Source organism: Brachypodium distachyon, chromosome 3, assembly GCF_000005505.3.
Source record: "Brachypodium distachyon strain Bd21 chromosome 3, Brachypodium_distachyon_v3.0, whole genome shotgun sequence".
NCBI lineage: Eukaryota > Viridiplantae > Streptophyta > Magnoliopsida > Poales > Poaceae > Brachypodium > Brachypodium distachyon.
In genome coordinates this window covers 13,135,645-13,204,420 of record NC_016133.3, presented here as the reverse complement: position 1 = coordinate 13,204,420, position 68,776 = coordinate 13,135,645, and the positions used below count along the sequence as shown (strand labels likewise).

At 45.1% G+C, this 68,776-nt stretch overlaps 9 protein-coding genes across 9 annotated transcripts; 5 read left to right on the top strand and 4 right to left on the bottom strand.

The window, feature by feature from the left end:
* Positions 1 to 12,799: 12,799 nt before the first annotated feature.
* Positions 12,800 to 16,889, bottom strand: LOC100835742 (lysine-specific histone demethylase 1 homolog 2). Its single transcript, XM_003573328.4, has 2 exons — positions 15,260 to 16,889; positions 12,800 to 13,873 (listed from the first exon to the last, which is right to left on the bottom strand). Exons 1-2 carry the CDS (start codon positions 16,812 to 16,814, stop codon positions 13,110 to 13,112), a joined length of 2,319 nt encoding a protein of 772 aa, XP_003573376.1. The 5' UTR covers positions 16,815 to 16,889; the 3' UTR covers positions 12,800 to 13,109.
* Positions 16,890 to 17,255: 366 nt separating this feature from the next.
* On the top strand, positions 17,256 to 21,166 carry LOC100836050 (beta-glucuronosyltransferase GlcAT14B). The gene is made up of 5 exons (XM_003573329.4): positions 17,256 to 17,428; positions 17,556 to 18,288; positions 18,949 to 19,024; positions 19,130 to 19,245; positions 20,240 to 21,166. The coding sequence occupies exons 2-5, from the start codon at positions 17,613 to 17,615 to the stop codon at positions 20,803 to 20,805; spliced, it is 1,434 nt and encodes a 477-aa protein (XP_003573377.1). The 5' UTR covers positions 17,256 to 17,428; positions 17,556 to 17,612; the 3' UTR covers positions 20,806 to 21,166.
* Positions 21,167 to 28,525: 7,359 nt separating this feature from the next.
* On the top strand, positions 28,526 to 30,524 carry LOC100843571 (phospholipase A1-Ibeta2, chloroplastic). Its single transcript, XM_010236002.3, has one exon. The coding sequence runs from the start codon at positions 28,635 to 28,637 to the stop codon at positions 30,132 to 30,134; it is 1,500 nt and encodes a 499-aa protein (XP_010234304.1). The 5' UTR covers positions 28,526 to 28,634; the 3' UTR covers positions 30,135 to 30,524.
* A 2,459-nt stretch (positions 30,525 to 32,983) lies between these two features.
* On the bottom strand, positions 32,984 to 39,301 carry LOC100835435 (putative lipase ROG1). Its single transcript, XM_003573327.4, has 10 exons — positions 38,976 to 39,301; positions 38,585 to 38,652; positions 37,787 to 37,857; positions 37,385 to 37,600; positions 36,626 to 36,789; positions 36,348 to 36,403; positions 36,105 to 36,157; positions 35,866 to 35,983; positions 33,718 to 33,815; positions 32,984 to 33,617 (listed from the first exon to the last, which is right to left on the bottom strand). The coding sequence occupies exons 1-10, from the start codon at positions 39,131 to 39,133 to the stop codon at positions 33,549 to 33,551; spliced, it is 1,071 nt and encodes a 356-aa protein (XP_003573375.1). The 5' UTR covers positions 39,134 to 39,301; the 3' UTR covers positions 32,984 to 33,548.
* Positions 39,302 to 40,593: 1,292 nt separating this feature from the next.
* On the top strand, positions 40,594 to 43,510 carry LOC100834934 (transcription factor MYBS3). Its single transcript, XM_003573325.3, has 3 exons — positions 40,594 to 40,940; positions 42,184 to 42,392; positions 42,618 to 43,510. The coding sequence occupies exons 1-3, from the start codon at positions 40,655 to 40,657 to the stop codon at positions 43,299 to 43,301; spliced, it is 1,179 nt and encodes a 392-aa protein (XP_003573373.1). The 5' UTR covers positions 40,594 to 40,654; the 3' UTR covers positions 43,302 to 43,510.
* A 2,268-nt stretch (positions 43,511 to 45,778) lies between these two features.
* On the top strand, positions 45,779 to 46,589 carry LOC104583540. Its single transcript, XM_010236000.3, has one exon. It carries the CDS (start codon positions 45,833 to 45,835, stop codon positions 46,439 to 46,441), a length of 609 nt encoding a protein of 202 aa, XP_010234302.2. The 5' UTR covers positions 45,779 to 45,832; the 3' UTR covers positions 46,442 to 46,589.
* A 3,974-nt stretch (positions 46,590 to 50,563) lies between these two features.
* On the bottom strand, positions 50,564 to 51,271 carry LOC112271919. Its single transcript, XM_024462177.1, has one exon. The coding sequence runs from the start codon at positions 51,196 to 51,198 to the stop codon at positions 50,629 to 50,631; it is 570 nt and encodes a 189-aa protein (XP_024317945.1). The 5' UTR covers positions 51,199 to 51,271; the 3' UTR covers positions 50,564 to 50,628.
* A 1,782-nt stretch (positions 51,272 to 53,053) lies between these two features.
* On the top strand, positions 53,054 to 58,378 carry LOC100834628 (external alternative NAD(P)H-ubiquinone oxidoreductase B2, mitochondrial). Its single transcript, XM_010235999.2, has 10 exons — positions 53,054 to 53,335; positions 54,656 to 54,923; positions 55,262 to 55,468; positions 55,694 to 55,944; positions 56,094 to 56,310; positions 56,389 to 56,493; positions 56,842 to 57,114; positions 57,217 to 57,338; positions 57,704 to 57,823; positions 57,945 to 58,378. Exons 1-10 carry the CDS (start codon positions 53,244 to 53,246, stop codon positions 58,030 to 58,032), a joined length of 1,743 nt encoding a protein of 580 aa, XP_010234301.1. The 5' UTR covers positions 53,054 to 53,243; the 3' UTR covers positions 58,033 to 58,378.
* A 1,548-nt stretch (positions 58,379 to 59,926) lies between these two features.
* Positions 59,927 to 62,491, bottom strand: LOC100834328 (vesicle-associated protein 4-1). Its single transcript, XM_003573323.4, has 7 exons — positions 62,031 to 62,491; positions 61,538 to 61,608; positions 61,115 to 61,196; positions 60,907 to 61,025; positions 60,738 to 60,815; positions 60,510 to 60,629; positions 59,927 to 60,408 (listed from the first exon to the last, which is right to left on the bottom strand). Exons 1-7 carry the CDS (start codon positions 62,206 to 62,208, stop codon positions 60,349 to 60,351), a joined length of 708 nt encoding a protein of 235 aa, XP_003573371.1. The 5' UTR covers positions 62,209 to 62,491; the 3' UTR covers positions 59,927 to 60,348.
* Between the last annotated feature and the right edge of the window lie 6,285 nt (positions 62,492 to 68,776).

Below are 68,776 nucleotides of genomic sequence, written 5' to 3'. Positions count from 1 at the left end.
GAGAACGACAGAGAAGGGTAGCGGAGGAGGCACGTGTGGTCGGTGCAGGACCAGCTGCTCGATGATAGGGTGCACCGAGGAAACGCCTCTCGCGGGTCTACAGCCACCGCCTCCTCACCCAGCTCCTCTGTTGGTCGCTTCGTGCGGGAGGGAGCAACACTGGCGGTGGGAGGGAGCGGCGCCCGGGCGACAGAGAAGAGCAGCACCAACGGCAGGAGGGAGCGGCGCCCGGGCGACAGAGAAGAGCAGCACCAACGGCAGGAGGGAGCGGTGCCCGCGCAGTAGACAAGAGCAGCGCCGACGGCAAGAGGGAGCGGCGCCAGCGGAGCAGACAGGAGACACGTCAGTGGCGAGACGTAGCGTCGCATGCGCGACAGAGCAGAGCAGCGCCAAAGTAGGGGGGATAAGTGCCGGTGGCAGGCGGAGGGAAGGCATGAGGAGATGGAGGGGGACGGCGGCCACAAGAGGTCGGGAGGAAGAGGAGTAGAGGCAGATCGGTATTGGGGTCAGGGAGAGATCTGGGGAAGGAGACACATATATGCAGAATAGCCCATATAATTTGGACCGTGGGTTGAATTATCAAAACTTGAAGGGGCAAATTGCAAAGTTCATGGACGGACGACGACGAAGGAAGCGTTCCTTCCTTTATTATTTAGGTAGATATGGTCTGCTCGTCGTAAGATCGTCCATGAGTCCATCTACCAGAGTCCAGTTACAATCCATGGAGCTTCAGGTGCCTCGTATTGCCTCACAGGTGAGGCCGCGCATCTGCACGCCGTTGGCTCCGCGTTGGGTGCCACCCCCGCCTGGTTTTTTCAAATTTAATGTCGATGGTGGTGTGGCCAAAGTACAAAACAAGGGCGCGTCTGCGGTTGTCTGCCGTGATGGCAAGGGGCCATATCATGGTTCATCCGCTAGGGTTTTCGATGCTATCACTGACCCTCCCACCCTTGAAGCTCTGGCTTGCTGCGAAGCGCTCGCGTTGGCAAAGGATCTCCAAGTGCAGAAGGTATATATTGCTTCTGATGCATCGGTGGTGATCAAAGGAATTATTGAAGGAAGTCGATGCTCGTACAGTGCGATTCTTCGTGAGATTGGAGTCAGGAGCCGGGAGTTCCAGGATGTTCGTTTTGTCCATGAAGGGAGAGCTTCGAATATAGATGCCCACAATCTAGTTAAGAGTGTTTTATCCCTTGATCACGGTCGTTTCGTTTGGCTGTCCAAGCCTTGGGATGAATCAGTTGTACCAATTTCAATTTATTAATAAAAGACCATGTGATTCGCTAAAAAAAATGTAGAGGTAAATAGCAAGAGATTCTAAACAAAAAGATAAACTGCAAGATTTACACTGTCAAAATGGTGAGGAGAAATCAAAGAGGATTAGGATCTTGCCCTGATTTTCCTGTCTTTCCCCTCCAAATTATATGTTACTATTTGCTGCCTCTAATTTTCCACTGTCAGGGCACGATCTGGATAACAGGAAAAATCAAGGAGGAGGCGGGGGGTGTCACCGGAACCTCGGTGCCGGGCTTGCAGGCCGTGAATGGGTCCAGTAAGGCTCTGTAACGTCTTCTTGTTCCATCATCTTGCTTGGTAAATGGTAAGAGGTTGGCGAATTGGATGCGACAAAAGGACCAGGCGGCCATGACGGCGTAGATTTCCGTGTAACACACATTCACATTCATCCTAAATACAATAGCCAATATTGTCGGTAGATCTAACTCTCTCACACAGTCCTCCGCAGTACAAGGTACAGGGTACTGTAAAATATCTCTTGGGTTTACCCGAGCATCCCTCCCCCTGCCTAATGTGCGTGTGTCTGGTTCATCTCGAGATTCTAGATAATTCGCGATGCCTCCCATTCTTAGCACATGATTAATTTCTTATCAGATCACATTTTGCAGCATGCACGGCTAGTGCACTTTTTCATGGCCGATCTTCCAAGTCTATCTACCTACTATATGCATCTGAAAAAAGAGAGCATGGGGATGCTTCATACTTATGGTCGAATGCGTTGTGAAGCATACATGTAGACATGTGGGTAGTGCAAGAATTAATACTCATAAATGATTCACCGGCTAGTGTTGTGTTGTGAGGGGGGAACTGACCGGCCGGTCGTATTATCTTGGTAACTAATTGTACACATGTTTATTATTTACAAGAACTTATTGTACTTTGTGTTGTAGGTGGCTTTATTGTACGAAATGTACATGAGTTTTCAAAACTACTTTTTTCCTTTTCTTCAAAATTGTTCAAGAAGGTAATATATGTATATACCTCGGCATCAGTATCAAGCCATGCACACAACCATCTTGTCACAAGAGTATTTACCTCTGTATATTTCTTTGCGAGCATCACTTAATTCTTACACATGACCGTGTTGTCTCTAGTTCGTCTAAAATTGGTGACGCCTCTATTCTTAATTTCTTATAGCCGATTCTCAGCGCCGAATGAACCTCAGGGATTAGACTAGGATCGACTGTTAGGTTCGCTTTAGAAATAGTAATTTATAAGAATATAGCAAAACTGAATTTTTTAATTTATAATCAAACTAGTGAAAAAGTAAGTAAACTAACATTAGGATCGAGACTTGCAAAAAACGAGAGATGAACATTGCACACATAGATGCTTCGATGGATCTATCTCTCTAAGCAACGAGGAGGCTGCAGAGCAAGGCTGCCAGCAGCGTCCTGTTCCGATCCCCAAGGTTTCTTTCCCAAACCTCCGATGCCGCCGCCGGGTAAGAGTAAGCATTCCCCATTTCGATCCCCAGCTTCATCACGCTCCTCCAGCACGCGTCCATCCCTCTTAGCCCGCCCCTGTAGTCCTGCCTCACCTCCCCCTCCTTCTTCCTCGCGTCTTCGCAGGACGAATTCCCCATCTCCATGATCTCCAGCGCCGCCAGGTCGCCGGCCAGGCGGCCCATGGACAGCCGCGAGGACTCGTAGCCTCTGACGCAGCCGGCGTACGCCTTGCGCTCCGCGGCCGGGAGTGCCGCCCGGCCATGGCGGAACATCGCGTGCTTGGCCGCCGCGTAGGCGTCCATGGCGGCCCGCGCCGCGGCGGCCGCGTAGCGGGTGACCGGCGCCGCGCTCTGGCCGTGGCCGTGGGGAAGGAGCGTGCTGAGGCAGAGGCGGCGCATGTGGCGCGTGCCGCAGACGGCGGAGCAGGCGCGCTGGGCCGTCATGGACGGGACGGCGCCGTGAGGGCAGCCGCCGTGGCCGTGGACGACGACGCCATTGACGCCGGCCGCGGCGAGGAGCGGGAGCGCGATGGCCAGGAAAGGGATCGATTTTGACATTGCTAGCTAGCTGCTGTTGATTGGCATTGGTCTGGGGTTGGTGTGTGTGTGTGTGTATGTATACAATACAGGGGGCGTTTCTTGATTCTTTATGATGCGATTTCGCAAAGGTTCTATCTTGTGAAATGGAAACTGAAGAACAGCTAAAGAGGAAGGAAAAGGGAAGGTTCTCATAATCTCATGTGCTGATTATCTTGTGAGTATTTTTGTTGGTACTTCGGTTTCTTTAGGAAACATTTGATAACCGTTAACTGCACATTTAAGAAGTTCCGGTCATACGCAAAACTAGTGGCCTGAAATCCTTTGATTGTATAGGTTTGCTTAAATAATTACTCCGGTTCTTTCTTTCCTCGCCAAATCATGTCTGCCTTCTTCGATTGCTGAGGCCATCTTCGAGCAGATCAGGTCGTGGCAAGCGGCCTGTGTTAGGGGCGTCGCCCTCTTTGTCTTTTCTCTTTGGGTCTCACGCGTTTGCAGTTTGCACCGTGTAAATTTCAATTCTTTCTTTTTTTTGAGAACTTGGCAGGTGTTCTGCCTTTTCATTAAAGAGGAGTAAATTTCAATTCAATGGTGCTGCCCTTTTCGTAATAAAGAAACATACTACATCATCTACAATCTCCATCGTCTCCCTCGATCCAAATACCCACGCTGCTCAATTGTCAACCTTGGCTGAGAACTAAGGTCTCTTCGGAAATTCCAAATCGCTGGAATGGACTAGTCCAGGTAAAACGCATCCTGTGTTCATTAGTAATCATGCAAGTAAGAGGCAATGATTCTGATGATCTGTTGGCAGCTGGAATCCTATGAAATACCAGACGTATTGGACAGATTCGTAACACTTATCTTGTGTGGACTCTACCTAGAATTCGTGATGTCTCCCATTCATATAGCAGACTTTTCTAGTATCACCTTATATTTTTTGCTCTATGCATGTGTAGTGCATTCCTTCTCCTTCATAACCTATGAGCCTATCTTCCTGCTATATATTCTAAGCACTCTGCATTTCAAAATTGAAATCATGGCAACACCTCATACTTATAGTCAAGACCTTGCCACACATACATTTATACGTGTGGTGCTCCGCATGCTATAAATGATTCACCGTCCTGGAGTTATCATCTATAAATGTCTAAATTACACTCTAGACAATCGGAACGAATAATAACTATCATAACTATCTACTTTTTTTTGGCAAGTTTGTGGTAGTGTTGAACTCTGAGATTTGAACATAAATTTTCTATGCCTACACATCTAACGTTCATTTTGCACTGCAAACCCTCAACTGGTATATACTCCGTTGATAAATAAGCATGACACACGTGCAGATAAAAAGACAAATGCAGACTCGAAAAGAAGTATTTCCTATTCAGAGCCTTGACAAAGGCAATTGCAAACACGAAAAGAAGTGTTGCTTATTCAGCGTCTTAACAGGGATGATACGAAGCACCGCTTTGGGATCCCATGTGCAATAGCGAAAAGATATGGGATTTGACTGCACCTGTCCTTCTCCTGAGGACTGCAACAAGAACTCCCAAGGCCTCCGATGCCTACCTGCTGACTTTTGCCGGCTCAAATTTCACCATATGAATAGTGGATTCTTTCATAATTGATCATCCTATTTCCCTGAAATCTGCCTATAACATTGTCAGAAATCTCACTGATATATCTACGCTTGTTGGGAAAAAATGAGTAATTTGCTCCTGGCAGCTGTTGCGGACTACTTATAGTCAATGTCTTGAAAAGATGACTTGTGGACTTGTGGTATATATATGCCGTTTGGTAAGTCATTTGCCAACCATCCATGTGCAAACTTTGTTAAGTGGTACCTCTGTCAGAGTGGGGAATTCTCGATCAGATCTCTCTACCTTCAGCTCAGATCATCACATCTGGTGGACTACACATGTGGAAGTTAAAGCCTCCACTCAAGATCAAGATATTCCTGTGATTGATGCTAAAGGATAGAATCCTGACTAAGGACAGTCTGATCAATTAAGAGAGGTTGGGAGGGGAATGAGCAATAATGTCATTTCTAGGGGTGGGCATTCGGTCACTACTGGAAGTTTGGTGTTGTAATTTCATTTTTATTTTTTTTGATTCGGTCCCTAAAATATGAAACCCGAACTATACTGAGGAACTTTGATGCCCGAAATTTGCAAAGATGGATGATACCTTCAAAACCAAACGTGATTCGGTGTAAATTATGACTGCACTTCGCTTATATTTCTGACTGAATTTTCATATCAGATTGATAGCAATAGATATATAGGCACTAGCTTCAACATAATAATCCATTGTGTTGAACAAGATTCACCAATCTTAAGCCAAGCAATCAAATAAAGTCACAAAATGAGATAACAATTAACAAGTAAAGATGCAATGCAAATAGAAGTGCACAGTTATAGCCCCTGATCCTGTCGGCGGCGCGCGAGATCGGGAGACTAGCCTGGTTCTAGACTGGGGTCCCAGGTAGTAGCTCGGATCGGTTGCAGTTTGCACTCTGCTTCATCAACCTCGAACGAACCGAAATCGAAAGCAAAACGCCAGTGGCTAACCGAAATAAGCCATATGGACCAACATTTTTTTTAGTGAAAGTATGTTTACAAGTGAACCCCTAAAATTGATCTGATTTCACAAGTAAAATATGTTCTGAGATTTAAATAAAATACATGCTTGATAATTAATGACTTAATACGATTTCATCAAAAGATAGTAGCTTAATTCCATATATCTGGAGCATATCCTACTATCTACTATGTCACTTGATCTAAACTCTATGCCTCGACTCTTCACAGACTTGCTGAGTCTACTCCTTCAACTTTAGCTAAGACCGAAGTCAATTTATCTAAAGAGTCCTGATGATTTGCCAAATTCTTCTGGAAGTTTTATTCATCCTCGAGAGGGTCCTCCCTAAGCTCAATCTAGAATTCCCGATGTCTCCCATTCCTAGTTGATTTCTTTTGCCAGCTCAGTTTACAATACATAGTGATAGGGATCCCTCATCGTGATCACAAAATAGAAAGCATATGGATAGGGATCGTTCATACTTATAGTCAAGGCCTTGTGGAGCATACATATACACATGTGGTGTGTGACTTATTATCTTTACTCTTATAAATATCTGAGACGGTGGCCATCCGTTCACTCTACCGTGATCGCTCCCTAGAGCAAACCACCATAATTGCCAACCGTTATGTGGTACATATACTCATCATATCTTTTGATTATAGTTGATTTTACATAAGCTCGAGATCTCTACCGTGATGCATGATTAGCATGGGAGCATTTACTTCTATATATTCCTTTGAGTTTACCCGAGCGTCCCTTGATTTTTACACCTGATCATGTTCTGACTACTAATTCATCTATAATTTGTGATGCCTCCTATTCTTATACTCCGTAGCAGATTCTTAGCATCGAACCTTAGTGATCAAACTTGGATTGAGATTTTCGAACTTACATGCTGATCTGATTTCAGTAGTCATCTCTGACGCTAGGTTAATATTTGACAATTATGGTTGTCGTTGCTAGTTATTTGCAGCTGAGCTTTCCAGCATACCCTAAATGCTGCCTCCGTCCCTGATAACACTCACGAAGGAACAGGGCAGGACGAGAAGTAATGAATTATGCGTCATTACAAATCTCTGATCTGCATTGTTCGTGTGTCAATCTGTTTTTTTCTGTTCCGGCAGATTATGAGTACTGTGTACGAAGTATATTGGAAATAAAGCAAGACGGGTAGAACAATAAATGACTCCTATTGTCAGTTTTTTTTAGAAGACGCATGAGGATTCGCTTCTACATGTTCTCCAGCACAGGACATCGGCAACTTTACAGGCAGCCAGAAGCGTATGTACGAGTACCATTCAGATTTAGTCTTTCATTTTTTTTCATAGGTCTATCTACATACTCTAATTTTGTTTCGATATATGTTGTTGTTTCTTAAGAGATATTACAGGTTGGGATTAGGGATCTAATTGAGGGTTTATATATATTAACTTCCGAGAAACATAAACTTTTAAACTCATCGAGCATCCATTGGTTTCGTCACAACGAACATATGTGTACCGCCGCAAGTAAAAATTTCCTATCATGTGACAAATATTTCATTTTTTGTTCTTTATCGCAGACCTAATATCATATTAGCGAACTAATTTTGGCGGCTGCTCTAGCATTATGTTTGTAAAATGATATTGTTCCATGTGTGTTTCCGTCAGAAAATATTGTTTCATGTATTGTTACATCTTTGAGGCATCTCTGTCAATTTAAGACACATCTATTATTTATATGGAAATATCATACCCCCTCGGATCCATAATAAGTGTCTTGGATTTAAAGTTGTACTACTAAATCCAAGACACTTACTAATGGCCCAGAGGGGGTATTTCTATTGAAGCCGACCATGTGCAAATTAGATGTTATTTTTAGTTTTATTATTTTATCCTACGCACAATATATCTATACATATCTTCTGCAGCAACGTGCGGGGTGTCATAAGTTAATACTAGATGATTCCGCGCGCGCTGCGGCGGACAATTTTGTTTGCACATTTGGAGTCTGGACATGATATTAGGAGCAAATGATAGTAATATGATCAGCAAATGATAGTAATATGATCAAATGAAAAAAGAAATATGAATACCACAGGGCCAAACGACTTTATCATCCATATCATATATGCAACACAAAATAAGAGTAATTTTGATGTACATGAACATTAATAACTTTGAGAAAACCCAAAAGAGAGGCTTCATGAATCTGAATATTCGAACTTCTTAGAAAAACCAAGAAATGTATCATGAAAATATGTGTACTTGGTGAATTATTTATATATATAACGTGAAGGTGAAAAAATTTATGAGTTAAAATGTTGAATGGTCTAAGGGGCACCAAAATAAATTGCTAGTGGAGCTGCAACATATGATGTGTATGGTGATATGGACATTTAAATTTGCATGCACATGATGTGAATTAACGAGAACCAACTTGATGATGTGGATATAGTGGGAACCAATTTAATGATGTGGACATTTTGCATGTTGAGCTTGCACACATTAATGACTCTTAACGGGATTAACTCAGATTATAGATCAGGAAACATGAGATTTTTTTAAGACAAACGTAGAGATCGATGTACACATGCATGCTTGGATGGATCTGTCTAGGCAACGAGGACGCTGCAGAGCAAAGGCGGCCAGCACCGTTCTGTTCCTTTCCCACACCTCCCCCTTCTTCTTCCTCGCGTCTTCGCAGGTCGCCTTGCTCCCCAGGATCTCCAGCCCCGCCAGGCGGCCCATGGACCGGCCCGCTGACTCGTAGCCTCTCACGCCGCCGGCGTAAGCCTTACGCTCCACGAACGGGACCATTTCGGCTTTGGCGGTGATCGCATCATCAAGAAACGCCCCTGTATATCCCTTGATCGGGGCGTTTCTTGATGATGAGATTTTGCAAAGGCTCTAATCTTTTGAAATGGAAACTGAAGAACAGCTAAAAAGGAAGGAAAAGGGAAGGTTCATCCGTTCATGTGCTGATTATCTTGTGAGTATCTTTGTTGGCACTATTTCGGTTTCTTTAGGAAACATTTGATAACCGCTAACTGCACATTTCAGCAGTTCCAGTCATACACAAAACTAGTGGCCTGAAATCCTTTGATTGCATAGGTGATAGTAAATAATTAGGTTCTTTCTTTCATCGCCAAACCATGTCTCCCTTCTTCGATTGCTGAGGCCATCTTCGAGGAGATCAGGCGTTTGCTCTGTGTAAATTTCAACTCTTAAATTAATTGAATCTGTGCTTCCGTTTTTCGTCAAAAAGGGAACATACATCATCTACAATCTCTTTCCTCTCCCTTAATCCTAATACCCACGGCTGCTCAACTCTGAAGCTTGGCTGAGAATTAAGGTCTTCAGAATTCCCAATCGCCAGAATGGACTAGTCCAAACAAAGAATTAAACTAGGTGGCAAATCCAGGAAAAAAAAGCATCATGTATGTATTCATCACTACTCATCCAACTAAAAGGCAATGATTGTGATGATCTATCGGCAGCTACAATTCTATGAAATCCCAGAGGTATTGCACAGGTTCGTAACACTTATGTCCGGACTCTACCTAGAATTCGTGATGTCTCACATTCCTGTAGCAGACTTTTCTAGTATCACCTTATAATTTTTGCTCTATGCATGTGTTGTGCATTCCTTCATAACCTATGATCTTATCTTCCTGCCATTCTAAACAGTCTGCATTTCAAAATTGAAAGCATTGGACACCTCATACTTATAGTCAAGACCTCGTGAAACATACATTTATACGTGTGGTGCACCGCATGCTATAAATGATTCACCATCCGAGAGTTGTCATTGGTAGCTTATATTACACTGTAGACAATCAGAACGAATAATAGTAGATAACTATGTAATTTTTTTTGGCCAAGTTTGTGGTAGTATGAACTCTGAGATTTGAACATAAATTTCTATGCCTACACGTCTAACGTTCATTTTGTTGTGCAAACTCTCGACTTGTATATACTCCGTTGATAAATAAGCATTACATATGTGCAGATAAAAAATGCAAATGCAGACATGAAAGAAGCATTTTTGCTTATTCAGCATCTCAACAGGCCTGTAGAAAAGGCAAATGCAGACGCGAAAAGAAATATTGCCTATTCAGCGCGCCTTAACAGGCCTTGTACAAGAGGAAAATGCAGACACCAAAAAAGAAGTGTTGCTTATTCAGCGTCGTAACAGGGATGGTAGCAAGTACCGCCTTGAATTCCATTTGCAAGAGCGAAAATATAAGGAATTTGACTGCACCTATCTTCTTGTGAGGACTGTGAACTCCCAAGGCCTCCCATGCCTACCTGACTTTTGCCGGCTCAAATTTCACCATATGAATAGTGGATTCTTTCATACATGATCATCCTATTTCCTTGAAATCTGCCTATAACACTGTCGGAAATGTCACTTGTTGGGAAAAAATAGTTTCCTCCTGACAGTCGCGGACTACATATAGTCAATGTCTTGAAAAGATGACTTGTGGACTTGTAGTATATCTGCTCGTTTCTCAAGTAATTTGCCAACCATGCATGTGCAATGTCTCATATACTCATAGTGTTGGTTCCAGAATCCAGAGGAAGGGAATTGAATGCAACGGTTCTATTCTTATAAGAATGGAATGTAATAATAGAATGGTTCTAGTTTTCTATATCCTACGGCCAAACATTTGAACTATTGGTTCCACTTGAAACTACTTGATTGCTACATTTTTGAGGATTGAGATGGTTAAGCATATTAGGAGAATATTCCATTTTGAGGAACCAAATGGTTCCATTCAAGTTTCATATATTCTACAAACCAAACATGTTGATGATGCTCGAATGTGGAACTATTCCATTACATTTCATCATCTTCTAGCAACCAAACATTTAGGAAAGTCAGAACATTATGCCGCCGATGACAAACTCGCCAGTATATATGTGTGGACTTCATGCTATTATTCTATCCATTTTCTGTTGGCCTGGGGCTGAGCGGATGCACCAATCTCTCAGGAAGCTAGCTCAGAATCTGGGCATGCCAGTGCGCTGAACCTGGAACACTCTTGAGGGTGGGAGAAGGCACTATCATTTTAGTTGAACTTTCCTTTTGATAGCTGTAACTGAATTGAGCCTGAAACATGATGACTCCCATGAATTCAATGGCTGGTTAAATATTAGGACAAAGTAGGCGTAATCATTGTAGATTATTCTTGTGACAGTATTTTCGATGGGGAAGGGAGGCTGCAGGAACCGAAGTTAAATTTTACACATGTAGCCTCTGGTTAATTTCGAGAAGGGAAACAGGGCCGAACAACTTATGATATGCAAGCATCGCCTCTCCTTATTAATGACACCAGTACGTTTTCATCTACACACTGTACTGGCGGCAGCTAAACCAGTACGGGAACGAGTAATTATTCACAGTATACTCTCCTTCCCGTTTATGACCCGACGTTAATTTCCTTGTCAAGGTCACGCCTGCTGGTCGATCATCTTTTGTCTGGCTAGTTCATCAAGAAAGCTTGTCTGCCCTCATTCTTAGCAGATTTTGTTTTACAATCCCACATTTTACAGTATGGCAATCAACCTTTCTTATCCTCCTGATCCATCTTGCGATGCGAAAGTTGAGTTGAGAGACCAAGTACCACGATCCTACCGCGCGGTAGCAAACATATTAAGTATGGAATTTCTTGGCACCGAATGCAATGATGCGACTGCTTCGATAATTTCCGGTGCCTCCCATAGCTACCAGACTTTTACAATCTCACATTTCACAATAAGAGTAGTATTCTTTCAGGCCTGATGATCAACCTATCTTCCTATGACCTGCCTATATCACCCTTTATTTGCTATGTCGCTCAAGAAAAGAAAGCATGCGGATGCTGAGGCAGAGGCGGATTGATCTGAACATGCTAGCTGCTGTTGAATGGCATTGGTCTCTGGGGTTGGTGTGTACGTATGTGTTAATGTATATAGAGTAAAATACGTCATTAGTCCATGAACTCAGCAAAAATGAACACTTTAATCCACGAACTCATAAAACACACACTTAAACCTCTAAATTGGGACTACTGTGTCACTTTAGTCCAAAAACGGTTCGGCGAGGCTTAATCACCCCACATGGACACCACGTCGGCTTCGGCGACCCCTTCAATGGCGTCCTCTCATCAAAATTGAGCATCGCGGGCTTGATAACAACCTTAGGTGAGGCGCCGGCTGCAACGGCGCTATTCTCAGGGCCCCAAGATCCCCATCTGGACAGGGCCGCCTTGCCCCCTCGAGCGGCTCGGGCATGATGATTTTGCAAAAAAAAAATCCTGAGAAAATCGAGTAGCAGCCCGCTGTCCTGGTCGAAGCCGACGTGGCGGTCACGTGGCGTATTTAAGGCTCGATGAACCATTTTTGGACTAAAGTGACACAATAGTCCCAATTTAAGGATTTAAGTGTGCATTTTTTGAGTTCGTGGACTAAAGTGTTCATTTTTGCCGGGTTCATGGACTACTGGTGTATTTTACTCTTGTATATACAAGGGCGTGTTTCTTGGTGTTGCGATTTTGCAAAGGTTCTCATGTGAAAATGGTAACGAAATGACAGCTAAAAAGGAAGGAAAAAAGATATGACAATCTGGAATGTACCAGTGCTGATTATCATGTGAGTAATATTTATTTTTTATTTCGTTTTTTTTCTTAGGAAACATTTAATAACTGTTAACTGCACATTTCAGTAGTTCCAGACTTCCAGCCATACTCAAAACTGGTCGCCTGCCTTTGGTTGCATTAAGCTCTTTCTTTCATCGCCAAACCATATATCACCTACAATCTCCTTCGTCTCCCTTGATCGAAATACCTACAGTTGCTCAATTGTGAAGCTTGGCTGAGAATTAAGGTCTCCAGAATTCCAAATCGCCAGAATTGGCTAGGTGCCTAATCCAGAGGAACAATTAAGCTAGGTGCCTAATCCAGGAAAAAAGTGACGCATCATGTATTCATCACTAATCATCCAAGTAAAAGGCAATTATTCTGATGATCTATTGGCAGCTGACAGTGACAGTTCACCCAAGTTCTAATCCACTCGAGTCCACAAACATTGTTGACAGGGTTGCAACATACAACCGGGAACTGGCAGCAGAACATGGCGAATCTTGGTCACTACAATGTGTAAAGTTTGTACAACACTACATTACAAAACAATCTTACGTCAGAGATGCATGCTTGGACCTAACTGAAAATGCTTCTCTTCAACAAACAGGAGAAAAAGAATCTTGTACTCCAGTCACGTCATCATTGTGCGACTTTGGAGTTCTTGGGCCGCTGCAGCCTCTTCCTGGCTTTCCGAGCGCTCAGGATGCTAAGAACCAGAGAGTTACCTACATCGCATGTAAAGTCGTAACCCATCAGCTTTACCCCAAGATCTTTGCATAACAATGCCAGTCTAGCTCGATCGTCGTCGCCTGCCAGTTGCAGCTGATTCGCCTGCTCTCTAGAGACAGTGGCGTATAAATGGAAGGCTTCCTGCGCTGCCTTCTTCTCAGCTGCAGGCTTCTGATCCTTTTGGTCGCCCTCTAGAACGGGCTTCTCTGGATGCAGAAGCAAATGTTTCTCAAGTGTAATCCTGAGCAATCCCTCAGACTCTGGGTCGTCGGGCGTCATAGAGGAGGACACAAACGAGAATCTCCCGAATTCTAGATCTGGCTCCGTGAAAAGATCTTCAAGGATGCCATCAGGAGGTCTAATGCTCTTCTGCAGAGCGTATTTCTTATGATCGGAATTCACTCTGCTTTCTGAAGCTCGGAGGATTCTGGAAGCTTCTCTTAGTCCGCTCAATAAGGCGCCATGCATCGTTGCAGGGTATGCACGGTTTGTTGCTTCTCCAGCAAAGAAGAGCCGGTCGTCACTGACACTTTCGGCAAGAATGTCGTAGTCAGTTCCAGAAGAGCCAACTCTGATGTGAGAGTATGAACCACAACAAAGAGGATCACTACCCCATCTCGTGCAAACTGATTGAATGGGATCAGGCACAGTAACACCTTTTGGGCCATATATACCTGCATAAATCAAGAAAAACATTTTCAACCCACTTTGCATTCATGATCAAATAAGTAAATGATAGGTCATCATAAAACAGGACCATGCTGGTTTGAATCCCTCATGACAAGTAATCAATAAATGATACATGCTGCTGAAGGGAAGGAACTAAGTAATTGGTAGGGGTATGGCTTAGCTAACCATATGGGTATACCTACATCATTATGGTTTTGATATTTACATTGTACCAAATAATCTGAAGTTTTCCTAAATATTTATAGTACAAATGATTACCTAAAAGTTTAGTCGTATGTTTGTGCCATCCTGAAAGAACCAAAAAGACACTGGCAAATGTTTCCACACACTCACAAATACCCATATGAGCATCAGTGCTTAAGTAAGCATAAAACTCTTGACTTCTGTCATGTTCTCTTTCCAGTGACGTGACAAAACCATAACAATTTAAAACACTTGCCATCTAATACAGCACAATTAATGGACATATTAGTATGTAAATTGGAATTTAAGACAACACAACATGGCACTTGAGCGCATAACGGAGTGACAATGAATCCAGTAAGTTTCATGCTACAACCATCCCATAATGTGTATAACAGAGGAGAACCAAGCATCGATCGGTTGGTTCTCTGTGCTAGTGCACATGCTGCCCACCTCCACCTGCATTCCAGGCCTAGCCTCGACAGGCTGCTCAGGTTGTGTCTTTCCATTATAATTGCAGCCAAGGGCTAGTCCTCCTAGCTGGTCCCATTAATGAGTATAACAGAGCCTATGTATGGAAAAGGCACGTCCAGTTGTTCTATTAAGATTTAAACCTACTCATAAATGAATGCGTATGGCGGTGAATTATGGGGTATCTAAGTCTGAACTGAAGACAACACTGGCTCTTTAATACATTACAGAGTGACAATAAGTTTAGTAAATTTCATGCTACAACTGTATATACATCAAATGATGGTTGCAACAGAAACTATGTATTTTGAAGGAACAGAGACTATGTATCAAAACAGCATATACACCTAATCATAAATCAACACATATCCACCAATGAATTAAGGAGTAACAATAAAGGCTACTATATTAACATGTTTCAAATGCAACTTTCCATAAGCATTAACAAAACATATAAATCAATTCGAAACTCACGCTCAGCATGATGCTATCCACACAAATACTAAGCATACACTTGCCTTAGAAATCCAAAATACAACGTCTTATGGTCGATTTCGATGGATCACCCATGCTATGTTTTTTATACCAAATCACAGAGAAAGTAAGCTTGAAATTCATACTATTCATTTCAAATTATTGTCCCAACTCCAACCTGGATGGAAGATAGTAGCTAGACTTATGAACATAATGGGATTGTTAAGTGTAGCAGTGATTACCTCTAAGAATACCAAGTACCCGATGAAGTGTGACGACAGGATCTACCTTTTCAAACTCCAAAGCAGCCTCTCCCGCCACAAGTGCGACAAGTACTGCACCACCAGAGACAGTATGGTAGCTGTAGAAGAGAAAGAATTCACCACGCTTGCTGCTCTCCTTATTCAAACACCCAAATGTGTCGATATCCTCATCCCAAAATACTGATGGGAACACCATGGCCACTTTGTTCAACAAGCCAAACCCCAACCTCTGAATCGCCCCAAGCTTGTTCTCAGGCAACTTGGGGTCAAACTCGATGCTCCCACTCTTGAGCACCCCGAGCGGGACAGTGCAGAGCGCCATGTCAGCCTGGAACACCTGTCCTCCTTCCACCGTGACGCTCACTCCATCCTCTCCATGCTGAATCTGCTCCACTGTCTTCTCGTACAACACTGGTACACCATCGCATAACGCGTGCACGAGCCTCGAATTCCCTCCGGCCAAGAAGCAATGGTCACCACCCATCTCATACTGGTCATCCTGGTCCCAATGCGCCAGCGAGAGCTCAGATAGACAACCAGCATTGGAGAACTCAAGGTTTGCCAGGTGCCAATCTAGAACCTCCCTCTCCTCCTCGCTTCTCAACACATGGTACAGCCTTCTCAGCGTTTCGATCCCTTCCCCCAGCGAGATCTTCTCGGCGGCGTCCTTGAGGGATTCCCGCAAGCTGGTGGCGTGGTCTAGAAGCCTATTGAACACCAAATCGACGCTTCTATCCAGCCTGGTGGCCACGGTCCGGCCGTCGGGGTGGTACAGCGGGCAGCGGTCACGCACCTTGTGAAGAGGGATCCCGAGCTGCCGGGCGAGCACGCCTAGCGGGTTGCCGTGGATGCCGGTGATGATGCTTCCGCCAAGCTCGACGGCGGCGGCGGCCTGGTCCCCACCCAGGCGTGAGGTGTAAACGCGGCCGCCGGGGCGGGCGCGGCCCTCGAGGACGAGCACCCTAAGGCCGAAGCGGAGGAGCTGGCGCGCGGCGGCGAGACCGGCAAGGCCAGCGCCGACGACGAGGACGGAAGCGGCGGGGCGCTGCGGCGCGTCGGCGGGAGGGGCGGCGGGGAAGGCGGCGGAGACCCCGAAGTTGACGTGGCCCTCGCGGGAGAGGAAGCCGTGGGCGGCAGCGACGAGGTGGTCGTAGCTTGCGGCGACGGTCTCGAGCACGCGCGCGCGCGGGAGCGGCACCCGCGGGTCGGCGCGCCAGGAGGCGAGGATGTGGTTGCGGACGACGATGTAGTCGTTGGGGGCGTCGGCGTCGGGGGCCGCCAGGAGGGGGCGCTCGGCGGGGAGGAGCTCGTCGATGGGGAAGCCCAGGGAGAGCGCGATCTGCGCCTCCGTATCCGTCTCCCGCTGACGCTCGTCGGCGGAGAGGCGGCGCAGCCTCTTGATGCGCCGCGACGGGGAGTTCCCCAGGTACGCCTGCAGCTCCGCGTCCACCAGCGACTCGTCGTACGAGGACGCGCGCGCCGACGCCGCCCGCCGCGGCGGCCGCTGCTGCTGCGGCGTCGGCGACGTCGACATCGCGCGGGGATTTGGTGGGGGGATCGAGCGGCCGGGGTTTTGCGGTTTTTGGCTGCGCGTCTCTCTTCTGCTTTGGGTTGGGTTTGCCTCGGTGCCTTTTGGGGGAAGAAGACGAGGTCATGTGTCCCTGGCATGCGGGACCCAGGCGCCAGTGGGTCTTCCTCCCGAGCGTGCGGGCTGACTCAGAAGCGGCGGATGACGTTGCGGCCTCTGTTGGTCTGGGGCCCGCGTGTCAGTGTGTAGGATGAGAGGTTGTTTACTTTCTGTATGTATGACGCAACGCTTCCATTCACTTCGTCTGAGGGCCCACGACGAGCGAAAGCCGTGCACTAGTTCATGGGCTTCATTTCAGCCTACGGGCCGGCCTAATAGTTTAGTTTAGGCCCAGGTAATTGTTTTCTCGTGTCAGTAGTGCTCTCCGTACTCCTTTAGCTTCGCCTTCGCTCAAAAAAAAAAACTGGTCTGCTCAACCACTGCAACCTGCTGCTGCTGCTCCAGAGCTTGCAGAGGACGAACGGAACCGCAATCTGGATCTCTCGCCTCGCCGTGGGAGTTCCAGAAGCTACCGGCCGGCGTCCAACTCCGGGGGTCTTGTGGGCGGCGAAAGCAGCTAGGTAACCCTCCTTTCCTCCTCGTCTTGATTTTGGGGTTTGCTGATTTTAGGGATTGGGGATTCGGGATGTGAGATGCGGATGGTGGTGGCTAGAGATTCGAGTTTGTTCATCAGTTTGCGGGATGTAGGGCGGCGGAGCAATCAAAGCACAAGCAACCAACACTGCGCTCAATGAGGACGAGCAGATGAGGAAGAACTGGGGCCTCGGCTCGGGTCCCGGCCGGCCGTTCAGTGACCGGCGGTGGCTGCTCCCGTTCCTCGCCAGCCTCCTCGTCTCGGCGACCCTCTTCCTCGCCGCCGCCTGCGGCCTCTTCGCGCCGCCCTACTTGGCCAGCGACGACGCCTTCCTCTTCGACGTGGTCTCCTTCACCGACTGGGATGACGGCAGCGGCTCGCCGTCGCAGCAAGAAGCCAGCTCCGTCGGCCCGGGGACCGCCAACCGGCTGTTGAACGGCGATGACGACAATGAGAACCCCGACAACGCCGCCGTGAACTCGGACGACTCCGACGCCGAGGCGCCGCGGCTGGCGTATCTCCTCGAGGGCACCAAGGGGGACGGGCTTCGGATGCGGAGGGTGCTGCAGGCGATATACCACCCGCGCAACCAGTACATCCTGCATTTGGATCTGGAGGCGCCGCCGCGGGAGAGGATCGACCTGGCCATGTATGTCAAGGGTGACCCCATGTTCAGCCAGGTTGGGAATGTTCGGGTCATCGCCAAGGGCAACCTGGTGACGTACAAGGGGCCGACGATGGTCGCTTGCACGCTACACGCCGTGGCGATGCTGCTCAAAGAAGGGCTGGAGTGGGATTGGTTCATCAACCTCAGCGCGTCAGATTATCCTCTCATGACACAAGATGGTCAGTGTTCTTGGTCCTTTGTATTTCCCTGCAGTGATTACTATTTTGTTCATGTCTAGGTGTCGTAGTCTTTTGTTGTGATGAATAACTAAATGGAAGTTCGATATGCATTCTTGATTTCCCATGAGAAAAAAAGGCGTGGCAAACCAGCAGATGTAGTATTTCAATTTCCCTTATTTACCTGCTGAAACTGTACCGTTGACTGATATAGAGCACTGTGGAATGGGGTTGGCAAAATTATCTTGCCATAAGATTAAAACCATTTGTAATATGGGACATCAAAGACACATAGGTTGCACTTTGCTGGACTGGCTTAACTAGATTTCCTTGCATTATCATCACTTATGTAGAGGATAGCCCTGCAGTGAAGGTTAGTAGCATTGGCAAGTATCACTTAGGTAGATGCCTAGAGGTTTGGGGCCCTGGGTAGGTTCCAAGTGGTGAAGCACAGAGGCTGTTGGTATTGTGTTCGGTCTGAACAGCCAACCGAACAGGCAGATGTTGGCAACTTATGTAGAGGATAGCAACTTATAGTGAAGCTTGAAAGCAACATAACTACAAAGGCATTGTGCTTGTAGTATTAACTGTTAGCTCATTATTTCTGCACAGTTATACATAATGCATTCCATACTCGATTGTTAACTGCTGTTAACTCTGCAGATATACTTCATGTGTTCTCGTCTTTGCCAAGAAATCTTAATTTTGTAGAGCATATGCAAATATCAGGATGGAAACTGTAAGTTTTCTTGCATCAACATTTGCCACTTGCTCGCATTATCTAGATTTTTTTTCCCTTTGTATCCCCTTCCCTTTTTCTGAGGTTTATGTGGTTTCATCACAGGATGCAAAGAGCAAAACCAATTGTTCTGGACCCAGGGCTCTATCTGTCAAAAAAGTTTGACCTTTCCACGACTGCTGAGCGGCGAGAACTGCCAACGTCTTTCAAATTATATACTGGTAGGGCTGGTTCCTGATTTCAGTATTTGTTGATTACCATTTCTATCCATAAGTCAGTACATTAATGGGTTGGTCAGCATTGTGTGTGGCCACTAACTGTGCAAAGTAGTTCAAGATTAAAGAACCACTTGTTTAAACAGTTGATGGAAGAAAGTTAAGCATGTTATCTTTTGGTAGTCCATAATCACCACTTAAACTGGGAACATATTGCTGCTGACAACTGTAGGTTGCTGATTATAAATTCCTCTTGAAGAAATAACTGGGACCTCATTAATCATTGAAGTGTTCCCTTCGTGTTCATATTTTTTTTTCATTGTGAACTCATTGCTGTCATCAGCTAATCTTTGTGTAACCTGACATAAGGGAGTGGTTGAAAGTGGAGAGCTCAGAGCGCTTCTATGCTTATTTCTTTCTACTGTGTAACCATGTCCTCCGATTTTTTTTCATTCTAATAAAAAAAATGCGTGCTTTGAGCGTTTGATGCGTGATCGAGAAAAATGTCCTCCTTTTTTATACAGCTATTATAGGTTATATAACATCTCCCTTCAAGTTGTACATTCTGCAAAAGAGAACAATAGTTATTTGTTGTATTCAAGTATCAGTCTGACGTTTTGTGGAAAAAATTACTGTCACCGATCCCTTTCGTTTTTGTTATGGCACTTTGTTATTTTCAAATGATAAAAACAAAAGAATTCTTGTTGACTAGTTATATGATCTTCATTTGCTGTAAATATTCACTTGCTAATGAACCAAAAATAGCATTCCCCAAAAGCAGTGTGTATAATCATTCGTTGACACTGCCATAATAAATAAATAAATTACCCTGTAGACATGGATACAATTAATTAATAGTAGAATAAAAAAAGTTTGTGTATAAGGTAAGGATGTGTATGTATACATCTTCATATGTTTGTTAACTATTAAGGCATGTTTTCTAGTGCAAGATCAATTTTAATTCATCATAACATCACAGTCTCCTTTGTTTGATCTTCAGGTTCTGCCTGGATAATGCTCACAAAAAACTTCCTTGAGTATTGCATCTGGGGGTGGGACAACCTCCCACGTACTGTCCTGATGTACTACGTCAATTTCATCTCCTCACCAGAAGGTTATTTCCATACTGTCATCTGCAACTCCGATGAGTTCCGGGGCACCGCAGTTGGCCACGACCTGCATTACATTTCCTGGGACTACCCTGCAAAGCAGCACCCGCTGACCCTGTCCATGAAGGACTTCAACAACATGGTCAAGAGTGGCGCGCCCTTTGCGCGGAAGTTTCCCAAGGAAGACAAGGTCCTGGACAGGATAGACCGTGAGCTCTTGCACCGCTCCGAAGGTCGGTTCACTCCTGGAGCATGGTGTGACGGGAGCTCTGACGGAGGGGCTGATCCTTGTTCATCTAGGGACGAAGACTCTGTCTTCGAGCCTGGTCCAGGCGCCGAGAGGCTGCGAGTCTTGATGAAGAAGGTGCTGTCATGGGACTACCGCAATGGCAGCTGTTCCTCGCTCTCGTACGATCAGAAAAAGAGAGACTGGTATGTTCCCAGGAGCAAAGGATGAATCTTTCTTGCTTGCTGATATGCAATCTTGTAAATGAAGACTTGACCCCTTCCACTGAAATGAACAATGCTGATCAATGCAAAGTACTCTATGACCAAGGAAGATGTCGAAACAGTGTTGTGTATACATGTCAACATAGCAGAACTACGATGCGCACGGCTGGCCATCTCGGGTAGTCAGTAACAATTGTAAAGGACTTCTTTTCCAGATCTGCAATCTTTGCTCTAGTCAAAACCAGAAAGGAGTCCCATCTCTCATTTGTTCTTTCAGTGACCAAGATTTTCATTTCCCTAGTTTTCTGTCACTGCACATCGCCCACCGGCAAATCGGAATATATCCGAATTTTGACTGACCTGAAAAATGAAACGAAATTCTGCTGACAATGTTTTTTCTTCACAAAGACCGAAATTAAAGCATCCAGAATAACCTGCTTTGATTACCAGAGATAATTCTGTCTGTCCGTCTGGTTGACAGCATCGTGTACAATTCATAGCACTGTACTGTTAGTACTCCATATAATTGCGTACGTGCGCATGACTCGAATATTCGTAAATGGAGAAGAATTCTGTGTTTGTCAAAAATCTATCGCTGAACCATTTTTTTCCTGCTTAAGAAGCCATGAACAGTTGGGTCAATTGCATGGACCGGCCGGTGGTAGTATATATGCAGCAGCAGCGTGCACACGTTAATTCCATGATTCCTTCTAATTTGTCGGCATAGTAGCAGCTGATTTACCGGCTTTGTGACTCCAAATTCAGATTATGTTGGATTTTATCTCCGGGACCGACGCTATGTAACGACCGGTCAGTAGAGGGTAAGACTTGGTTCAGTAGATGTACCGTTCAGTACTGTTCAAATGCCGGTGCTCGCGATTCACACACATTTTTTTGGTCTGTGTCAATCATGAAGCTTTATCGACACATATATACATCATAGGATTGGCAGTCGTCCAATAAGCCTTTTAGCACAGTTTCTGAATTTTAAAAAGGACAAATATATATAGCTAGTATAGAATTTGCCTTGCCCGCGGAGAAATAAAATTGTATTCACCTGACCAGTTTACTTGAAATCTTGGAACAAATTGTATTCTCCGGGCATCAGCCTAAATCACATCTTCGTTTAATGACTGTATATACAGATCTAAGGTAAACAGCCTTTTGTGTATATTTCTACATACTCACCGTCCGATAGGGATCCGACGGCTGCGTTGACTAGGGATATATTCTCCATTTCAATTCTGGAATCTGCCGCACGAGCAAAGCTGATCAAACGTCGCCTTTCATGTACTTGCAACGAGAAAAATCCAACACCAACTTTGCTCATTAATTTAATGTCACGCTTTTGAAAGAGAACGAAAATTAACCGGCATTAAGTAATAAGCAGCATCACCTTTGTAGTCTTATGTTCTTTTTGCCCCCCTTCCTCATGATGATGTCCTCCTCTTCTTCTTTTCGACACCCTTTTAATTTGTTCCCTCGTGTTAATTGGAGATCAAATGTGTCATGCATGTCCTGGCCTTTTAGTTTTTTTTTTTGACAGGGACCTGGCCTTTTGGTTAATTATTTACTGACGAGTGACACATGTCGCCTGGTGGAAATGTGATTAATTAACAACCGACAGGACATTGGATTAAATGTTGAAAATTTTGCCTGGTCGGAATAGTAGTATCAAAATGTCTGGCCGGTGATGCTGGTGGAACAATCAAGGTGATCGATGGATTCGCAGATTATTTTGTGTGGTGGAACAAGATCGGTGATCCAAAATTTTGTTGATTAACTAGAAGTTTCCCGGCAGGAGAGGAGGAGACGTATGTTTGGATTCCAAACTTCTTGATTTGGGGTTTGATCAGATAGACTAGCTAGAAGAGTGCACCGCCATGACAGATTTTTCTCCTGGAAAAATCTTGCGTAAAGGTGCAGAAAATTAACTTCGACGACAAGAGGCAGAAATACGCTATTACAAGTTAGCAAACTTTTGGGCAGAAATTAATATAGATTTTTTACGTACTCCCTTCGTCCCATAATTCTTATCGTTGTTTTAGAAGCACTATCTATGTTCCTAAATATAACATATTCTAAGGATAAAATCGGATCGGATTCGGTCGGATAGTACCCATACCATATCTTATTCCGTATTTTTTTATCGGATCCAAAAAAGGATACGCACGAGGATTCGGACACGGAAACGGATATGGTACAGCAGAGAAACCTCCATAAATACAGCTTTTAAAGGAAATCGGATTGGTCCAATAATTAAAAGTCAAAACCAGTTTTTTGTGCTGGAGATCTGTGATATGTTCCCTTTGCGGAAAGATGGATCGGCGGTGTGATTTTGCGTGTACCAGTTCGTATATATGTAGACCTAGCGACTGATGATTGACTAACTTAAGCCTTGTTTCACATTTCGACCGACATATGTACTTATACTTATGCTGGGGTTACAACTTTATTCTGTAAATTAAATATAGAGCTACCATATATACTTATATATATACTTAACAGGTGCATGCAGGTTCAATTAATTCCAGGTGAGTTTCAATAAAATGCCCTTTATCGATCAAAGTAAAAAATGCCATCTATAAAAACTACTCTACAATGTTCAGTTCCTTGATGGAGAGTTTGCCCAGACTTTTAAAAACTAGTCCGTACTAATAATCACATTTTTTTTTAATGTTGAATTGTGTATCACTACACACCGCCTCGAAAGTGAGTAATATTAGTGCACTCGATCAGTATTAAGATACGTGATGCAAACTGTTGACGACTTTCTTCTAAAAAATTCTTCGACACCATCATGCCTTTTATGTTCCTTCGTCGGAGCGAGAGTCGATCGGGTCGACAATTCTCCCGCGAAATGTTACATCCTGTCGGAAAGTTCGTACAGCCTGCGGTCGGAAACAGCATTGCATGCGCGCGCTTTCATTTTACGTGTCCGACAAACTCTCGTCTCTATCTATCTCTATCCTTCTCTCCTTTGACTTCAATTTTGGTCTCTCTTCTCTTCAGCTAGCTGGTATTCCGTACGTATATCTCACTCAACTTTTCGATGGATCGATGCAGCCAACGACAAAAACACAACTTAATTACAATTCTAACTTGTTTTACAAAACCAGTAAAAAAAGTAGTACACATATACTCCCTCCGTTCCGTATTAACTGACTCAAATTTAACTAAATATGAATGTATTTATGACTAAAAAGCATCTAGAAGATACATGTAACAGAAAGTCACTTAATATGGGACAGAGAGAGTACTTTCTCCATCCCGTATCAAGTGACGACTCAAATTTGTCAAATATAAATGTATCTGTAAAAAAAACCGTATAGATACATGTAATATTACGTCAATTAAGACCGGTCAGTCGTCAAATGCACGTACATTTCTGGAAGCATATATATGTGGACGATGCAGCTAGATTGCAGAGACTGCAGTCAGTCGTCGATGGATGAGTCTCCGGCCTGAATGCATGAATGCATGCAGAAATTAATAATATTCGCGTTCGACCAACGACGTAATGAATCGATCCTCTTATTCGATGGTGCACAGTCTTGGCCAGCGATATGTACGTAAGCTAGTTTTGGAGTCGTGTACGTATAGATTCTGACTACAATCAATTAATCCAACGACCCGACCGGCAGTTTTCTTACTTTCCAAGGCGTCAAGCAAGACAAGTACTCATCCTCCGTCGACTAAGGAAGAAGACTATAAGAGAGACAATTGCTGTCAAAAAAAAGGAAGAAGAGAGACAAAAGCAAAGACACAATGTAGGAATTTACCTACGTAGGTAGCTCGATGAATTAAGTGCATGTATATGCACTCACTCCCTCCCATTCAAAATAAGTGACTTGAATTTATATAAAAATTTATACAACTTCATGTCACTTATTTTGGAAGGGAAGTATTATATTTATTACCAGAAGAAGGGGGCCTAATTAACACGAAAGTCTCTAACTTCCGTGTGTGTGTCACGTACGCGAGAGGAGAAGAAAATCTATCAAAATTTCAGCCAAGGCAGTGTCGATCGACCTTAATTGCCTCTCTAGTGAATCCAGCTAGATCGCTGGAAGGAGTTGTATATATACGTACGTCATTGCATACCGGCTGGCTTGCAAGCATGTAGAATTAAACATATTTCCTCCGTCCAACAAAAAATGTCTTAAGTTTGTCAAATTTTGGATGTATCTAGACATGACTTAGTGTATAGATGCATTTAAATTTGATCAAATTTGAGACATCCTTTGTTGTACGGAAGAAGTATATATATTCCGCATATTCACCCAAATTCCATAATTTGCTATAGAACCAACCCTACGCGTATAGATGTCAGCTTTTTGGCTACATGCATGTGATGTACAATAGGTGGTGTATTTGTGTAGGACCAAATCCTTTGTTAATAGTCTTCAAGAGACCAGTGAGATGCGTAAAAAGATTAATTTAGTTGACAAATCTCAAGAGAGAGGAACCCCGGCCTTGACTTCAAAAATTAAGCCTACCTACCTGCATGCCTTTCTATGCCACGTGCCGATCGAACAGAACACGGCTCTGATCCATCGAGCACCAGACTGCCGGTGCGTACGTACGCCTGTAGAATGAAATATTTTTTCTCTGATTTATATATATTAAGTGTCGCTGCTTCGTACTAAATTGACGGTACTTATTATGGATTAGATTGAGTACTTATTTATGGTGAAACCGGAATAAATATCAGAATTTGATTTATTTTTGGTGAAACCGTATTAGAGCTTAGACATCAATATATTTTTCTTATCTCTAATTAAAATTCAATCAATTTAATTATAGCAAAACCGTTCATTTTTATGTAAGTTAGTTGGCCACATATATATACATGCATGAATAACGTCATGCATGACGCAAACCTGCGTACGTACCAGGTACTACTGGCAGGCAGCAGCAGCAGCCTGCCGGGATCAAGCCTAGCTAGTCTTCTTTGAATCCAGCCATACGCTTTCAATGAATTAATTCAGCTGATTAAGGTACGGACGCAGGCAGAGACAAATCCAGTGATTCCAGCTAGCTACAAGGAACGAGCAATACGCGGTGCACTGCACATACTGCATGCATGCATACCGGTGGAGTTTATTAGCCTGAATTGACCTTAATTAACTACAGCAGTTCTCTTAATACAATTAAAGTCTTGCATTAAGGTCAACTAACGTATACATATCTTAACCTCCAAAGGATGAGAGCCAATGCTTAATTTGGCTGCTTGTACGTCACCGTGCTTTCTTCTTAATATAACAGCTGTTCTGAAATGGAGGTCGTTGCAAGACCCAATTATATTAGCCATTTGTTAACTGTCTCAGTGGACTGACCTAAGCATGCCCCTTCTTTGTATGGAGTACACAAGATAAGTACACTACTCCATGTACTATTATATATATACTCTTTTATAGGGCCAATCCATGTGAGAACAGTGATCAAGACCAGTGAGAAGTCCTAGAATTGTATAGAAAGATTTAGTTGACAAAGTCCCCTTAACTACAAAAAGTCTACCTCTAGCTTTGGTAGCTAGCTTCAAAGATAAGCAGAAATCCAAAGTCCCTTAAATCAATTCCCCCAAGTTAATTGGTTCTTGGGTTTGGCTGAAACTGTGTTCTCTTTTAATGTCAGTTTCCATGGAGAGCAACTGAAATTTCTATTAAAATGTTTAATTTGAACTAACCAAGGGTCTTTTTTTTGTGCGCTAGAGTTTGACTTGTGTAATGCAGCATCCAATCAGGTGCTAAGCAAACAGTACGTGCTTTTGTCAGTTTGGCTTTTGTCTTGATATTATTAGACGATGGTATAAGCAAAAGGCCAAAACCAAAAGCATCTAAATAGATTTTCTTTCTGAAATTTCACCTAAAAAAGAACTTAACTATACCCTCACAAATTGTGCATATTATGGTGATGTGGCTATTTTCATGGATCCCGACATCCCCACCATCAGAGCAGAACAGATGATCAAGATAGAGGCATAGAGATGGTAGGATCGACGAAAATAGCCACATCATCATACACCTATGTCGCAAAGAAACTAACAATCCATTCGTACAAATAATTTTCAAAGATAATGAATATTGCACGATATATTCTTGTAAAATAGAGCTACGTACGTGCATAGTCTACAAACACTTCCCTTCAACAAAAAGTTACCAAAACTTGATCAATTCAAATAACAAGGATTATACTAATAAAGTTACAAAGCGTCTTGTGGAGGTTGGTATGTAGCGTGCTACTACTAGTACTATGCAGTAGTAGTACTGTTTGACTAAAATCCCTCCGGTGGTTATTCAAATCTTGAAAAGTAAAACAAAAAAAAGTATATATATGTAGGACAAGCAGGGACAAGTACTTTTGGCTATATATATATGTAGTCTTACTATGTGAGGTTAGCTGGAAAGACAAGGATGGCATGGACGTACGTGTGTGTAAGCAAAGAATTCATCGGACAAGGACTGAAAAAGTTAAAACAGGGAAGGAAATCCATCTGGCGGTGGTAGGAACATGGAGACTTGCTACCCAAGCAGCAGTAGTAGCAGCAGCTAAGCTAAAGGTAGGTGGCAACTTTTGAAAAGTAGTTAATCGTTGAGTAGAGTTTGACTAGAGAATGAATCTCTGTGTAACAAGGAGGAGGAATTAACAACCACACCGCCGTTTACTGAATCTACGCAAGATCACAGTGAAAGTGCACGGTAGAACAGATTCGATATCGCCATCGAATTTGTACACAAGCTAGCTCCCTTTTTTTATTAGATGATGATCATTGATCTAAAAACTTGGTGCAAGTCAAGAAACAGCAGATAAATCAATAATCATCTAGTGGCTATGCCATCTAACACACCAAAGATCAGACATCAGGTCCATCCATATACTATACAGGATGAAACTCCTGTCATATTTAGATCATCATCAGCTTTCTGAAACCTTTGTTGTAATTTATATTTTTGAATCGGATCCAAAAGCAGTGATTTGTAGCTATCACTAAAATATTGTGCAGCATGCCAGCATGTAGCTATCAACAAAATTGTTCCCGCAAAAAAAAATCAACAAAATTATCACTGTAGAAACAATTAATTAGATCAAAGGTTTAAACAAGCTGACAGTCAAAATATACTCTGCATTTCCCGACAGGGATAGAGACAGAAACAGAGTATATACAATTTGGAGGAGATGTTAATTAGAAAAATACTCCTCTGTAGAAAAGATTACTACGAATCCAAAAACAGCGATTTGAAACTATCACTAAAATATTGTATCGCATGCAACTATCAAGAAAATACTCCGCTGTAGAAACAAAAAATTAGATCAAAGGTTTAGAACAAACGGACAGTCAAAATATACTCTGCATTTTCCGACAGGGACAGAGACAGAAACAGAGTATATACAGTTTGGAGGAGGAGATCTCAATTAGAATAGAAAACATTGTACACCATGTACCTATCAACAAAATAATCCACTGTAGAAAAGATTAATTATTACTAGATCAAAGGTTTAAAACACTCTGCATTTTTCCGACAGGGACAGAGACAGAAACAGAGCATATATGAATATACAGTTTGGAGGAGATCTTTATAATTAGAAAATTCAATGAGGACTGTTGACATCAATTCAGTGATGTGAGCCATCAATTCGTCCGGATCGATCATCGTACAATAAACGAAGCTTCCCGCGTTGACGACGCGCGCAAATCCTCATCCACGGAGCCTATAAAAGGCCGCTCCTCAGAGCTCGCCGCCTCCGATCGAGCAAGAAAATTCATCCCTTCTTCTTCTCCGTTGGGCTAATCTCGTATCGTATGCCTCAAGCACAACACCGCTGCTGCCTTGCATGACCTCCGCCGCCGCGGCTCCATCGCCCTCCCTGCAGCTGCTCCGGCCAGCCACGGCGGCGCCGCCCAACTCGGTCCACCTCGGCAACCTCGAGCACCTCTTCCGCCACCGCGGCCAAGGCGCCACCGCCGTCGTCCAGCCCGTAGCTCAGAAGAAGAAGAAGGCGGCGCCGCTGCTCCGGCTGCCGTCCTTCTTCAAGCGCGGCCGTCCTTCTTCTCCAGATCCGGCCATGGCGGCCGCCGCGGACCTGTCGCCGCGGCTCTTCCAGCCGTCGCCCCCCGACGGGCCATCCCCGCGGGGCGACATCGCGGCGTCGTGGCGGCGGCTCCACGGCGAGGAAGGCTGCTGGCGCGGGCTGCTGGACCCGCTCCACCCGGACCTCCGGCGCGAGATCGTCCGGTACGGCGAGTTCGTCGGCGCCGCCTACTCCGCCTTCCTCTCCAACTCCGACGCCTCCCCCAATTCGGACCTGGACCATCTCGCAGGCGCCGTCCCTCTCCAGGACGCCGCCTACCGGGTCACGGCGCCGCTCTTCGCCACCTCCTCCGCCAAGCTTCCGCCATGGCTGGCGTCTCTGGCCGGCCCATGCGCGGCCCAGCGGACCTCCCTCGTGGGCTACGTGGCCGTCTGCGAGTGCCCCGACGAGGTCCGCCGCATGGGCCGCCGCGACATCGTCGTCGCCCTCCGCGGCACCTGCACCGTCCTCGAGTGGGCCGACAACGTCCGGGCCGCCCTCGTCCCGGCCCACCACAAAGATTCATCCTCCTCCTCCTCGTCTTCGTCTCCGGCGCCGGGCAAGGTGGAATGCGGCTTCTGGAGCCTCTACAACACCCCCGCCGACGCCTCTCCCGAAACCTCGCTCTCATCCGCCGTCGTCTCCGAAATCCGCAAGCTCCTTCAAAAATACGAAGGGGAAGAGATAAGCATCACTGTCACAGGCCACAGCCTGGGGGCAGCCCTGGCGGTGCTAATCGCCGACGAGCTGACCTCGGCCGTGTGCCCCGGTGGGCCGCCGGTGGCGGTGTTCTCGTTCGGCGGGCCGCGGGTGGGGGACGGGGAGTTCGCGGCCCGCGTGGAGGCCCAGGGGGCCCGAGTCCTCCGCGTGGTGAACGCGCACGACGTGGTGCCGCGCTGCTTCTTCCCCGGCGCCGGCGGGCGGTGGTACGCCGACGTGGGCCGCGAGCTCAGGCTCGACAGCAGGGCCTCGCCGTACCTCCGCCCCGACGCCGACGCCGCCTGCTGCCATGACCTCGAGGCCTACATCCACCTCGTCGACGGCTTCCTCGGCTCTCACTGCCCGTTCAGGGCCAACGCCAAGAGGAGCATCCTTAGGTTGCTCCAGAACCAGGGAGGGAATGTTAAACAGCTTTATATTAGCAAGGCCATGGAGAACATGAGACACATCCATGGCCTCGACGGCGGCGCCGGCGCCGGAGACGACGCTGCGGCGCCGGTCGGATCGCCGCTCGGCCGCCGTCTGCTTGAGTGCGTGCAATGACGAAACAAGATGTTTGTTTGTTGTCTTGATTAATTATTCCATGGGGGAAAAAATGGAGCTGACTTGGGTTAATTCTTAGAGTACTTTGGGTCCTGAGTTTTACCAAGTAAACAAAGATGATGTGTGTTGCTTAATTTGGTCAGCCAACACACGATTTGTATGGTACACTGAAGTCATCGAAGAGGACTTTGGGGTTGTGCAGCTAGCTCAAGATTTATTGGTTAAATTGGTACTTTGGGTACAAAGATGTGGTGCCATCATGTACTTTGGTGTGTGAAAAGGAAATCCTTGGAAGATTCCGGGATGGATAATGTGTTCATGTTATTCTGTGTAAATTGTGTAAGATATATATGTACAGAAATGATTGTTTGTGGTCTCAAGTTCACATCATTTATGCTTTGGATCAACATCCTATTGTTGCTGTCTCCATGTCACTCTGTGTGTACTAAAATTACAAATTAAGAAATGAAATTCTGAAAAAAAAGAAACAAAAAAAAACTTAGGAGGACAATTTTGCTTTTCTAGTTTCTAGAATTAACTTTTAGATATCAACTTATCGGTACCTTTTCAGAATATACTAGTATTCTTCCTACGTTTTCCTTCAAAGCCTTTTGATTTTCCTGAATCTCTTGTATAAAATATCATTTCCCTACAAAAAAAATTAACCGCCCATATTTTTATTAAAAATTTCTTTCACTAATTACAAAGAGTGTTTGATTCTCCATCAATTTTTGTTCTTTGAAAATTTTCTATTTATCGGATATGTTCCAAATTAATATTAACGAGAAATAAATAAATTTTACAAGAAGATTTTTTCTTTCAAATTTCCAAATAATCATAGTGATCATGTTTTTTTTTGAGGAAACACGGTACAGACGCAGACGCTCACAAACACACTCACCCCTATGAGCACCTCCGAGAGACCGGTCCGGCATGTCATTTTGAGATTGACGAAGTTACCACATGCGACTCGTAGTTGACAAGCATATCATTGCCACTAAAAAGCACAATGCCAATTAAATACTGAAATAAATCCAGAAAATACAAACACCCATGCGAAGTCTGAAACTTAGGCCTGAGTGGCCTGGTTCCAAATACTTTATGAGAATAAGCATTAGAGCCGAGTTCCTTGCGGCAGAACCAGTTCCAAGCCCGGAATAGGATGTAAAAAATCTGAAATCCCCGTCGTTAATTTATTCGGATGTAGATCGATTTTTCTCGTGTAAAGGTACCAGGAAAAACCCTCGATCGTAGTGATGACGCAGCACTTACGGGTTATGATGACGGGGTTGACAACTTTTCAGCCATAGTTTAACACCGGCGTCGATCGGTTCAACCGCCGGAATGTATCAATCTGGTGCAGTGGGTCAGTCAGTCTGTCCTTAAATGGTTTGAAGAAACGGAGGCCAGGTGCCCGTGTTTACATGTTCCGATCGATTGACTTGACCGAAATAGCCACAAATATAATATGCATGCCTGCCGCACGTATGTACTATCTCCGTCCTCTTAACGCGCAAGTGTTTTAAGATCATCCATTTAACTAATAAAATATAAGTTATATGACAAAAAATATACTATCATTCAAAAATTTGATTCAATATGTATGTAATGATATACTCTTCCGATTTATAATAAGTATCTCAAATTTAATAGAAATTAACCTTCCGGCTTGAAATTCGCTTCCAATGGAAGTCGAATCAGGACCAAGAGGTGCTATTAGAGCCTCTAGCCATTACGCTAGAAGTCCGTTCGCATCTCAAATTTAATACAAAATTACGCTACAAGCCCGTTCGCATCTCAAATTTAATACAAAGTTAGTGCAAACTCATACTAAATCCAGGACACTTATTATGAATCGTAGAGAGTACTTTTTACATAATATAATATATATTTTGATACCCCTCAGATTCATATTAATTGTCAAAATATTACATATATCTAGACGCTTTTTAGGAATAGATACATCCATATTTGGACAAATTTGAGACAATTAATATGGATCGGATGGAGTAGTTAAATTAGCAATGTGTGCCTTTTGTACAAAAGGGAACGGAGAAAGTACGTGCGTTGGCGTGTTGCATGCAGGTGGGCAAGGCAGGAAGAGGCAGCGTCAACACGTACCCGTCCTTTCCGTTTCCCCATCATCATCAGCAGCATCTGCATGTACGTACTCCTTCATCATGTCAACTCTGAACCGGCCACGAGAACGATGCCTCCTCTCACACGATCGATCTCACCGGCCCTGAAAACAGAGAAAGTCACACAGAGATTTGGGGATCAGGAGGGGTACGGTCTTGTTGTAGGCGCGCGGCGTCCCGACTACTGAGAACTGACTGGCCGGCGCCCAAGAAGATTTGCCGGCTGCCGACGCGAACCAAAAAGCACAAGATTGTCCATTGTGGGTGTGTACAAGCAGCGCGCCCTTTTGCCTCCACTCACTCGTCCACGAAAGCTGCTCCTTTTCCCTTTTTTTCCGACTCCTGCACTGCACCGACCGACTCGGGCGCACGCACGAGTTCGGCGCCCAACAAACGGACACTCGTGCCATGCACTAACACACACACAAACAAACACACGCACCACATTTCGCATAAATGTCACATGCAGTTTTTGATTGGATTGTAAGTGACACGGGAACAGGACTACTGGGAGATAAGCTTTAACACACTCACTCACTCTCACTACGTACATGCTTGAAAGTTGGGGTCATATACAAAGATCACTTGTTCGTGACAGTGACACATCGATGACGATATTCTCTGCCTCTGTATGTATATAAAATTATAAATAACTTAGATGGAAACGGCGGCTCGTCACATTCAGACAGCGCCGCGTCCCTGATGATCAGATATAAAATCATACTTCTCATGTTAAGCGATTTTCTATTACACACTTAATATGGACGGAAAGTACTACTATTATTTGTCTACATGTATTATTTGATCTGAGAAAAACAAATCCTCCTTGAACATCTACCGCGTTCCTTTTGAGTCCATAGCAACACACAGGCCTTTGTGCTAGTACTTTTAGACTCTTTGCCTGACCAGGTTTTCCACAACCCAGTCCTTTTCCGTTGCTACATTTTCGCACCACGCTACTGTTAAATACTACCAGTAGTATATCATTTAAACACATCACAGTTCCTAAACCACAAACTGGTCCTAAATCGCGTAGAACTGCTGAACCTAACTTATGTTGTCTTTCGATAGCACGGAACAATTCGTGGCACTCTTATATACAGTTACGACTAATGATACAAGATGAAATCTGAAACTAATTAGTGTAAGCAAGGCGTACTAGTCGCTGCATTCTGTAAGTTCAGGTTGCCATCAAGGCGCATGCCGGATCAGATCAGCGTTTGCCAAGGAGACGTGTCCTCTTCAAGAAAACTACACGGTGGAAGATTGTCACTTGTCAGACCTGGAAGTGGTCTATTATGTGTTGTATGACATCTGCTCCTTCGTTCATGAACGCATACTTGACCTGCAATGGGAAGAGCGTGGATAAGGATATACTAGGTCATGGATTTCATGATGCATGATTGCCAGGGTATAAACGGGGAGAAGGTTAGCAGATAGAAGACCTGGATAATGCTGTGTGCTGCGAAACTCCGCATGCTTGTGTGGAAGCTAACGTCTACCTTCTCCCATGAAACGCGCCTAAGCCCTGTCACCATTTTTTCTACATGATAACACAACCGGGAAAGCAAGTTAGTGTCAGTTCAAAGAAAGTACTAATACAATCTTTTAGGAAATGTTAAGTGCAGAGGAACAGATTAAGTGGACTTCAGCGTTGAGATACCAATTCCACGGACCTTCCTATGCCTCATAAGAAATAATACAAATACATAGTCATCAGTCTGGAGTTCTCCATGTGGGCTTGCTCTAGGAGATGAACTCACACAGCTGCTGTTTCGTTAATGAAATCAGGAGCTGAGCTTCTTAATTCGAAAAAAAAATATGTGGGCTTGCTTAATTTTACTTCAACATCCTTCTTTTGTTATCATTTCAGGTTTCATGTCACAGGAAGAATGATGCCTCATCTTGGGCATGAGTTCCAAAAAATCTATAGCAACGAAGAAAAACTAAGCACAAAACCTTTATCAGTTCCAACAAAAAAGTCTGCATGTTGTGCATACTGAATTCATACAGAACAACGGGATCAATGACTAATGATGGTACTCTGTCTATTCTCAAAGTCCTATGTTATATAACCAAGTGCGCAAGTGGTAAGGAGTAGAATTGTGAGGAACATAAGACAAAACTGTCTTTCTAGTGCTCAGCCAAAATTGCAGTCATCCATTTGACTGTTGAGTGCGAAAAATGGACTTTAATAAATAAATAAATTGCTTGTCAATTAGTTATGACTAACTTTAGAGGTCCCAACTCAACATTATGAAAGTCAACGAATCACAATGTCAGATAAAAATCTTGTAAGTGCAAAACAATGGATTGATCCAAGTACCCTGTTGATGTTAAGAAACCTGTTACTTTATATGAATCAATGGACTTGTAACAGGTGACTGGCTCGTTGCTTTCTTTTCTTTATGGTTAGAAACGATAAAATGGATAACATACAGTATCATCTCCAAAACTTCCTAATTGCATACTTAAATATGTGAGCTAATGCACACAAAAATGCACCAGTGAAGTTAGGATATTTATGTTAACAGGGAAGTCACGAGCTTTGCACAGTCCAAAAGTTTGACAAGTTACATTCTCAGCCTTCATCCTTCAACGGGTGCAGCATCGGGTCGGCAATAGTCAATGTACTTGAATATCACTATCGAGCCTAACTTTAAGATGTAAAGATTTGGATATATCTCAGGAAAGATCAAAAGCACTGAAGGGGTAGGGAAATAAGATGAAATATTCAACTCAGAACAGGTAGTGAGGGTAACTTCCACGAAGGAGAACATTTTAACAGGGAAGCCATTATGCTCCATATGAAGGCTACGAGCACATTTTAAACAACTACATAATCCACATATACTCCATACAAAGACTACGGGCACATTTATAAACACATCTTCTTGCAGCACATGTAGCTTTTTTTGAGGTGCTATCCAGTGATATTTGTGTGTGCTGCTCGCTACATGCAAGTCTTCAAACAATCCTCATTAGAACAAAGCTTGCATGGACTTTACTATGTTAACTGTTCAACACAACACAAATAGGCTATATCTCCTAGTAGTCAAATTACGTCAGGCCTTGCTTCAGTCTCAAACTTCAAAGGAAGACCAACAGTCCCTGGACTATTTGTGAACCTAGCTCTATTGTTAAAAGTGCTACATTTGGATGTGGAACTGCACAGATTCTTGCAAATAATTAAATCTTGCTAGTCAGCAGACCACATGGAATATCCTAGACATATGATAGGGGGCTGAATCAGCATAAGTCAATGACATTTTCTGTGTGATTATTACATCCAAATCATTAAGAATGCCATGTGGTAAGACCAAAATGATACACTAAAAAACTCTTAATATAATATCTTATTGTGATGTTGTTTTAAGACTAATCTGGTATAACTGATCTCAGAAGTGTGGGATTTGAATAAGGCAAATAACTTTATGAAGGGAAGATTAAACATTCAAAAACAATTTTTGCACACAGTAATAAGCATCATTGGAACTTGGAAGCTAGTACTAGTGCCGAATTATGATTCATGAAAGAGTAAAAAACCGAAAGACAGAAAGATAAATATCCTGTATGCTACTATCTAAACTGACCTTCCAATATGTCCAAATCGTAGTCTGATGAAGAATCTTGACACCTCTCGTCTTCGATCTCTTCTGAGTATTCCTCGTGTACAATGTGGGGGTACTTCTCACACAAGGATTCCTCCCACTGCAAATCATGAAGAAACAAAGGGAACGTCTCTATATAAGAATCACGCTATGAGCAAATCCTATTGTCCTACCAAGATAATGCCCAGAAGGCTGGAACAACCAGAAATCAATAAAAGTACCTTAGGCAGCTCAGTGTTTCTTCTAATAGAGGATGTTCTCCAGCCAACAATGTCTGAATGTCATGAGTTTAAAGAATTGACGAGTACAAAGTCTAATAAAATAAATAAATAAAGTACTACTCCTTCCGATCCATAATAAGTGTCGCTTATTTAGTACAAAGTTGTACTAAATCAGCGACACTTATTATGGATCAGAGGGAGTACATAAAAACATATATTCCGTATTTCAAATAATTAGGATACGGTCACAATCAGCATTGGCATATACCACTCGTCGTTTAAATGCTCGCAAAGCAGATCTAAAAAGAATGCAGTTAACCAGTATTAGAGTAGTTATCACATAATATGCAAGCCAGGATAAACAAATTATTACTCCCTCCGATCCTATATTCTTGTCGTTGTTTTAGTTCAAATTCGAACTAACACCACACCAAGAATTTAGGATCGGAGGGAGTATTTTGCAACAGGAATAGACATAAAGGGAATAATCTAAAAGAAACCAAAGGCAACATAAAGCTTACATAAAGTGAAGATCGCTGTAATCTTCTACCATACGCTGCAACAGTGGCGGCTCTCCCTCGTCATTGTCAGTAAGAAAAAGATGTCTACCAGTTCTTCTAAATATCCAATGGATGACACGAGAAGCAAATCTCTCCATTGTAATGAACCCAAAGAGGAGCGGAACCTAATTAATTTATACCAGTGAGAGCGTTCACATCAAACAAAGAAGCTCTACAAAACAAACATATATGTTTGTATAGTAAAGCCTGATAACAAACAAAAATGTATGTTTGCATAGTAAAACCTGACGATGTCAATAGATACATTATGTTAGCAACAATGTCCCAACTACACACAAAAAAATTGCTATAACATAATCTTAAAAAGTTACTGGATATATATACGTAATAAGTCAATAAAATGTTCCAGCTAAACAAGCTAGGAAAAAACTGAAGTATGGAAGAAAAATTTGGAGGGCACATTGTTAGACCTCCGAGGAGCAAGCAGGGGCCGGGCGGAGACAGGGGAGGGGGGAGCAGGGGCAAGTTAGATCTGTGTTAAACTTAATTACTGTCCGGCCATTAGTAAAAATAGATATCTAACCTCCAAGTTCCCAACGTGTTGAAAGGCCCAAGACAATTAGTCCACAATGACACTAGTTAGAATTTTTGTCGGATCAACTAAATATTGCATGTTTGTTTTATACAAATAACATAGAAGACATGAGATTAACTTGAAGCATTTTTTTTCAGTTTTGTATACATCAGGAATAAAAGTACCTGCTTGTTTCCTCGAGAACCGAGGTGCGGCGTTGCTACAGTTATAAAGTTAATTGCTTCCAACCCACATATGTTTCCTTCGGCTTTGGTATCAAACGTGCTATTTGGATCTCTATAAAGTTTTGCGATTGCATATCTTGCTACTAAACCCCCAACGGAGTGTGCAAGAAAGGAAATTTTGGTGAGTTCTGGTCTTCTACTGATTACGTCAAGAACCTGAGTAAGAAGAGAACAAGAGTGAGGAACAGAGATACAATACTGTTTTTAAGATAACATTTAAAAAAGGTGTTTTCACCCATAACATCATTTGATCATTTCAATAAAAAGTCAATATGATTGATCAGGTAGCCTCTAAATATTTAGACCCTTGAGTACAGGCCATCTGCTGCATGTGATACTTGCCTCATCCGCTAATCGTTCCCCCATAACATCAACACCATCAAGAGTCAAGGTGTTCATGTTTTTCTCACTACCTGTAAAATTGAACAATAGGGCTAAGTAACACAATCTTGATAAATATGCTCATAGACTACCTATTTTTACAGTTACGTAAATAATAGTTCAGTCTAGACTACTTATAGTTCCCCCATAACAATCATAGTTACATCAATATTTGAGATCTGATGGCTGGGATTGGAAGTTTTCAAGTTTTCACTGAATAGAGGTTTTCACCTGATATGTCGTCATTTCTAATTCTGACTATAAATACTCCGGTGCCACATTGTCCAAAAGATCCCAGTGCTAGTCTACAAATTAATATTTTCCAACACAAAATTTTCAATAACAAGGCATATTTGTGATTGAAAATAAAGACACACAAACACACAGCTTTCCGACTGACATTATGTTAACCCATATCTGGTTGAATATCATAGTATAGTTATCCATGCATCAGAATGAAGCAATGCTAACAGAAAGATGAATCGAAAGATTATCGTGACATGCCAAGAAATAAATGGAAATATACTCATCATTAAAAAAAGAAACAGCTTCATTAAGTTTCAGCTATATTAATGTAAGAATCAACAAAATTCTAAATGCTTTTTTGTCAAGAAGATTTTATTATTATTACCAAATTAAGTCAAACAATGAATGAATGAAATAAACAAACAGACGATTTGAAAAGAGCATGATATTAAAGCATGCAAATCAGTAGCAAACTAGTGACTGTGATCGGTAAAAGTACAAAAACCAACTTACAGTGCACAATTACATCGTCAGGAAGTTGCTTTACAAATTCGTTAGCAGCATATTGCCAGTCAGTAGTACTGTTGGAAAAAAAAAGGAAATAACTGATTAGTAAGAAAATATTTGAACAAAAAATGTACCAGTTCATAATGTAAGTACGGAGTGCATGATTTGCCATCCCAAACTACTTACAACTCACCCCCGTTGAATCCCCACATTTCCCGACTCAAGCCAAGCAGCATTCCCGGAGTAATAAAAAGATAAAAATCCTAACCCTGGTAGCAGAAACTGGACAGGTGCGCAGGCGGCTATCTACGGTCTACCCAACCCACCACGGCGAGCACGAGGTGCTCGACCTAATTCCTGAACGGGAACCACACATAAGACGCACGCACGCACGCACCTGCCGAGGATGCCGTGGACCATGATGACGAGGTGTTCCGGCGCGTGGGAGGACACGGCGTCGCTCCAGACGTCGACGCCGCCGGACGCGGACTCCTCCGCCCTCGTCGGCGTCCCCACGTCCTCCTCCTCCTCCGCCTCCTCGCCGCCCCGGCCCATCCTTGCGTGCGTGCGCGGGCGCGTGTACGGGCGCTGGCGTGTACTTAAGAGCTCCCGTGGTCGGCCGGCACGCGGCGGCCGATGCTTGGGTGCGGGGGAGGATGTCGGCTGGCCGATGGTGGAAGCGGGCCCCAGCGAAGGAACGAGACAGGACGAGAAGCCGTGGAGTAGAGGACACGAGTCGCCGTTTTGCACTGCGGCCCCTGTAGTATTCGAGTTTTACAAGCTTTCTGACACAGGATGTCGGCGAAGAAAAGAGCCCGGCCCAGTTTTTTTTTTAGGGGAGCCCGGCCCAGTTAAGTACACTCCGACTACTACTCGACTAGCTATAGTAGGACTTTAGGAGTAGGCCCATGAAAGTACGGGCCTCCGTATGTTCGCAGGCCCACCAAGAGACCACACTTCTTCCTCTCTCTTTTTTTCCCACTCCTTCCGACTGACTGGATTCCTTTTCCGTTTTAGCTTTGATTTCGGTAAGCAAGAAGAACTTTTGAACATACCTCTAAAAATATAAATACCTCCAAAAATAGAAAGCAAGGAGAGAACGTCATGTGGGGTCTCATCGTCCGTGGCAAAGCATTATCACCAAGATCTTTCTTGTTCTTCTTCTTTGTTCTCAGCAATTTATAGAGAGAAAAGAAAAAGGGGAGTTCTCCTTTTTGTTTTGAACGGTGGAACCTTCTCTTGTCTATCACGGGACAGGAGCAAAAGAGCTCTTCCTCACGGCTCACCAAGAAAACGGTTTTCTTTTGTTCTTTTGTGGTGGCTGATGATGAGCCGTCATCCACCCATAATGTCTCCAATATCAGTTGCTACTTTTTACTCTTCACAAGGCAAGAAAACCATAAGAAACAAAAATAGAATCGTCATCATCGTGATGGGGTGAAATCTGAGGCGATAAGATGTGTAGAACCATACCTTTACTGTTTAAAAGAAATTGTGGAATTACCAAAAATGCCCAACAAACTACTGGTGTATACTGGAGTAGAGAGCATCAAGCAATTGGCTGGCTACCTTGTTAGGACTTAGGACTGGTATTAATTTTTGCCCACCTATAGATGGGCCATGATTTTTGTATCCAATTAATTGTGAGGATACCATCAACAACAAATAAATCGTCCCAACTATAGATGGGCCATGATTTTTGTATCCAATTAATCGAGGAAAAAAAATCAACAACAAATAAATCATCCAGATCATCCTCTCCTAACTCGATTAATTGTGGTAATTAAGAGGTTTTAATTGCGAATAACAGCGTACCAAAAAATCGCTTGAAAAAAAGGAAAATCCCTACAAAATCTCTTCCAGGCTTGACGGCCAAGATAAAAAAATTCCAGAAAATCCAGATATCAAGCCAGTAATAAAACCGAAAAATTGATTCCAGATAAAGAAAATCCAGCTCACCTCTCTCTGGTCGTATACTACTTCTACGCTTTTTATCTCCCTCCCCACAAAATAAATACGGGACGCCTCCTGAGGAGAAAAGGAGAAAAAAAGAAAAATCCGCACCCTAAGCTAACCATGACGAGGGACGGCGTGCCGCCGACGGCGCCGGCGCCGGCGGGCGGGGCGTCCGGGGACGGGCCGAGGCGGTGCTCGCAGTGCGGGCACCACGGGCACAACTCGCGCACGTGCACGGCGCGCGGCCCCGTGAAGCTCTTCGGCGTGCGCATCGGCGACAAGCCACCCATCAGGAAGAGCGCCAGCATGGGCAACCTCGCCCAGCTCGCCGCCGAGGGGAGCGGCGGCGCCAGGGCCGGCGGGTACGGCTCCGAGGGGGACGACGATAAACCCCACCGGAAGCGAGGTGAGTTTTTTTTTTTCCTTCCCTCCCTACCTAGCCTACTAGAATATGTGAACTTTTTTTGTGTTGCCTGTTTGCTTATGGCTGAAGATTTATTCGGTTGTAGTGTAATAAAAGTATTTTTTTTTCTTGATGCTTCTGTGATGTGTTTTAGTTGGGCAGTAAGAGAAGTTATCTGTTGCAAGTGTTTGAGGAGTTGTACTAGTATGTAAGAATGTCCTTTGATGTGAAGATGCAATTTTGATTGGTTTGGAAATCTTTAGGGAACTGTATAAGAGTTGCTTGAGAGGTATTTGAGTTCATGGTTTGATTCCTTTACATACAGATTTGGTTATACTGGTTAGTGGCTTGTACTTGGAATTTTTATATTATTATTTTTAGAAACTGACATACTGTAGATGAATGGCTGCTCCTGTTTGTGATCTGATTTGGTTGGTGAACTATATGGACTGGGGTTTGATTGTGATGCCCCATGTTCACATTTTGAAGTGTAGCTGTTTGAATTTACTTACCAGTCTGATTTTTACTTATGTATAGTCCATCATAGGTAGGTATGTAGGGTGAGTTGATCATATTGAAGTCGCAGGGTATACTGAGATCTGTTACCTTGAGTTTGTTGCTTCAAGATTTTGTGTTTTATGAGGTTTCTTGATTAGCGCAAGGCTTGTGCTGTTGTAACAACAGATTCTATTACCATTTACCAATGAGGAATTTCACCTCGGGCTAACATTGATAGAAGTCCATTTTCCAATCTGCCTATGCTATTAGGAGGAGTAAAACTGAATGGAAGTACAAAGCCACAAACCAGAGCTCAAAGACCTCCAGAAAAATGAAAGCCAAACTAGAGGCTAGCACGATGATAGTTGTAGCCTGGAGTTCTAAAATGGCTTTTGTTTGAGTTATTCTTTTAGATGTGGTAAATTTTGTCACAATTTGTAGATTTTGAACAATGATAAACTCGTTCTTCTATTTTTATGTTGCCATTGGGGCTTGTGTCACTTAGTGACCAAATACTTCTGTTGCAACCCACAAATAAAATACATCAGTATCTCCTATATTTATCTGGTTATGCTCACACCATTTATTTGTATATATGCACGCATTCTTGTCATGTTTGATGATATGTCATCTTTTTTCTAGCCTTCCTTATACAACTTTAGCACTCTGTGTTTAGACATTGCATTTATCGTCACTGTCATTCTTCTCTTGTGTTTGATTTGAACAAAGTGGTCTTTTTTGGTGACAGGTGAGTCATGGTCAGAAGAGGAGCACAAAAATTTTCTACTGGGGTTGAAGGAATTAGGAAGAGGAGATTGGCGAGGCATATCCCGTAATTACGTTGTTTCGAGGACACCCACTCAAGTTGCTAGCCATGCTCAGAAGTACTTCATTCGCCAATCAAATGTTCATAGGAGAAAGAGAAGATCAAGCCTATTTGATATGGTCATTGATGATGTGAGCACCTCTCTCTTTCTCTCAGGTCCAGCTCCTATTCAAATGTTTTTTGCATGCTTGCATTTGACTATCAGTGGTGCTTATTCTTTTTGTCTTTGTTCCTGTTGCTGTATTAAGTTGGTCTAGATCCATTAACATTGAATGTTTTTAATATATGTTTCTTTGAATTATTTAATCCTTGCCCCCAGAGTACTAATTGCATATGTTTTTATTGTTTTTAATCAGTCTGGTGATCGGCCACTCTCTCGTTCATCGTCACAAGAGATGCCACTATCCCGTTCATCTTCAGAAGAAGTAGAAGAGTACATCGAGGATCTGCAACCTGTTAGTGCTCCTGTGCCTGTTCTAACATCTGTTTCAGTCCCACCAACAGTGCCAGTGGTCCCACCACCAATGCCAGTAACAGCATCGCCTGCTCCTGTGCTAACAAATGCATCAGCCCCACCAGTTCCAGCAATGGCACATCAACCTGAGGAATATGAATCGGCTGGTTCAAGTTCAAATACCAGAGAAGCAGGGACCATGATGCCACAAGTCATGCACCCCTATGGATATCCAGTGATGTTTCCTCCACCTCACTATGCCCCAGCATTTTATCCGGTTCCATACTACGGCTATGCTCCTATGTTCTACGGGCCCCCCGTTCCGGTGCAAGCATCATCCCAAGCTACAGTACAAGCATCACATGAGCTTGTCAGGCCTGTTGCCACCCACTCAGGTCCTCAGATAAATGTCGAAGACCTCTATGGCATGTCTGAACTGAGCCTGAAGGGCAACTCAAATACCAACAGTGTTGCTCCTAATTTGCAGTTGCCTCCAAAACCAAATGGGACAAAAGATAGGCGATCTGCTTTCCATGCGAAAGCACCTGCCAATGGATCGTCAAACGGACTAATCCCAGCGAAGTGATTTGGCCATTCATGTGTATGTAGTCCTTAGAGGGTAGAAAAATCATAATAGCTTATGCTGCTAAAACAGTGTTGTGATACATGGGAAATGTTTTCGCTGCTCATGTTAGCTTTCATGTATGGAAGTGATATGTTCCCTGAATAAAATTTATTGTTATAGTCATAACCGAGTGTTGAATTCATGTTTTGATAGGTTTATGTTGAAATCGAGTTGGATTGTTCCGTTTGTTAAATAATGTCGAAATGTCAGTTTACCCCTACAACAAAGGTATCAGTGGTGCTCTTTCATATGTGGATGATTTAGCAAAAAGATAAAGTAACTTGCTATGTATTCTTCCCCACGCTTTCTGTTTTTGAGATGCAATCTAGTCAGGAGTCCACTAAGGTTCTGTTTTGATAGCAGAATTGGAATTAGGAAATGCAATCAAACTCTTAATTCTGATTTCACAGGAATTTAAATTGGATCTCAATTCAATTTCAAGTGTTTGGATGGTAATAGAATTGCACACTAGAATTAATATCCAAATTTGGTTTGGCTCATTTGGTATTTGGTCAATGCACAGGCATTGAGCCATGGAACCTGGAAAAAGAGAGAAAGTAGCCAGAATATGGTTCAAGTATTTGCATCATCTTTTTCCCGAGCCGAAGACCAATTATCTATGCTTTTTTAAAAGGGAAACAGTACGCGATTACCTACTGTGAATAAGATTAAACAAAGAGTATATGTACTAGTGTATTGCAAGAAGAAAAGATAAGGAATATAGTGTGCTACCTATCCACTCTCTTAAGCCTGCACACTTCTTTCTCTGTGCCCTGTAAAAGAATAGGATTAGCTCTTCTTTCAACATCCTTCGACATCTGTAATTATTCCTTGTGCCCCAAATGCTCCAGGTTGCCAGTGTAGCAATTTCCAAATGCTTGAATTGCTTGAACCATAGTTTTAAAAAGAGAAAAAGATTGGCTAGGCTCGGCCGCAGTGCAGATTATTTTAAAACCGGACCGGCCGTTCAACATTGCATATGGCTTAATTAGCCATGCCTATGCTGCTGCACAGCCAAGCTTCCGAGTTTGGAGGCGAGCATAGTCCTACTACCCCTGTCACCGATAACCATGGCAAGCAGTAGCGCTGCCGCAGTGTCGACGAGCTGCGACACCTTCTTGGCGCAGCCTTTTATGGCAATGGCGGCATCAGCATAGTCAGGGTCCTTCTCCTTGTTGGCATCTGTTGCTATAATCCCGGCACATTAGTTGGTAGTTTACTTGTTTTAGCTTCCAAAATAAGTTAGCATGCGCGAGCCGTGATCTGTGCGAGCCGTGCCGAGTCTGTTGAGGCTGGTGCGCCGAGTGCGCGTCCAGACCGCGTCGTGCGGGGCATGGGGACACCCATCGCATTCCTGAATCGTGGGATGGCACGATCCGTTGTGGGAGCCTGAGGCGCTTAACCAGACCGAGTCTATCTCGTATAAATAAGAGGAATGAAGAAACAGAAAAGCTGCAACGTTTTGCGCAGCACAAACACCTTTGTCTTTGCTGTACACCACCTGTTCGACACAATTCCAGTGAGTTGAGAGAGGATCCGGGTTCACACTCCTTCTAGTCCTGCAAGCAGGCACCAACGGAGCGTCGCGGCTGCCTGCGCCATATTGGGCTCTGTCACGCCAGTCAGCCAGTGTGCTCGGTCAGACAGAATGAGTACGCTGCCCTCCGCGCGTCTGGGAGCGATGTGATCCGGTCCTCGTTCCGGTCTTGCTGGCCTCCATGGCACTTGTTGCTGCCGTCTTGCTCCAGCGACATACCCTCGCCCGCTGCATGAACTTGTTGAGCAGCTTGGTGCGCTAACCAACGCAACCAAAAGACCGATCTGATAGAAAAAGCTAGTCAATCCACTTATACTTCAACACTCTCCCTCACATGTGTCTCCCGCAGGCTTAAATGTTTAATTGCGGCTCGAGACCTCTTGGGTTCAAAAGTATGTCGCAATTTAATTGCGGCAACCGGGTCTCAAACTCAAGACCTCTTGGCTCGATACCATGAAGAGCTTCATGCGCTAGCCAACACAACCAAAAGACCAATTGATGGAAAAGGCTAAGTAATCCACTTATACTTCAACACTTGTGACCGATGTGTATGTGCACTGTCTCTTACTAGTTTGCAGCAGCGTCACTAGCGGTGTGTTCTCGAATTGTGGCAATGACACTGCGCCACGTGTGCACGTCTGTTACTATACACCTGCCAACTGGCGCTCACTCGCCAGCCTTGTCGTGGACCTCCACGGCTCCACCAAATGCATGTCAAATAAATGAAGGTTTTTTTTTCAATCTTCATAGATATTATGCGCATGTCCATATTTATTTGCTATAAATATGACAAATAAATAAAGATCATTTTTTCAATCTTCACAGATACTATGGGCATGTCCATATTTATTTGCTATAAATATGACAAATAAATGAAGGTCGATTATTTTTTCAATCTTCACAGATACTACGTGTATGTCCATATTTATTGTATTGCGGTAAATATGAAAAATAAATGAAGAATATAATTCTTTTCAATCTTCACATTGGCTCTCATCTCTCACACACAAAGATGAAGATCATCCTCCTAGCCCTCGTCTTCCTCCTCGCGTCCCCCTTCACCTCTGCCGGGAGGAGCTGCCCCGGCGTGACGTCCATGACGCCGGCGGCGGCGTGCAAGGCGGCATGCGGCACGCCGCTCATGCTCAGCCTCTGCACGGACACGCTCAGCAGGGAGTTCAACCCCAAACCCAACGAGATCACGGCGTACGCGCTCCTGGCGGTGCGGCAAGCCCTCGAGTCCCAGAAGGCCACCGTGGGCCGCATCTTCGCGCTGATCGGCAAAGGAGGGCTCTCGCCCAAGGAGGTGCTGGCCTACATGGCCTGCCTGCCGGCCTACAACTTTGCCGGGGAGTCCATGGGCCACATCTACGGCGACATGCTGCCACGCTGCTTCTTCTCCGGGCTCCTGGAGGAGTACCAGAAGGGGATCAATGGGGGCATCGAGAGCTGCAGGGACGGCATCTTGCAGTTCCTGGCGACGCCGCTTTACGCTCTCATCGTCGCCGACCGGAACAAGGCCGTGCTGGCCTTCTTCCTCGGCAGGTTGTTGCTGAGTCAATGACCGTTCCCAGATTGTAGTGCTGCATGTCTTCGAGTAATCGCTGCAGATTATTAACCCAAATAATAATTATATATTGTAGAGCGTGTGATGATCGATCTGGCATGTTTTGGGATACAATATGAATTACTAACTCCATTGTGTTGTTTTACATTGTGCCTGATGTACTCACATTACTGTCTTCCTGGTCATGGCGCACTAACCTAGTGCCTTCTATTATTTGTGTGTCGTTTTCGTAATTTTGCCTGTCGTTGTATCCAAGGGGCTATGATTACCTATTTGTATTGAATTTGTATGAATCGATTATGATTCAAGGAATTTGGGAATTACATTTGGGTTTACCGAGTTCTTAATTTTGGATGGGTTTGCAATTGGGAGCCCACTACTACAGAAAGGCTTATTAGTAACTTCCTATTACTGATGATGGGTATCATCAGTAATGGTCTCTAGGTACATCAGTAACGGTTGGAGCGACCGTTACTGATGTACCATCATCAGTGACGGGCGGCCCGACGCGACCGTTACTGATGAATACCATCATCAGTGACGATCACGTTTCCGCGCCCGTCACTGATGATATGTACATCAGTCACGGTCGCTTTGCCACATCAGTGTCGGGCGAGCGACCGACACTGATACATTTTCAGTAATTAAAAAATAATTAAAACCACAGAAAATACACAGAAAATATATATTTGAATACACAGCACAGCACTGAAAAATACACAGCCACATCATTTAAAGCATATAAATGTATATAAAGCCGCATCATTTAAAGCATATAAAGAATACAAATGTATCTCACTTCACGACATTGATTACAAAGTGTCAAAATTTCATAGAAGCATATAAAGAATACAAATGTATCTCATTTTCAAGTTTGAAGCTATTGTTGTGGGTGAACCCGAGTCACCACTTGTTTCACGTGTTCGTAGAAGTCCCCACTAGGCTTGATGACCTCATTGTTGATGAGATGAGCGAACTCCCTTTGAATGTTATACACGACCCATTTAGGTCGGTGTCCCATTGTCATTCGGGGCCGCCAGTACTCTTCCATCATCGTCACTGACCCCTTCCACTCAGGTTTGAACATGCTGTCATTCTCCATAAAGATGTGACAGCAGTAGTAGCCACAGAACACACAGTCGAGCGGCTGTTGCTGGCAAGGGAACCTGTGGTTGTGGTGAGGCTCGTCTTTATAGCCTTTAACAGCTAGTTTTCCCTTGGTCGCCACTTTCCAGGCAGTGTTAATGAGTGATTTGATGGGTTTCCAGTACCGATCTCGAACACCCTTCTTCGAAAGTAGTGAATCGAAGTAGTACACCGCGGACCAAGGCAAACAAATGAGTAGTGTCACCCAATGGTCTCTGTTTTCAAAAGAAACAAATTTTAGTATCTAAGGGTGTATAAGAAAGACTGAATTAGAAAAAACAAACGGTTCCATATATAAAATTCAACTTACTCCAAATTAAGGAAGAAGAGGATAAAGTCATGGTCTGCGTATTTCTCCAGACATGCTACCAAGTATTTAGATGCCAGGGTTCTTGAGGGATCCTTTTCTGGCTCAAGATCGATGTCACCGTAGTTGAACACCGCGGGGTCTAGAATGGATATTTTTATGACCTCCATTCGTCGCATTTCCCTTATTTGGTAGGCAGACCACAGCCTTAAGAGGTTGATATCAAGTTTTTGGCGGTTGAAGAGGTGGAACAGTTCATTGAAATTCACACCAAAGGTGATAGGACGTTCCTGAATGTTCCTAGTTTCTTGGTCAAAGAAGCCATAGTCTGATGGGATTCGAACATTGATTTGTTGGGCATGCTGTTGAGAACCAGCTGATGCTTGCATGTAGAACTGATGAAACTCTTCCATCTCTCTGGACACGGCACGCAGGGAATCTTCGGTGACCATTGGTCTTTCAGGATAGTAAATAAGGACGAAGACCCCGCTCTGTTCATCAGTAACGGTTGCGCCGGACCCGTTACTGATGTGCCGTGACATATAGACCGTTTTGTAGTGGTGGCCCTTTTTTGGGTTACAGAACTAACTGGAGCAAGGAATTGTTTGAAAATAGTGTGAGCTAATTATGTTTTTTGGGATCAATTCAGAAATGGATGCCCTTTCTTGGGGGAGAAAAAAATAGGTAACAGAAAGGTTGGGGTAGTGGGGTCGAACCCAACACCTTAGGGTTTGTTGCGGGCCAAAAAAAGGTAACTAAAAAGGAAGTGGTGCTAGAATCGAACCTAACACCTCAGGTTTGGTGCGGGCGCAAAGTGGACCTATGTAGTAGAATGTTGACGCTAGTTATAGATTCCTCATGTTCATAATTTAAAAAAATATATTTCGTGGATGGCATCCAAACGGTCACGGAGAAAAAAACCCGGAAATATTGAACTTAAAAGGCAACAAAGTCAGAAGCAAATGAAACATCCATCCAAACACACATACATGCAAACATACATAAAAGTAATCATAGATTGGCCACGACATAGGTCCATACATAAAACATGAGATTGTTCACGAGCAATTTCGACCGGGCACACCAAACATAAAACTTAAATTAAATTAACATTAACATAAATAAATTTTGATGGCGCCTCCTCCTCATCCTGAACCAGGGTCCTCGTCGCCATTGATAACTCCACCGGGCCCTTGTTCGCCGCCTAGTCAAGCACCTCCTCCTCCTCCTCCGCAGGCGGGTAGGGCAGGGAATGCATGTTGCTGAGGCTGGGGAAGATGTGGTCGAAGTTCGTGAAGATGTTGTACATCGTGAACGCGATGAATTCGCATCCACAGAAGAAGACGCGGCCTAGCAGGTGGTACGCGTCGAACGGGTTGGTGAAGTGGACGAGGATCGCCGTCTCGATGGCACCGTGTCCAGCGGTGCACTGCTCCAGGCGGAACATCCTTGGGGAGCCCTGAGGGAGGTGACCGAAGCCGGTGGTGAGGAAGGACTGCACGAGGGAGAAGGACGACCTCCACCGAGAGATTGCCTAGACACGGAGGGTGCTTTCGACACATACCCCGGCGGGGTACTGTTGCTCCGGCACGATAGGCGGCGGATGGAACGTGGGGCCGTTGAACTGCATGGTTCGCCCGGGACGCTAGTGGTGGTTTTGTTTAGGGGGGGAGAAGGAGAAAAGGGAGTTAGTAATGGCGAAGGATTGCAGGTGAAAGAGATAACCGGCGCAGGAGGGGGAAGGGGGGTGTTAAATAGCCAGCCGAATGGGAAGGGAGCGTTCGGGAGAGCAAAAGATCGGTGTGCGGGGTATGAAGCGGTTTGCATGCATGCATCGTGTGGCGGGCCGGAGGCATTCTAAGGTAGCATTATTGTTATTGATGCGAGAAATCAATTGGTACCATTATTAAGCAGCAAGAGGATTTACTGAGTGGAAGAAAACACGTACACAGAGTATGAATGTGCGCAATTGTCTCTTATCAACATCTCGCATCCTTTAGAGTGTGCACGATGAAAGCATTACGAGGAATTAATGATTTTGCATGTCATATTTTTGTTTGGATTGCCGAAATGCATGTATGCCATCTTTGTGCAGATGGATATCTTGCATGACATTAATCTTCATGGAACCCCACCTTCACCTCCAGGGCCCTCCAACAGCCAACAAGGATTGCGTAGATATAAAATCTCTTAAAAGTATCTTAAACATGTAGGATTACTTTACTGAAACCTTTAGATCAACATCAGACCGTCCTCCTGGTAACACTTTCACTACTGTGTTCCCCACGGCGAAGCCGCCTCACCACATATAGTAACGGTGAAGAACAACTTTGCCGTGGGAAAACGCTAGGCACTCGGCGAAAAAAAGCAACAGACAGAAACAGAGACAGAAACGGTGGTGGCACGTGGCGAAGGGATTTTTTCCGCGTTAAAAATCCCCCTTAATTAAAAATCAACGGAGACTCTTAATAAAAAAATAAAAAATCAGACGTCTGAGATATATCTCCACCTTATTAAAAATTGAGAATTACTTTCTTAATTTATTATCTTGGAAATTGCATTTACTAGATCTCCACACCGAGAATACTCAAACTTTGTGCGCAGTGAGATCATATCTGGCCAGCAGAAAGTTAATTAATTATTCGAAACATTAACAATACAATCTGCAGATCCTCAAAGACTAAAACAAAGCAAACAAACACCACAATTTACCACGACGCACGTAGGCGCCTCATAAAATCATAACCATGGGTGCAGCAAATTTGCTGAGAAAATAAGCCAGCGCTGCCCTATTCCGGTCGCTGAGCACGAGCCCACTCAGCGGCTCGGGTGCCCCAATCCGCACCAACCGGTCCCTGCACTTCTCCAGGCCCAGATCGATCCCTCTCCGGATCCCGAGCCCAGCGAGCTCGCAGCGCGGCAGCAACTCGCGGGCCGCGCGGCCCATGGACCGCTCCGCGTCGGCGTAGTCCCCTAGGCAGCTCGCGTAGGCCAGCTTCTGGTCCCCCGACAGCGCTCCTCCGCCGATCAGCCCGCGCGTGCGGGCCTCCGTGGACTCCATGGTTTTTAAAGCGTGTTGCGCGGCGAGGAGCGCGTAGAGGGTGGCCTCCTCGGCGCCGGCGGCGGTGAACTCACGCAGCGTGTCCATGCAGAGGAAGAACATGAGCGCCGTGCCGGTTGCCGCCTTGCAGGCTGCTGCCGGCGTCAGGGATTGGACGCCCGGGCATCTAGGCTTGCCACCGCCGGCGATCATGGAAGGAGATGCGAGGAGGAGGAGGACGAGGAGGAGGATGGTCTTCATGGTGTTTAGGAGATGTCTTTGCTGTGTGTCAGCTGGGCACTAGCGCGTGTATGAAAAATAAATGAGGAGGCTAAACATGACAAATAAATGAGGAATTCTTTTTTCAATCTTCACAGATACTATGTGTAATATTTATTGTTTGCGATAAATATACCAAATAAATGAAGGGTTATTATATCAATCTTCACTGATACGATGTGTATGTCCATATTTATTGTTTGCGATAAATATGACAAATAAATGAAGGATTATCTTTTTTTCAATCTTCACAGATACGATGTGTATGTCCATATTTATTTTTGCAATAAATATGACAAATAATGAAGGATTATTTTTCAACTTCACAGATACTATGTGTAATACTCTCTTTTTTCATAAAGGTTGGCGTTTTTTGTTTTGTTAAGACAAGGTTTTGACCAAGAATTAATCAATTAACATGTAATCTATATGATACAAAATCATGATTATTAGAAAAAACTTTTAAAGACGAATCTATTGATATAAATTTCATGTATGTAAAAACATATATTAATAGAGTTATCATTAGTCAAAGCTTTCTCTTAACGAAACAAAATACGCCAACCTTTGTGAAATGGAGAGAGTATTTATTGTTTGCGATAAATATGACAAATAAATGAAGGATTATCTTTTTTTCAATCTTCACAGATACGATGTGTATGTCCATATTCATTAAATATGAATAACAAATGAAGGGTTATATTTTCAATCTTCACAGATACATACCATGTGTCTGCCCAAATTCATCGTTTTCAATAAATATGACAAATAAACGAAGGATTTTTCTTTCTTTCAAAAATGGTCTTCTGTTAGCGAGACCGCGAAGGACAATCGCTTCTCCTAGCAAAACCGGTAAATAAATCTGACGTAATAAGTTCCTAGAATAAACGCTGAGGTTTCGTTATATTCTGACGCAAAAGAGGACATAAACTTGGGCCTGTCGGGTGATGGTGTGTTTGGGCCACATGACTGTTGAATCTGTTGTTATTTCAGTTTAGCCGCAAATCTTGGGCCCTGTGTACCCGTGGGCCTCGTATGAAGAAGGCCCGGTGGAGCTGCGATCGGCTGGGCCGGAATCGGTACGGGCTCGTTCGGTTCTCTCCCTCTCTTGTTTCTTTTTTCCAGGAACGTGGTGAGGTATTGGCGCCGGCCGGAGCCGACAAACGAGCCGCCGCCGGGCGATCGACCAACCAAAGTACCAAACCAAACCAAACGAAGCTCTTTCCCATATCAGAACGTGCCAGGGAAGGAACGTTTCCGACAACGCGGCATTGCAGCTGCAGCCGCAGTTGCCGTGAGACACCAACCGTTAGGGCCAACCTACTGTACGTACACCGTACTTGCATTGTCGGTGCACACCTTCTCCAAATTTCTACGTACTCCGTATTTCTTTTCGTACAAAGTTGGAATGTACTAGGCGTCTCTTCGATCGGGCGTTCCTCGCTGTCGTCTCTCCGTTCCCGCTGGCAACAGAGAATCAAGATCGGCAGGGGGAATATACCAACTCTCCCTTTTTCTTCTTCTTCTTGGGGCACAAGTAAGGAATCATCCCGACGGCCAGGATCGACCGTGCTCTGTGAAATCTACGGTCCGGATCAACCAATCAATCGCGCGCACATGATTCTTTCTAGACCAACGCTAGCCGCCCAAATTGTTGGAGAAGAAAAAAAAGCAACAAGAAGACCCCACATGGCATGACGTGTGAGAGAGAACAAGGAAGGTGGCCGCTTTGGCATGCGGACCACGTGTTGCCAACTGCCACCCGGGCCCACGCGGCAGACACACCAACCCCCTTGTTACCAATACGGCGCCAACCGAGCTCGCACGGAACGAAAAAAGCGAAGAAAGGAAAAGCTGGACTTGGACTGGGAGCTTCTTCTTCGCATAAAAGACTCTTCTGCGGGCGAGGCGGCCAAAGAAAGGTGCCTGCCTGCCTGCCATTTCGCTTCTTCTTTCTTCTTCCTTCCCCAGATCACCGGAGGAGAAAGGAACAGAGCTGTGCTGCTGTGCCTGTGAAGGAAGAAGAGATGAGGTGGACGGCGTTCGTGTGGGACGGCGCGACCAGGGCAATGAAGCACCGCCCCACCTTCACCAACCTCGTCCTCGTCCTCGCCGCAAGGTTTAATTCCATCCCCCTTGCTTGCTTTTATTTCTTCCTCGGCCGGTCGGCCCGCCCGGCCAACGATCTCCACCTCTTCTCTTCCCGGCCCCTCCGCCCTTATCGCTCTGTACAGACAGCGCGCCCGGGGATCTGTCACGATCCGATCTGCTACCGTCTCGCTGCGTGCCCGTAGCCTGTTTGTTGCTTTGCCCCTGCGCCGTATTCTGCTTGTTGCGTCGCGCGTGTGGATACCAGGGTCGATTTTCTCCCCGGGACCGGGGCCTGCTCTTCCTTAGTTCCTGGAGCTTCAGTGCTGCGGCTGCAAGAAATGCTGGAGACGGGAATGTTGAATTTCATGCGAATTTTTAAACCGGATTTTAACTCTTTGGTTCGGAACAAGGATGAAGAGGAAGGGAAATGAGCAGATTGCTGTTTTACTTGGATCTTGGGGTCGAAAATTCATTCTCATCCTCTAAAACTATCATGTAGATCGATACTGCTTCATGGGGGGATTTGCTTTTGGGAGGGAAAAATTAGTTTCTATTTTTTTATAATTAAAAGAAAAAAAAAGGAAAAAAAGTTCATTCCTTGTTCCACCTGTTCCGGTCCTGAGCTGTCGCCCCCCGCGTCGCCGTGGACCTACCTCCTCGAATGCTGAATATTCCGCCCCGGTCCATGGGGCCAAAAAAATACAAGAAAAATCGTCCTTGGTTTCTTCGTCCTTTTTTTTTCTTCTGCATTTTGTATATTATTACCACTTGCGCTTATATATGAATAATGTTCTCTAATAAATGGAATATTTAAAAACTACTGCAACATGAACACATGATTGGTCAGGTACATAGGGGAGTCGGTGCCATGTGCTGATTGAGTGATTGTCATTTCATATGTGCTGCTGCAATGCTATGCAAACGCCTGACTTTTTAGTACTAGTATAATTTCTTTGATTCCTCAAAAGCCAAGAGTGTCCTTGTTTACACAGACGTGTGTTGTGGTTATTAGTCCAATGCCGTAACAGAATAGTTTTATTGGTTTAAGCTGTAAGGCAAGAACTTCTCCTGCTAATTGATGTAGACGTGTTCCTGTTAAAGACAACACTGTTAGATGATTGAGCTATGTGATTGGTTTTCACCACATTCATATTGTTCTCATCTTGCGATATCATCCAATCACAACTTTCAAGAATTCTTTTCAGTAAGGTGTGTCTTCGATGTAGAGCACACAGATGAATGTTCCTTGAAAAAAGAATAAATCTACCTAAAATGTGTTGCATTACTATAACAGCTAGTGGAGTATCTTGTTTGCAAACTTGCTGATTCTTGGTTTTCCAATTCTCAGTAGCGGAGGAGGCCTCGTTGCGTATGCGGACTCTCAGTCGGATGGTGTTGTTGACATGCCCCAAGGACCTAAGAAGAAGAAAGTTGTGGTTCTTGGGACTGGGTGGGGTGGCACCACGTTCCTGAGGAATCTTGATAGCAAACTGTATGATGTCCAGGTCATTTCACCTCGGAACTACTTTGCATTCACACCCTTGCTCCCAAGTGTCACCTGTGGAACAGTTGAGCCAAGGAGCGTTGTTGAGCCAATCCGCAGGATCTTGGAGAAGGTATGATGGCTTCCAGAAATTTTGGAAGAATTGTTAGGAAACTCCTAGTATTTTAATTTCTTTTGCAACCCATTGAATGCAATATACTGCAAAACAAGAATGGATCGTTTTTGCAATGGGACAACAATGTTTCCTACATGAGGAGAGTTCCTGCATTTGTGAATCTTGCTCAAGAACCAACTTGACTCCCACAAATGCACTTTATTTTCTACTAGTTTGAGATGTGAAGGATAAATCCTATGTCATGCTTGAACACTACTTGTATCGGTAGTTCAATTAGATAGCAATTCTGTACCAAATGAACGACATTCTTACTGCTGTTTGCAATGCTCTGACAGAAAGGTGGAGACTTCAAATTCTGGGAAGCAGAGTGCTTCAAGATTGATCCAGCAAACAAGAAGATCCATTGCCGCTCAAATGCTGGGACAAATCTTGATGGAAATGGCGAGTTCTTAGTTGACTATGACTATCTAGTGGTAGCAGTTGGAGCCAGGTCTAACACATTCAATACTCCGGGTGTTGAGGAGAATTGCCACTTTCTGAAGGTAAGCTTTGATATGATTTACATGAATTTAATCTGTTATCCAATATAGAGTCTACAATTAGAGTATTTCTTATATATATACACATCTGAAAGGGAATGAACCTTATGCAAAATGTTATGCAAGATAAATAGATCTATGTTATGCTTGTTAAAATATCTTTCTAGGTTTTAGATGTTTCTGAACTTCAACCAATACCGCTGTGTTCATATTGTCCTATGTTCACAGGAAGTTGAGGATGCCCAAAAGATACGAAGGAGTGTGATGAACTGCTTTGAGAAGGCAAGCCTCCCATACCTCAATGAGGAAGAGAAAAAGAAGAATCTTCACTTCGTTATTGTGGGCGGTGGCCCTACAGGTGTAGAATTCGCAGCAGAGTTGCATGATTTTGTTACTGAAGATCTATCCAAGCTATATCCTTCCATTCAGCACCTTGTGAAAATATCATTGATCGAAGCTGCAGATCACATACTGACTATGTAAGGCCAGATTGGTTCTCTCTTACATGTGATGCCTTATGGCTTATTAACTACGGATTTACTCTACTCCCCAACAATGTGGAAAGACAATGTTACCCTGTATATCTAATACCACTTCCTACGCTAACTATTGTTTGTGTTCTATAAAGGTTTGACAAGAGAATAACCAACTTTGCTGAGGATAAGTTTGGAAGGAATGGCATTGATGTGAAAACTGGATATAAAGTTGTGAAGGTTTCGAAGGATGCAATTACTATGCAAAATCCAGCTACTGGGGATATTGCAGTTCCTTATGGAATGGCTGTCTGGTCCACTGGTATTGGAACCCGTCCATTCATTGTGGACTTCATGAAACAGATTGGCCAGGTAGGTAGAAATTCATTCTTGATTCGGTATTCTTATGTCAATTCAATTAGCCAGTGAATCCTTTCTCTGCATCTACAGGCTAATCGTCGTGTCCTGGCTACTGATGAATGGCTAAGGGTGCGTGAATGTGATGATATCTACGCAGTAGGTGATTGCGCTACCATAAACCAGCGGAGAGTAATGGTACGTGATGTTTTTTTTTTTTTTTTGCATGTTGGTTTAGGTACTGTGCCCAACTCTCCCCCATTTTTTCTGTACGAAAGAACAAGAGATCTCCTCGAAACCCTGTGTGTGCAATTTCGTCAGTAACATTCTTGAGATTATGTTCAGTGATTCGTAGGCAGTAGATGGCTCAACCGGTGCGATACAATCGATAGGACACTTGAATTGCTACATTAAATGTTTAGAGTTAGCCATTGTTATGATATCTTTCTTTGGCATAATACAGTGCAGGTCAATACATAGAAGAGGTTTTGTTAATCTACTAAGCACCATTTAGGAATTTATGTTATTGAGGTGTACTGCTTGCAGGAAGACATCGCAGAAATATTCAGAGTTGCAGACAAAGATAAATCTGGAACCTTGACTGTGAAAGAAATTCAAGATATCTTGGAGGATATCTATGTGAGATATCCACAAGTAAAGCTATACATGAAGAGCAAACAAATGAATGGAATTGCTGATTTGATAAGCACTGGCGAAGGTGATACCAAAAAGGAAAATGTAGAGCTGAACATTGAAGAGTTCAAGAAGGCTCTTTCACTTGTGGATTCACAAGTCAAGAATCTACCGGCAACAGCTCAGGTTGCCTTTATTCTTTTGGGACTTTGATGATGTAATGTTTCAAGTAACCATTTTAGTGAAAATGTGTCACTTTCTAAGTTATCTTCTTTGCTTTTCTGTCAGGTTGCTGCACAGCAAGGACAATACCTTGCTAGGTGTTTCAACAAGATGCCAGATGCTGAAGAAAATCCTGAAGGTCCAATCCGCATAAGGGGAGAAGGCCGTCATCGCTTCCGTCCCTTCAGGTTCCTATCATTGCATCATTTACTTGCTCATCTGTTTTCCTATCTTCTTTCTGAGCAGAGTGCATTTTAGGAGGCATTGATACATTACGAAGTAACTAAAGACTATACTTTAAAGGAAGATGAAATTGAATCTGACTAAATTTTCTGGAAAAGAGTTGCAAGGCAAATTATATTATAATCACCCTATTAGAAGTGTGATATGACAGTAAGGTTCCCAAAGATCTATGATTATAACATTTGAACCGCATGCACGTTGAACTGTTTTTTGTACGTAAATGTTAGATTGTTCATATCTGCATAGTTCTAGAAGTATCATTCTTTTTTCTTTTTCTCGCATCTGAAACTATTGCTTTCTGATCTTCCAGGTACAGACATTTAGGCCAGTTTGCCCCACTAGGAGGGGAACAAACGGCTGCACAGCTCCCTGGAGATTGGATCTCCATTGGCCATAGCTCACAGTGGCTCTGGTATTCTGTTTATGCAACGTAAGTGTTTGTTTCCTCTTTCACTTAACAGAGTCAATCACTGACGTGCCCCGTTTCTGGCTCACCTATTGTGGTGTCTATCTAATACTTAATTTGTGATCCCTCTTTGTTCTATATCCAGCAAACAGATAAGCTGGCGCACGAGGGCGCTGGTGATATCTGACTGGGGCCGTCGCTTTATCTTCGGCAGAGACTCGAGTTGCATATAGTCAAGGAGATAAGATTTTGTTCGTGACATATTCAGAAGCTAAGACCAGCAGTGGTGCCTCTCACTTAGTCTGTTTTTGCAGATACATATGTTCTTTTCTTTTGTCAGGGGAAAGAATAAAAGTAACCCTGCACTTCCCTAGTGCTCCACGGAGAAAATTCCCCTGTACTTTTCACTCTTATGAGATTTACTTTTGCGGCATGCGCAAACTTGCAGATTAATTTTGTAGTTCCTTTACGAAATGATAAAGCAAAAGGGCCAGTTCGGACCTGATTTTGTTCTGAGAAACCTTGTTTATGTGAACACCTGATTCTGTCATGTGAAATGATGTTTGTGTTGGAACCTGATTTTGTTCTGAAAAATCCTGTTTATGTGCATTGTATTTTGTGGCTAGCAACTTGAACATGTTCCAGTGCTCTGCATGTTTGGGGCCTGTGCATTTTGTTGAGCTTTGGCTAGTGGGTACTTTGTTGACTAATAACGATGAAGACAAGCTGCTAAACAATACTCCCTCCGATCCTAAATTGTTGTCGAAATAGTTGCTAAACAATACTCCCTCTGGTCCTAAATTGTTGTCGAAATATAACATGTATCTAGATGCTTTTTAAGAATAGATACATTCATATTTGGGCAAATTTGAGACAAGAATTTAGGATCGGAGAGAGTATTATTTTACAATTGACTATTCTTGAGTTTATCATTTAAGAAAAGCGAAGTTCTTGAGATGTTCCAGTCCAAGACATCCTCCTTGAAATCCTGGTTTTCCTCTTTTTGAGACAATGAAATCCTGCTTTTGGTGTAGCTCTTTAGGTGGTTTCCATTATTCATTGTCTGGATAGTGGGTTCCTTGACATGTAGTGGGGAAGACAGTTCCCTCAAACGAAGGGCAAGAAGTTCAAGTTTGAGATATGCTGACGAGATGCAATCCAGAAGATGCAAACACAGTTCCCTCGAACAAAGGGCATGATGCATAATTTTTGGTGGCATGTCAAAGAGATGCAATTAATGAAGTTTCAGGACAAGAAAGATTGGTTCATCATACTGCCAGGAAATCAGGTAAAAGATAAAGACCTACTTCAAAGTTCACATCCCTGCTGAAAAATCGAAGCTGGTAGTGCCGTTTTGCACCTATCTTGTCCCCATCTCATTGTTTCCTCTTCACTGAACATTCCAGTTTGACAGGTACTCAAAACAAAAGAAAAGAAAGGTAAACACTTCCTAGCTGAAACTTCAGAGCATTCTAAAATTCAAGAACTGAATAATAGTAGCCCACTTGCATTATGCTTGGTAGGAAACTGCTGATTTTGAGGCAGTCCAAAATATCGCTATCACCATGAAAATGACATCACATGGAAAATATATAGATAGAAGGTAGCAGAAGCTGCAAGTTGCACCATTTCAGCTTCAGAAGTCAAGGTTTGGCTGATTGCATCTATCTGGCTATGAAATGGAGATAAATGCTTAACAAATCATCCAATATGCATTCCAAGAAAGCAACAGGTTGTCTAAACCACAAAGGACTGAATAATGGTCCATCATTATTCGCCTCCTTGGTTGGCTGGTTAGGTATAGGTGTATTTGTACCTAATTCTTCCAGCTCAACAGTTACATTAAGTATTTAAGTACAGATCATATCAGCAAAGGAACAAGAACAATTATATCAGTACAGGTCAGAAAGACAAATAAAGAACATAAGAACCAGATGCTGAGCCCATAATGTTTCATCTCCTTAAAGACCTGTCAGTTGGCAACTCAACTCAAAATGCTCAATATTAAAAATAAAAAATAGGGGGGCACTGAAAGGGCAATAAATATGCTTTATGAACTTCTTTTGTTGCAGAAAACATCTATTAAAAACTTTACAGAGAAGATTCTCTGCATAATTCGCACTGAGCTGACAAATTCCAGCTACAATATTAGCTGCATAAACATGTTGATCCAGGAAACAGTGTAACATGAACAGAGAACTTCCATTAAACATCTTGAAGAGTGAATTTTCAGATAAAATTACACTCGACGAACAGCAGCTAGGGAATGGAACACATTCACACATCTAAATCTACAACACCACATACATGATTTACCACACAAGATATTATTACCAACCAGTGATTGATTATCTATATGTAGACCCATGAAAGAAGTCGGCATGAAGCTCAAATCCTAATTACACAAAGCCTCATTCTTGGTTCCAGCCAAAGCTGTTGCAAGAGCTAAAAAGCAGGGATGAATATAGTGGGGAGGACGATGTGTGGTGGTGATAAAATGGTATATATGTTCAAGCCACCTATTGTTTGCAGAGTTTGCAGCACCATGTTTATACTGAATCAACCCCTTCAACCTGTTGGCGAGCAAGATATCTCTCTCTTCGTTCCTTCTGAAAAAAATAGGAGAATATGATCACATGGTGATGGTATGCAGCCTCACCTCGGACACTAGTAAAAGACTGGATTAAAAACTCCAGAGCGCTGATCTTACCCATTCGTCGATCACAAGACCTTCGCCAACAATACGGGGACCGGTGTCCTCTGGAGGCTTCTTACGTGCCTCAAGTGCTGCTTCGGCTTCAGCGAGCTGACGCTTGAGTCTGTCCAGTTGCTTCAAAAAAGATATTGCCAACATCAGTAAGGTGAACTTCCTGCTCCTCAAAATTGCATTGTACTCGCAGCGAAAGTAAAAGAAAGAAGGGGCTTTGCTGACACTTACTGCGCTAGGACGCTCAGCATCCAAGAACACAACCCGCAGAATTTGCTCAACTGCGACCTGGTCTTTCTGCTCATCAAACTGTGACATACGGGTAACATGTTAAAATAAAATGAAGTTCCATCATCAAATTTTAGGCAATTGGATGGTCTCCAAAGATAAAAGGATTTACCAATTCCGGGACATACTCCACAGGCCCTTTGACTTTAAGACTAACAATCTTGAACTTATCCTTGCACTTCTGATCTAAAGGTTTCTCGTTGTTCTCGGGATGCTCCACAAACTTGAACACTGTCATTGAATGGGTGAGGAATGAGAAACATGACAAGGAAAAAATAAACTAGAATGCACACCAAAGGTGGATATCAGCTATGCAATACCTGTTGCTATGATGCTTTCTCCTGGAGCAAGTATGCCGCCGGGAGGCCTCATGAAGCAACTCTTTGGTGCTGTTGTTTGGAACTAGAACACAAAACAGACTTGCATTAGATTACTATTTTGCTGAATGCCATTGTGCAAATAAATTGGTTACTCAAACAAAAATCTTCAATACTACCCGCAAAAAGAAACTTCGATACCGCCGGCCTGCTAGGTTCTACTATTTTGCTAGTAGTATAACGGAACCACCACACTACTTATTACTAGCAATAATGGGGACCAACTAATACACTGATTATGAAGCATACCGAAAGCATAGCTAGGAAGTAAGCTGATTTTGCACAGAACAAAAGTATAGTATGTACCCATAGAAGAATCAAATCAAGCTATTGGATTTAAATCATTCAGGGTCGTAATTTAAGTACCTTGAACGCCACATGGGACTTGCTGACGTTTTTTATCCTGACCGCGCTCCGGACTTGCTTCCCAGGCTCATCTGCATCGATCGAAAGGGGCAAGGTAAGTTGGTGCAAATTCCTCAACTAAGCTGCCAAATTTCTTTGCAGAAACAGAAATTTCACACGACGAAGCGGTCAACTCAGATTTTCCAGAAAGGAAGCAGGGGAACCGGAATTGACACGAACAACGAAGGCGACACCTTTGACGGGCTAAGAACGATCAAACAAAGAACTCCGGAAAGGAGAGTGCAATTCATTCCAATCCAATCAAAACGTGGCAGTAGAGATGGCTCGAAGCAGTACTACTAGCCTTTTTAGGAGAATTGGAGAATTAATTATTAACTGCCCGCCAAAGAAGCAGAAACCGCCGGGGAGAAGCAGAGGAGGAAGAAGAAGAAGCAAAGCTAGCAGCAATCGCAAGAAGAGGCAAGGTCAACCAGACCACGGCGTATATACGTACATGGGAAGTAGAGCTTGGAGGGCGGGTCGAGCCGCAGGCGGCGCCTGGTGGGCAGCAGCGACCGTATCGCCGCGGCGCCTCCGCCGCCGCCGCCCAGCGACCCGCCGGCCGCCTGCGCCCCTCCTCCTCCCCCCTCCGCCAGCGGCGGCGGCCCGGACGCGGTCCCCCACAGCGGCATGAGGTCCCGCCGGCAAAGCCCCCTGCTGCTGCTACTGGAAAAATGGCGAGCCCTCTGCCTGTGGGAGGTTCACGGGAGCAGGCCCCTGGAGAACCAGCACCAGAAGTCGCGTCGTCGCAGGTCGTCGGGCGGCGGCGAGCGCGTGCGTGTGGTGGGTTCTTGGTTGGAGTGGTTGGGACGGCCGGCGAGTGGAGGAAGGAGAAAAGTATTATTTGGGCCGGGGTGGGGTTGGAGAAGAAGAGAGCTCGGCTTGCTCTTATGGTGAACGGCGGCGTGGGGTCACCTCGGCAGCATCATAGGCAAATGCTAGCTCACTTTGTTTACTCTGATTAGTGATCATTGTTTAATGGTGGTTTGGCTAACAATGGTACCGGTTTTCAATTAAAAATACAGTAATACCGGTTTTAGGTGGCTGCCATGGTGGTTTTTTTTACAATGACAGGTGGGACTACGTTACGGGTGATTTATTTTCTTCCATCCGCCCGGAAATATGGGCCCGCACTCGATTAAATGACGGAACGGAACACAAAGTTCAACGCTTTCCCCACTTTAATGGGTGACAACGTGACGCGGTCAAATTGACGTTCGCATGGCCCCACCACCTCTCTCATGCACACCGATATCTCTTATATTGTCGTTTTCTCCTCCCTTCTCCCCCGACGCCTTATCCTCTCCTTCATCCATTCTTTCGAGTTGCCGCTCCACGTTCCTCCTTTTATCGTTCCATGTGCCACCGTTTTCGTGGGCACCGCTGTTGGGAGTTCCTCCGCCAGAATCTGCAGCCGCCCGAAGGGCCCCATCAAGGACCTCGTCACCGGTAAGCCCTCCATCTCTTCTCTTTCAATTGTTTTTCCAACGGTGAAAACTAAAAGTTTAAAACCAAAAGTTGAGAAAGTCAAATAAATTGAAAAAAAAAGTTGGAAGAAACAAAAGTTAACAAGGTAAAAGTGAGGAGGATGAAAAAAATTGACAGAAAAAGAAAAACAAAACAAGAACTATTGCCAACCCTTTTGGGGCTTTGGGAAATGAGCGCCAAGTCCACTCCTGGCAAAGCTCCGCCAAACAGTTCTGCCCCAAAATTCACAAAAGTAAAGAGTTCGAAAAGGAAAACAACAATAGAAGTTGAAACATATAATGTAAGCTGCGGAGTGAACTGTGTTATTACAACACCAAATTAACTTGCGGGTGGTATCAAAACGCATAAGGCGACCAATCCCCTATAGTACTCCAGCATACTTCTCTCTTAATTGTCTGTCACACCATAGATGTGGAGATGTGTTCTTGGTCTTGAGGCACCATGCCGCACTTCCAACGCCTTAGCGTGTAGCGACTCAGATCCAACGCCTTAGTGCCATGCCGTGGGAAGGTCCACTTCGTGGAAGACCAATCCCTACGCCGGGAAGACACGACCACTTTGAACTTTTGGGTTTGGACCGCTAACCCCGCCGCCATTCCTCGCCGCAGCTGGTTCTCCCTCATGGAGAACAAGGACGCGACCCAATCGGCTGCTTCGCTCTTCATGCCGGTGGTCATCCACGACGCGCCATCCGCCGGCCTCGAGGGACGCCGTTCCCAGCTGCTGGTGCACATCGACGTGGTTGAGGACCTGACGGCCCTCACCCCCTCCCGCCCGAGCGGCTCTGTGGCCGCTGCGTCATCCAGGGCTACGCATGGATGATGGGGGAACTCGACTCGGGCCGCCGTGACGACGCTCGGTGCCCCCCACCGCCGACCCAGTCCTGCAAGGACGGCCGCCGCATTGACCACTACGATGATCGTGACCGTGACGGCGATCGTGACGGGCGCCGCGACCGTAGCAACCGTGATGGACGCCGCTAGACGACGAAGCTGGGACGTCATGTCCGGGCGGCCCCCTACCCGCAGCGTCGAGGGGTGCCCGTCGACGCCTCCTACCGCCATGAAGGCACGAACTACACCGCCACCTATGGGCCGCTACGCCTCCGACATGGCTCCTGTGCCATCAACCGCGCTCCTGCCCGCCGGCTTCTGGCGGCCAGTCTCGGCACGCCTGCTGGCTGCCGGCCTACTGCGGCAACCCGGAGCCCTTCGCCGCCACCCCCACCTGGGATGCCGATCATCGCCAGTCCCACGATTCTCACCCTCGGGTCTCGTTTCTCTGTTCTCTCCCTGCTGGCACCTATCACCCCGGCGACGCCTTTCCCAACGCCTCTGCTGCAACCGGACCCAATGCTTCCTGTCATCGACATCAACAACTGCTCCACCCCGGGCTCGCCGACTCCAGCTTTGGCGGCCACACCGACACTAACCCTCGTCCTGTCTACTCCTACCCCGATTGCTACCATGACACCGGCCCCGGCAACTGCCACATCGACGCTGGTGACGACGCAACAGACCCCGCCTCCCCCTTCTCTGCTGGACTTCACCGCCATGATTTGCAGGGACCCTCCTTCGCCCGTCCTCGCCCCACCACTCCTGCTGACTCCTCCGGCTATGCTGACGGACGACACTGCGGTGCCTCCGGTCCTCCATAGCGCCCGTTTGGTGGGCAGGCCGGCCACGGGTCTCAACTCTGAGCAGGCAGCTTAGGCCCTGGTGGCTCGTCAGCTTGGCGCGCTTGCCCCTTCGACGCCGTTCGATGACACTGCGAGGGCTGCCTACTTGGCTCTCTTCTCTGGGGCCCTATCTGACCAGGCCATTGTAGCCATTGAGAGCTTGGTGGTCGAGGCCAAGAAGACGAAGAAGAAGCCCTGTGCCCTTGGCACGGGTCGTGGCGCCGGACGCGGGGCCAGGCGTGGTCGCGGCTGCCCGGTTGCCTGATCTCCATGTTGACGCCCATCCCGGACGCCCGCCAGTCCCAGATGTTGCTACCGCCACCCCATGCTTTACCCCGGCCTGTCTTTCGCCCGTGCAACAGTAGTTGTAGGTTTAGTTTCTGCTACAGGCCCTATGTTTGGCCCCGTCTTTGCAACTTGTCTGCATGTTTAGCGTCGATTTGCTGTTATCTGAACTTCTGCATGTCGTCAACAACGCTTCGATGTCTGCAAATGCTTCCCCTGCTGTACGACCCCTCCACGCCATGACGACACCTTTGCTCTCCCCTCCCTGGCGGGCAGTTCGACTCGTCTTCTCTTTTGGAATGTACAGGGCTTGAACAGCCCAGCTCGTTGTGCCTCGGTGCGTGCCCTCGTCTCGGATGCTAGGGATACAGTTGTTTGTCTACAAGAGACCAAGCTTCAATTTGTTTCCAGAAGTGACGTCTTCAACCTGCTTGGTGGGGATTTCGCTGACAATTTTGGCTTCCTCCTGGCCGACGGCACGCGTGGAGGGATCCTCCTCGCTGCGTCCGACCGCTTCTTCTCCCTTTCTAACTTCACTACCACGGCCAACACCATCTCTGCCTCGATCACTTGGCGCGAAGATGGATCCAGCTGGACGCTCACCGAGGTCTATGGACCTCAAGGGGAAGCTTAGAAGATCGCTTTCTTCCAGGAACTGAAGGACCTGTCCTCCTCCTTGTCCTCCCGGAGCGACAAATAGCTCATCTTCGGTGACTTCAACCTGATCTACCGCACTGCCAACAAGAACAATGGCAGCCTCAATCGTCTCCTTATGGGCCGATTCAGACGGGCCTTTGACTTTCTCGCCTAGAGAATTCTCTCAAGGCGAGAAAGCGTGGCCGAAGGGCCCTTGACTTTCTCGCTTTGAGAGAATTGCCTTGAGAGAATCGTTTGGGCTAGGCCGGCCCACTCTCACGACAAAAGCTGCTGCCTTCACATCAAATTGGCTCGTGCGGCCAAAGCCCTTACTGCCTGGCATAAGCATTCCCTCGGCAACTCCAAGATTCAGATGGCCATTGCTGCGGAGATCATTGGGCACCTTGACTCAGCCTCGGAGGATCGGCTGCTCTCCCCGGCCGAGCGTGCCCTTCATTCTTCCATGAAGCGCAAGTTCGCTGGCCTCGCCATGGTTGCCAAGATAAAAATTTGACACTGGGCAAGGACGGCTAACATCAAGCTCGGCGATGTGAATTCCAGATTTTTTCACATCCGAGCGAACGGAAGAAGAAGGAAGAATTTCATTCGGTCCTTGGTATCCAACAATGGCATTGCAATCACCCATGCGGAAAAAGAAAAGGAAATCCTCGCCCACTTCACGACTTTCTTAGGCACCGCCACACCTCGTTCCGTCGGCCTTGACTGGGCTGCTTTGGGGTACACACCTAGAGATCTCCAGCATCTCGAAGCCCCGTTCTCCATGGACAAAATCCACGACGCCATCTTCGATCTTCCTTCCGAGAAGGCCCCGGGCCTCGATGGGTTCATTGGCAAATTCTTCCGGCTTGTTGGGACATCATCAAGGTTGATGTGAAACTCGCCATTGACTCGCTGTCACTCGCGGGTGGCCGCATGTCACCCTTGCTCAATTTGGCCAATGTGATCCTCATCCCTAAGAAAGGCGACGCTACCATGATTGGCGACTACCGGCCTATTAGCCTCATCCATAGTCTTGCCAAGATCTTCTCCAAACTCATGTCGCTCCGTCTTGCCCCGATGCTTCCGGAACTGGTGTCCACCAACCAATCGGCATTCGTCAAGAAAAGATGCATCCATGACAACTTCCTCCTTGTCCAAGGTATCATCCGCGACCTCCACCACACCAAGGAGGCGGGCTACTTCCTAAAGCTGGACATCTCAAAGGCCTTTGACTCGATCTCCTAGCCTTTCCTCCTTGAAGTCCTTGCGGCGCTCGGTTTTGGCCACAAATGGCGGCAGTGGGTGTGCATGCTACTCTCTTCGGCCTCCTCTAGGATCCTTCTCAACGGCGTTCCGGGTCCTAGAATCCCCCACGCTCAGGGACTGCGTCAAGGCGATCCACTCTCCCCCCATGCTCTTCATCATCGCCATTGATCCGCTCCATCACATCTTGTGCAGGGCCACGGAGATGGGGGTCCTTCGCCCTTTCCAGGCGGCTCAGGTTAAGATGCGGGTCTCCCTCTATGCGGACGACGCGGGCATATTTTCCAGCCCCCATGAGGACGATCTGCGGACTATCAACTCCCTCTTGCAGATTTTCGGAGATGCCTCGGGCCTACAGACCAACCTCAACAAATCCGAGATCTTCCCTATCGGATGCGACGACATCCAAACTGCGGCGGCCCTACGCGCTTTCCCGGCCAAATTCGGCACCTTCCCCTGCACCTACCTCGGTCTTCCCCTCAACCCCACACGGCTCAAGGGAACTGCTTTTCAGCCGCTCATCGACAAGGTGGGATCCCGGCTCGCGGGTTGTAAGGGCACACACTTCACCAAGACCGGACGAGTGACACTCGTGAAATCGGTCCTCTTGGCGATGGTGACCTATCACCTCACGACATTCAACATCCCTGCTTGGGCCCTCCAGCGTCTGAACAAGCTCATGCGCACCTTTGTTTGGATGTGCCACCGCACGCTGAACCAGGAGCCCTCCTCCCTCCCTCTGGTCAACTGAGAGACTGTCTGCCGCCCGCGTTCCCTGGGCGGCCTCAGGATCCCCGACCTCACCAAGGTTGGCCGCGCCCTGCGCCTCCGCTGGTTTTGGTTTGCATGGGCCGATCAGACCAGACCATGGTGCGGCCTCACCCTCCCCTACGATGTCGTGGACCGAGACCTCTTCAGGGCCTGGACGAGAATCCACCTCGGGGATGGTGCCAAAACGCAGTTTTGGCACGACGCTTGGCTCCCGGATGGGTCCATCCCACGCCTGAGATGGCCGGGGCTCTTCGCCATCGCCACCCGTAAACATCGCTCTGTCCAGAAAGAGCTCTCCTCGGCCAACTGGATTCGTTCCTTGCTTCGGATTTCCACCCCTGCTAAGCTCGATGACTTCGTACAGCTGTGGGACTGCCTACAAACAATCCACCTCTCCTCCGAGAGTGATCGTATCTCCTGGAAATGGACTCCTTCGGGCATTTACAGTGCAGCGTCGGCCTATCGGGCACAATTCCACGATTCTTTCCCTACATTCTCCGTCGCCAAGATCTGGAAGGCCCAGACCGAGCCCAAATGCCGCTTCTTTGCCTGGACTTTGGTCCACGGGAAAATCCTCACCGCTGACAACTTGGCGAAGCAAGGTTGGACCCATAACCCCATTTGCCAAGCTTTGCCGAACCCATCCGGAGACCATCCTACACATTTGCAGAGATTGCAGCTTCTCCTCTGAGGTTTTTGGCTTCATCCATGCCTGGAGCCAACACACGCCGATGGTCGACATAACTTCCAGATCCGTCAACGACCACTGGGACGCCCACATTTTCGGCATCTCGAAGAAAGAGAAGCGCATGATGAGCGGCCGCCTCATCTACTCTTGGTGGGGCATCTGGAAGGAGCGAAATAGGAGAATTTTCCGAGGGGCTGCCCTCACGGCCTTAGAGGTGGCTCATTTGATTTGGGAGGCGATACAGTGTAGATCCAGGGCGTGCTCCACGGACCTGAGAGATTAGGCTTTTCTCTCGCTCTTTTCGTTTCTTTGCTCCTCCCTCTCTCCAAGGGGCCCTTCCTTAGGACCCCTCCTGTACGGCTACTTCTTTCTATCTAATCGAATGACGGAA

What these genes read in the sequence shown, in the direction of transcription:
- LOC100835742 (XM_003573328.4), bottom strand. Translation starts at nt 16,814, where the DNA reads ATGTCGACGTCGCCGACGCCGCAGCAGCAGCGGCCGCCGCGGCGGGCG. An exon ending in GGTACTTGGTATTCTTAGAG is followed by an intron (nt 13,874 to 15,259) that starts GTAATCACTGCT and finishes TGATTTATGCAG; the next exon opens with GTATATATGGCCCAAAAGGT.
- LOC100836050 (XM_003573329.4), top strand. Translation starts at nt 17,613, where the DNA reads ATGAGGAAGAACTGGGGCCTCGGCTCGGGTCCCGGCCGGCCGTTCAGT. An exon ending in TCCTCTCATGACACAAGATG is followed by an intron (nt 18,289 to 18,948) that starts GTCAGTGTTCTT and finishes TTAACTCTGCAG; the next exon opens with ATATACTTCATGTGTTCTCG. An exon ending in GTCTTTCAAATTATATACTG is followed by an intron (nt 19,246 to 20,239) that starts GTAGGGCTGGTT and finishes TTTGATCTTCAG; the next exon opens with GTTCTGCCTGGATAATGCTC.
- LOC100843571 (XM_010236002.3), top strand. Translation starts at nt 28,635, where the DNA reads ATGACCTCCGCCGCCGCGGCTCCATCGCCCTCCCTGCAGCTGCTCCGG.
- LOC100835435 (XM_003573327.4), bottom strand. Translation starts at nt 39,133, where the DNA reads ATGGGCCGGGGCGGCGAGGAGGCGGAGGAGGAGGAGGACGTGGGGACG. An exon ending in GTCCACGGCATCCTCGGCAG is followed by an intron (nt 38,653 to 38,975) that starts GTGCGTGCGTGC and finishes TTTTTCCAACAG; the next exon opens with TACTACTGACTGGCAATATG. An exon ending in CAGCACACAGCATTATCCAG is followed by an intron (nt 33,618 to 33,717) that starts GTCTTCTATCTG and finishes TTCCCATTGCAG; the next exon opens with GTCAAGTATGCGTTCATGAA.
- LOC100834934 (XM_003573325.3), top strand. Translation starts at nt 40,655, where the DNA reads ATGACGAGGGACGGCGTGCCGCCGACGGCGCCGGCGCCGGCGGGCGGG. An exon ending in TAAACCCCACCGGAAGCGAG is followed by an intron (nt 40,941 to 42,183) that starts GTGAGTTTTTTT and finishes TTTTGGTGACAG; the next exon opens with GTGAGTCATGGTCAGAAGAG. An exon ending in TTGATATGGTCATTGATGAT is followed by an intron (nt 42,393 to 42,617) that starts GTGAGCACCTCT and finishes GTTTTTAATCAG; the next exon opens with TCTGGTGATCGGCCACTCTC.
- LOC104583540 (XM_010236000.3), top strand. Translation starts at nt 45,833, where the DNA reads ATGAAGAATATAATTCTTTTCAATCTTCACATTGGCTCTCATCTCTCA.
- LOC112271919 (XM_024462177.1), bottom strand. Translation starts at nt 51,198, where the DNA reads ATGAAGACCATCCTCCTCCTCGTCCTCCTCCTCCTCGCATCTCCTTCC.
- LOC100834628 (XM_010235999.2), top strand. Translation starts at nt 53,244, where the DNA reads ATGAGGTGGACGGCGTTCGTGTGGGACGGCGCGACCAGGGCAATGAAG. An exon ending in TCCGCAGGATCTTGGAGAAG is followed by an intron (nt 54,924 to 55,261) that starts GTATGATGGCTT and finishes ATGCTCTGACAG; the next exon opens with AAAGGTGGAGACTTCAAATT. An exon ending in TAAACCAGCGGAGAGTAATG is followed by an intron (nt 56,494 to 56,841) that starts GTACGTGATGTT and finishes TACTGCTTGCAG; the next exon opens with GAAGACATCGCAGAAATATT.
- LOC100834328 (XM_003573323.4), bottom strand. Translation starts at nt 62,208, where the DNA reads ATGCCGCTGTGGGGGACCGCGTCCGGGCCGCCGCCGCTGGCGGAGGGG. An exon ending in CTCCAAGCTCTACTTCCCAT is followed by an intron (nt 61,609 to 62,030) that starts GTACGTATATAC and finishes CGATCGATGCAG; the next exon opens with ATGAGCCTGGGAAGCAAGTC. An exon ending in GTCTTGTGATCGACGAATGG is followed by an intron (nt 60,409 to 60,509) that starts GTAAGATCAGCG and finishes TATTTTTTTCAG; the next exon opens with AAGGAACGAAGAGAGAGATA.